This window comes from Pongo abelii, chromosome 1, assembly GCF_028885655.2.
Source record: "Pongo abelii isolate AG06213 chromosome 1, NHGRI_mPonAbe1-v2.0_pri, whole genome shotgun sequence".
Classification (NCBI taxonomy): Eukaryota; Metazoa; Chordata; class Mammalia; order Primates; family Hominidae; genus Pongo; species Pongo abelii.
The window spans coordinates 42117941-42190029 of NC_071985.2; the positions used below are offsets into that span (position 1 = coordinate 42117941).

The following is a 72089-nucleotide window of genomic DNA, read 5'->3' on the forward strand; positions in this document are numbered from 1 at the left end:
CTTTTCAATGATAATTTAAATCATAACACTTCTTTTGCTCATACCTGCTTCAGTTTCTAACTAGTTTGATTTGATATTATGGTTCTTAGAGTGAGATTTTTATGTGACTAGTAAATATGTAGTACTTTGATACTTAGTGAATAATGTGTATTAATATTGAAAATAAACATCCAACAAATTCTGAATATGTTTCTTAACGTTCCTCTTTTTACTATTATTAATATGAATCTTCTGAATCTCTGAGAAAATAAGATTATATTAATGTGCTACAGCCTGGAACATCACCTGATATAGTAGAAAAGGTCTCTGGGTACGGTGGCTCATGCCTGTAATACTAGCACTTTGGGAGGTTGAGGCAGGCAGATCACGAGGTCAGGAGTTTAAGACTAGCCTGACCAATATGGTGAAACCACGTCTCTACTAAAAATACAAAAAAAAAAATTAGCCAGGCTTGGTGGCATGCGCCTGTAGTCCCAGCTGCTCGGGAGGCTGAGGCAGGAGAAGCTTGAATCTGAGAGGCAGAGGTTGCAGTAAGCTGAGATCATGCCACTGCACTTCAGCCTGGGTGACAGAGTGAGACTCCATCTCAAAAAAAAAAAAAAAAAAAAAAAAAAGTGCAGTAAAAGTCTTAAATGAGAAACATCAGGAAATGCCAGAAAACTCTTAAGTATCCTTTCATATTGAGGAAAAAAATACTAAAAAAGAAAATGGATGCAAATGGCACTTAAATGTTGTATCTTTAAAAGTGGAAACATTCATAGATTCACCAAAACAGGACTAAAATTTTGTAAAACCCATGCTGAAATAAAGAATAGTTATAATCATCAAGAGACATAATTAAAAGTACATATTAAATAAGTTCTACCTTAAAATATTTTAAATAAAGTTTCTGAAACAATCTTTTATCAATGTATTGATGAAATGAATTTTAAGACAGAATAAACCATCATAATTTAAACACTATGATTAGTTAAAAATACTAAAGCAATTTCAAAGTAAAATGCTTAATATCACTTCAAAAAATAATAGTGATACAGGTTTTTCATTGTTATCTAGGGTTGTGGACCACTTGTCACAACATATATTCTATTAAAATGAGAAAATAACTTTTATGAAAACTTACAAAGCAAGAGATTATTGTTTTAATCAATTATCAATTATGGCAGCACTACTAATTTAACAAACCATACCATAATCTATTATTTCTTCATCATATATTAAAATCTCTTATAGAACTGAAGCTATTCCCAAATTTTATTTGACATAAATATATATTTTATTTACTTACTTTAAATGTAAAATTCCTTGTAATTTAATGATTTGGTAGTGCTACAATTAATGTAATTAATGTAACATCTGAATTAAAGCAAAATTTATACTTATTTATTGATAAAAATAGTTTTGAGCTGTGCTTGGTGGCTTATGCCTGTAACTGAGCACTTTGGGAGGATGAGGTGGGAGGATCACTTGAGGCCAGGAGTTCAAGACCAGCCTGGGCAACACAGCAAGACCCTGTCTCTTCAAAAATAAAAATAAAAAAATTAGTGGGGCATGGTGGCTCATAACTATAGTCCTTGCTACTCAGGAGGCTGAGGTGGGAGGATTGCTTGAGCCCAGGTGTTCAAGGCTGCAGTGAGCATGATTGCACCACTGCACTCCAACAGCAGAGTGATACCCTGTATCTTCACACACACACACACAAATATTCCTAAAACAAAAAGTTGTGTCAATTAAATATTTATTTGAAAATGTCACTGAATTCTATACAGAGAGAACTGGTGTCATCAGTGCCATGCTAGGAGAAATGTCTGGAACTTTGTCCAAAATTCTAGAAAAATTTCAGATATTTTACTTTGGCACTAAAAGCCAATATATTTAATTGTTTCTGAATGATTCAATAGGAAACTGAAATCAAACAAAGCACCACAAATCATTTCTCAACAATTATTTATTCATTTTCACAATCCAATAAGCATTACATAAAATAATGACAAAAGAAAGAGGCAGCCATCTAAATAATGAAAATTGAAGGATTATTTGGATGTTGGTGAGCAGGCTGAGGAGCGAGAGCTGAAAATGCAGCTTAGAAGTCTTTCAAGCTTTGTGAATTCACATCAATACTAATTTGCAATGGGAGCAGTAAACATCTAAAAACGAATTCTAACACTGCATGTTCTCACTCATAGGTGGGAATTGAACAATGAGAACACTTGGACATGGGGTGGGGAACATCACACCCTGGGGCCTGTCGTGGGGTGGGGAGAGGGGAGAGGGATAGCATTAGGAGAAATACCTAATGTAAATGACGAGTTACTGGGTGCAGCACACCAACATGGCACATGTACACATATGTAACAAACCTGCACTTTGTGCACATGTACCCTAGAACTTAAAGTATAATAAAATAAATAAATAAGAAATTTAGCTTTAACACATGATACACTAAAAGCAATGTCCAAAAGTCCTTTATTGTTAAGTATATAGTTATCAAAATGAAAGATTAATTCAATAAAAATGCACATATAAAACAGAAAATTATGAGAGGTAAAAGCTATTATTGACAGAAATACATGTGATATACTCTAGAACAGAATTAAATAACCAATTTTAAGAGAAAAACATCAAATGAATTTTGTGAAAATACATTTGTTAACAAAAATTAAAAATGGAATTAACTTTAAAAATTTGCCAAATTGGTGAATCTTACAATGTAGTCAAATAAAATTCATGGATTGAAAGTGAGCAACACTTAACATAAGTAAGCCAGCTAACAAAATATTGTTACTGGATGGAAAGCCTTGACTGCAAGTTGGGTTCTTGGCTGGTTGAACAAATAATTAAACAAAACCCACAACCAAAGCAATAAAAGAAGGAAGCAACAAAAGCACGGATTTATTGAAAAGAAAGTACACTTCACAGAGCGGGAGCAGGCTCAAACAAGCAGCTCAACAGCCCCAGTTGCAATGTTCTTTAGGGCTTTTATTAAGCTAAAAGAATTTGGTAACACCGCTAGGTACCCTTTAGAGGTCTCCAATTGGTTACACCCTATGCAAATGAAGGATTGGCCCCCGACTAATCAGAGGCTGAAGTGAAGGTTCAGCCTGGGACTAATTAGAGGCATTTGTTGTTTGTGACAAAGGGGAAAGGGGGTTTTGTAGAGGAAGGGGGCCTCTGGCCCCTTATCACTTGGGCATGAAGAGGTGGGGTTTTCCTTTTGGTCCAATGAGGCTCCCTGCCTCCAGACTCTATTCTCCTGCCTCAATATAACATTTCAGTAAAAAGCAGAGCCCTCTCCTGAGTAGATTGATGGCTGTTCCTCATTGCAAGGAACTGCCACCAGCTGGAGAATAGGGCAGATGAAGGTCTGGTTGAGCAGAAGTGGAAGCTCAGGGTAGCCGAATGGAAGGATTTTTTTTTTTTTTTCCGAGTATGTGCTTCCCTCTTGAACCTTGTGTCAAGCAAGCAGTCAGAAAGACAACCTTCTGTCAGCTTACCTAAACTTGTTCAGAATATGTACAGTTCTTTATTTTCCATGGAAGAAAAGTATTGTAGACATTGATTAAGGGTAATTACCTCCTCCCCTTTATGAATGCCAACCTGAATTGAGAGGTGGGATGTGGGCAGAGGAAGGTTTACCCTTGATGCTAATGCTTCAGGGGGCTTTCCTTGTATGGTTCCTTCCAAGGCAGTAGAAACTAAATTTGAATTCATGGTTTTGTATTTTTTTTCTTAAAAGTATCCCTCTCCTCAACATTTGTATAATTTTTAGTTCCAACAAAATTGGATTCCTCCCTAAGGAATGGGGAATTCCCAGAACTCCAAAAAGAGATTTCGCATTTGATGATGAGGCACCTATTACTGCAGACTTCTTCAGAAATGAAATAATTCCAGGGTAGGTACAGGTTGTGATTGGAGGATTTTTAAAATCTAGACTAGTTTGGGTGTTTTTAGATAATTCTGATAAGTCCCTTAAATAATGGAATCCCTGTTTTAATTGGCATTAAAAATCACTTAATAGTTGTCTAAATATAGAATGACTCTAAAAATTTGCAAAAAATTAAGAAACGAAGCAAAACTTTCTAATTCTTCATATTTGGTCATGGTATAAGAAAACACACCTGCTGGGGAAAAAGTAAAGGCTCTACAGTCACCAGGTCAATGTAGTTTTTATAAATAAAATAGACTAATTAATTTATTAGAGAACTGTATCTCAAAAGTCTTTTCTCCTTGGAAACAGCTTCTGCCAAATTCATTTTAAAAGGACATTATTCAATTGAGTTTTAAGCCCTTTAGTTAATGATATTGAGTTAAAAACAGATGTTACATTTTTGGCAAGAAAAAAGAAAAATACTCATAAGTCTATGCATAAAAACATCTAAATGATTAATTGAAAATTTATTTTCCCAAATTTAAACTTTCTGTCCTTCAGAAAGTATTTAAACAAGAAAAGTGGAAATTTAAGTTCTCATCCATTTTTTCTGTAAAAAGGTAAATAAATTTTAAACCTAAATTTGTATCTTTAAAGACTGAAAGCTTCTGAAATAAGTACTTTAAACCAGGAATTACAAAGCTTTACTCTTACATGCTAAATAATTACATTTATAATCCAAGTTCATCATATCCTTAATCAAGGTAAACCCTTGGATAAATTGTATCGTTTTATGTATTTGGGGTATTAAAAAGCTCTATGTCTTCTCTCAGATGTTTCAGTGTAAAAATAAATGCATGCATGGTATGTTAGTCAGGGCTGGCTTCATGGGCATGCAACTCTTATAGTCACACTGGGACTCATGCTCACAAGGGCCCTTGGTTTAGTGCCCTGTGGTCACCATCTTGAAACTCTTAATGATTTAGGAACAAGGGATTCTGCATTTTCATTTTGAACTGGGCTCTACAAATTATGTAGCTGGTCTTGATTTTAGTATGTGCCAAAACTTTTTTTTTCATTAAAAAAGCCTAAATTAAATGAAACATAAATATTCGATAAGTTATCTATGATACTATTTGAATTTATGTAAATTTAATATACATGCTCAACTGAAACGATTAACAATTTACATAAGCAGTGTCATTCTAAATTACTTCTCATCAATCTTAGACTATATTACAAATTATGTAGCACTAACAAATTACTACAGTTAGAATATCTGGGTACCATATCATATGCCAATGGTTGATTGAAAACTAATGTTTGTTTTATAAATTAGAACACTGCATGAACTTCATTCCTAAAAGTTACTTTTTTTTGAGAACTAACAAAATTCAACCTCATTTCTTGGACTTATGAATAACAACCTCACCTGTTTTTGTTCATATAGTAGTAACACTTACGATTAAAAAGCTAATGATTAAAGTAAATTATAATTTTTCAGAAATAATGAATTTTCCTTATATAATCAATAATACAATTGAATTATTTCTTTCACACATACAAACCTTCATTATCTTTTGTCCAGCTCACTTCAACAAAAACTTCACTGGAATTTGTTTGGAATTGCATTGATTTTATTTTTAAATTTGTGATGACTAGTTATTTTCACATTTTTCAACAAGGAAATGACTTACCTTAAATTTTCAGAGCTGTTCTTACAATTTTTAAAGAAATGTGAATAGTTGCTTCACATATTTGAAGAATCTTTCTGGGTACCTACATTCTTCGATATTTTAAGATGATTATCACTCATAAACGGGATTATTTTTGCATTGTCATATCCAATTTATTATTGTCACTATTTACCTAATATTAGGTCCATTGTTAAATCCAATGTATTCTGTTAGAGTTTAATTGGATTGTCTAGGTAGGTATTCATGTAATTTGTAATTTTTTTTTTCTTATCTCGGCTGGAAGACTTTGAGTTTTATTGCAAACCATATTGTACAGACCCAGGTGCAGTGCCATCCTCAAGCGTTTTGTGATCCTCAGGCCTCCTCCTCTCTGGCGGCCTTTGGCCAGCCCAGTCCCAACCCGCACCCACACTCCTCCTCGGTTTGTGGATAGATTCCTTCTTCAGTACATGGTTAAGACCAGGTTTACTCAGTTCCCACAGCAACTTAGAGGGGCCATTTCCAGCCTTAGCCCTGAAATGCCATCATTCTGTGTTCATTCTAATGCTTCACACCTCGGAAAATTATTTTGATTTTCTTTACTCTGACTCCTCGTGAATGTCAACATCTTTTCATATGTTCTTGATCAATCTGATTTACCTTGCTAAAAATTTCCTATCGGTATACCTGTCCATGTTGTATTGGGTTTTATGTCATTTACCTATCAATGTAAGAGCTTTTTGTCTATTATAGACACAAACCATTAATCTCTCTTTTGTGTTTTACCAATTTATTTCCACTTTTTCTATCCATATTTACATTTTTTGCATTGTCAAAAATGTCTATATTTCATTAACCCTTACGATTCCAATCTTTGTTTTAAAGTTTTTTACAGAACTTAGATTGAGGTCTCAGGTTTTATTTGATATTCTATGTTTATATATGTATCTTGACTAATATGTTAAAACTTTTTATTTAGTTTGTTGCTCTTTAGTTTCCACAGATGAGTTCCAATTCCTTTATTTTTAATCTTTTCCTTAATAACGAAGGCATTTAAAGCTTGCAAGTTCCACTGAAAAGTTCTCTGTGTTCCAAATAACTTAGTGTAAATTGTTCTTCTTTTCACTCTGTCCTAAATAGTTTTTAATTTTTTAAATTTTATCTTTGATATAAGGGTGATCTAGAGCATCTTAATTTTCAAGTGGTTAAGACTTTGTTGATCACCTTCTTTCTTTTTCATATTTATCAACACAGCCTTTAAAAAAGTGAATATACTTTATGGCCAAGTATATGATGTTTTTGAGCAAATGTTTCATTGATATATGGAAAAACCCCTCATATTTTTGATTCTAAGAAACATTTTTCTCACGTGTTAACATCTCTAGAATTGGGATGCATCTCTTTACAGCTGTCAGCCCATAGGAGTGGCATTGTAGTTGTGTAAAACCTTCACTTGACATGTTCTGGTAAGATCAAGAAATCAAGAAAGCACCAGTATCAAAGTGTCTTAGTGTAGAGGAAAGCCAACATATTGTCTCTAGATAATATAAGGTTGTTTTTCCCTGTCCTGGGTTTCTTTCTCTCTACAAAATCTTTTTGATTTTGGCAGAGATGTATTGAAATCTTCAGTCATAATGATATTTTATTAGGCTTATCAAATTCCTAATGATTTTGCTTTATGTATTTAGCTAGTTGCATGTAGGTTGATATATACATATTTATGAATGTTACCTTTTTCATAAATCTTTGCCTTTTATAATTGGTCTGACCTTACATTTTATCTTTGCTTATCTTTTATTTTCCACCCTTCTTTACTATTTCACCATGTCTCTCATACACAGCTTTTGTTTTCTAATCCAAACTACGTCTTTAAGCTTTAGTGAAAGAAAATAATCCATTTATATTTTATTTAATGTCTGTATCTTAGTTTCTTCATTATCTATTTTAAATCATTATTTCCTTTTTTTCTTATTTTTGTTGGTTTTTTTTAGGTTCATCTCATTCTTTCAAAGATTTGTTGTGTGTTTCCATTTCATTCATTGTTAACAACATGTCTGCTCTCAAGACCAAGTATATATTAATCTATCCCTTTTCCCGTACAGCTGTATTACCTCAACTTTCTTCCCTATACAAACTAGATGAGACCTCTAGAACACATCTTCCTTTTATTCTTTTTTTCTCTGCCCTTTTCAGGTGATGAGACTTTTTTAAATGCTTTTACTTTGCCCTTCTACAGATTTCCTTAAAGTATGCTGTACTTCCTCAAATTATGCTGTTCAGAAATAAATAAAACAAAATGAATTGAAGTCTGTAATGAGTTTGATGACACAATACTAACCCTTGACTGTTTCTCTTTTTTATTTTGAGAAAAAAATTTAGAATACATAAAAGTATATATAAATGTAACAACTGCCCATGTACCCATCATTCAAATTATATAAATTAACATTTTTAGTCAAATGCTTCATATCTTTTACTTTGTAATACAGGAAATAAAACATTACGCATAAAGCTGAAGTACTCACTGTCGCCTATTAATACATTTCTGTTTTCTTCTACTCCCCCATTTGTGTTCCTTCCTATGATGAGGTACATACATTGTGGTTAGGAATTCCATTTTTAAATAATGGTGGTCTAAGTTATTGGGACGAATAGCTCTCTAAAAAGCAACCAAGGTAACTAGATTTAAAAAATTACAATCTTAAAACTATAGGTTAGCCAACAAAAAATGGGCTCAATGGAGTGGGGAAGTATATTCCATCTACTATAGTGGAAGGCACTGAAAAGTCACCTGGCAAAAGATGTCCAGGTATAATTCTGTAAAAGGGAAGGAGTAAAGAATTAGAAACATTAATACAATCTACCAAAGAATGAAACAAACCAAAAAGTCTACTTAAAAAAATTGCAAATCACAACTGTAAAATGCAAAGAAATGCAATGCCATGAGAGAGAGCCAACAAAATCAACTTTAGAAAGGAACTGACTCTAAGTGGAATTTCTCTTAATAGAAAAATGTGATAAACATATCAAAACAAATCTGAGAAATAAAGGATCAATATCCATTAGTAACTAAATAGGACCTGTAAAACAAAAATAGGCAGGTCTGAAGTACAAACTGTCAGATATAAAGCAATTTGAAATCTTAGAAGTGAATAATGTGGCAATTTCAAATTACAATCTAAATTAATAAGCACTACTTCTGCAGTGCTACTTTCAGTAAGTGTGGTCTGCTTCCCCAGATTGCTATATTCTTCTCTGTAAGTCTCATTATACTCAATATTGTGTGCCTCTAGTGTGGTAGCTCTGCCCCAGGGAGGATCTTCCTGGTTCATTTTCCTTCATGGCCCTTTCAAAAGTGAATGTTGAGAGAAAATCAGTGGACTGGAAGGCACTGATGAACTTAGCGGATTAACTTAATTGATTAGCTAAGGGTAAGGAAACTGAAATAAAAATAGTTAAGAGTTGTGGAATATTGGATTAGCCACATTTCAGTGAAGAAAACAAAAATCCCTCTTAGTTTCTTTGAAAGAAAGCTGGAAATGTTAGAGAACTGCCTCTGAACTACTGACTTCAGGATCACACCATCGAAGTCATGGAGTTCAGGAATCTGCTGCTGCTACAATTGCTCTGCTACTGAGAGGTGACAACGTGCTAGCAGCCCTCGCTCGCTCTCGCTCGCTCTCGGTGCCTCCTCGGCCTCCGCGTCCACTCTGGCCATGCTTGAGGAGCCCTTCAGCCCGCTGCTGCACTGTGGGAGCCCCACTGTGGGAGCCCCACTGTGGGAGCCCCTCTCTGGGCTGGCCGAGGCCGGAGCCGGGTCTCTCTGCTTGCCAGGCAGTGTGGAGGGAGAGGCGCACGTGGGAACCGGGGCTGCATGACGCGCTCGCAGGCCAGTGCGAGTTCTGGGTGGGTAAGGCACAGTGGGTCCCACACTCAGAGCAGCCGGTTGGCGCTGCCGGCCCTGGGCAGCGAGGGGCTTAGCACCCGGGCCAGCAGCTGTGGAGGGTGCGCCAGGTCCCCCAGCACTGCCGGCGGCCCACGCCGTGCTCAAATTCTCCCAGGCCTCAGCCACCTCCCTGCGGGGCAGGGCTCAGGACGTGCAGCCCGCCATGCCCGAGTCCCCCTACCGGTGGGCTCCCGGGTGGCCTGAGCCTCCCCGATGGTCGCCACCTCCTGCTCTGCCACGCCCGGTCCCATCGACTGCCCAAGGGCTGAGGAGTGCTGACGCATGGCGTGGGACTGGCAGGAAGCTCCGCCCATGGCGGGATCCACTAGGAGAAGCCAGCTGGTCTCCTGAGTCAGGTGGGGACTTGGAGAACTTTTATGTCTAGCTAAAGGTTTGTAAATGCACCAATCAGCATTTTGTGTCTAGCGCAAGGTTTGTAAAGGCACCAATCAGTGCTCTGTGTCTAGCTAATCTAGTGGGGACTTGGAGAACTTTTCTGTCTAGCTAAAGGATTGTAAACGCACCAATCAGTACTCTGTGTCTAGCTCCAGGTTTCTAAACACACCAATCAGCATCCTGTCAAAACGGAACAATCAGCTCTCAGTAAAATGGGCCAATCAGCTCTCTGTAAAATGGAACAATCATCTCTCTGTACAATGGACCAATCTCCAGGATGTGGGTGGGGCCAGATAAGGGAATAAAAGCAGGCTGCCTAGGCAGCAGCAGTAACCCACTTGGGTCCCCTTCCAGGGTGTGGTAACTTTGTTCTTTTGCTCTTCTCAATAAATCTTGCTGCTGCTCCCTCTTTGGGTCCGCACCACCTTTATGAGCTGTAACACTCACCGCGAAGGTCTGCAGCTTCATTCCTGAGGCCAGCGAGACCACGAACCCACTGAAGGGAACAAACAACTCCAGACGCGCCACCTTTAAAAGCTATAACACTCACTGCGAAGGTCTGCAGCTTCACTCCTGAAGTCAGGGAGACCACAAACCCACCAGTACGAAGAAACTCCAAACACACCATCTTTAAGAACTGTAACACTCACTGTGAGGGTCTGTGGCTTCATTCTTGAAGTCGGTGAGACCAAGAACCCAACAATTCCAGACACACTACCACAGATTTTTATTCCCATAAAGTTGATGACTAGATAAATGAAAGTAGAAAAAGATCACCACAAACAATCACCTATGGCTGATCTTATCTTGCTGGAAATAGAAGCAGCAGTAGGAAGTTGACTTATACCTTAATTCTGACTTCCAAATAAATATCACATAACTGCTTGTTACGTTGTGGATCAAATTTTTTCCTAGACTCCTAGCTTCAATGGAGTCTGTGCAATATAGTTTTTAGTTTTCTGAAATCTCTTAAAAAAATTATAAGGGAGGTTTAAGAGAGGCAATTCATTTTAATATAAATTTAGAATAACTTTTTAAAAATATCTATTGGAGTTATAAATTGATGTGTGGTGAACTGCTATCTTAACAATATTGAGTGTTCCAACCCATGAAAATGATGTTAATAACATTTACTTAAGTCTGTAATTTCTCTCAGCAAAATTTATAGTTTTTTTTAAAAAATAGAATTCTCCCATTTTTAAAACATGTTAAGTTCTGGGATACATGTGCAGAACATGCAGGTTTGTTACATAGGCATATATGTGCCATGGTGGTTTACTGCAGCTATCAACCTGTCATCTAGATTTTAAGCCCCGCATGTATTAGGTATTTGCCCTAAGGCTGTCCTTCTCCTTGCCCCCCACTCCCTGACAGGCCCCGGTGTGTGATGTTCCCCTCCCTGTGTCCATCTGTTCTCATTGTTGAACTCCTACTTATGAGTGAAAACGTGGTGTTTGGTTTTCTGTTCCTGTGTTACTTTGCTGAGAATGTTGGCTTCCAGCTTCATTCATGTCCCTGCAAAGGACATGATCTCATTCTTTTTTATGAAAAATGGGATCTAGTTAAACTAAAGAGCTTCTGCACAGGAAAAGAAACTATCTTCCATGTTTTGTAAAATTTATCTCTAACTTGTTTTTGGGTGCTGTTGGAAATGAAGTTGTTTTCGAAATTCATTTTCTAATTGTTCATTGCTAATATATAAAATTATAATTTTTGTACATTAACATTGTATTCTGACCTCAATAAATTCACTTATTAGTTCTAGTAGACTCTTTAAGCTTTCTATGTATTAATACTTGGTCATGTCATCTACCAATAAAAACGACTTTACTTCTCCCTTTCCAATTTATTGACTGTCATTTCTTTTTCTTGCCTTACTGCACTGGCTAAAACTTCCAGTATAATGTTGAACAGAAATGGCAGAATAGATATCTCTGCCTTGTTCCTTATCTTAGGTAGAAAGCATTGAGGCTTTCACTATTGAGTACAGTGAAAGATGTAGATTTTTGAAGATGCCCTTAATTAGATTAAGAGAAATGTTTTATTCTTAGTTTGCTGATAGATTTTTTTAAATCACAAATTAGTGTTGAACTTCACAAAAAGCTTTTCCTACATTTATTGAAATGATTATATTTTCTTCTTTATTCTAATATGGTGAATTACACTGATTAATTTTTGGATGTCAAACCAACCTTTCACTCCCCAGATAAACCTCATTCCATCATGATGTATAGTAAGTATTCTTTTACATATACTAATTTGTCTTGTTAAAATTTTGTTAAGTATATTTGTGTCTATATTCATGAGGGATATTTGTCTGTAGTTTTCTTATATATTTGGCCTCATGAAATGAGTTCGGAAGTATTTTCTATTTTCTCAAAGAGCTTGTGTACAATTGGTTTTATTTCTTCCTTAAATGCTAGAGTTTACAAGTGAAGCCATTTAGGCATGAATTTTTCTTTTTGGAAAGATTTTTAATTATAAATGCAATTTCTTGAATTAATAGGGCAATTCAAGTTTTATATTGCTTATTGGGTTAGTTTTGGTAATTTGTGTCTTTCAATGAATTGTTCATTTCATCCAGTGGTAGCTCTGCCCCAGGGAGAATCTTCCTGGTTCATTTTCCTCCATGGCCCTTTCAAAAGTGAATGTTTATCATAATTGTGATCCCCAGTTTATTGAATTTATTGGCATAAAGTTGCCTGCCATATTCTCATATTTTTCTTCCAATGATTATGCTCTGCAGTGAGTGATGTATTCTGTTGCATTACTAAAAGTTCATGGGTGGCAATTTCTGTCTTATCTCTTTATTCTTTATCCATCTAAATGGAAGTTTATCAATTTTATTTTTTTAAAGACCCAGCTTTTGATTTCATTTTCACTATTATTTTTGTTTTCTATTTTAATTTTTACACTTACCTTTATTATTTCATTTCTTAATTTTTTAAATTAATTTTTATTTGCCTTCTTCTACTTGATTTTCATTACCTTTCCACTCTGGAAGAGGTATTTTGTAGGATGACGGTCAAGTTGTCTTTTTTCTGATACTTCCTCATATTTTGATTCAGATTATGATTTTTGGCAACAATACCACAGAAATGACAGAGTTCTTTTCAATGTATCCTATCAGGAGGAAGTAGGTGTTATTTGTCCCAGTATCAGTGATGTTAGTTTTGATCACTTGGCTAAAATAGTGTCTGTCAGGTTTTTGTTCTGCAAAGTTATTATTTGCAATAAAGTATTTTGTGGAGAAAAAATTGAAGACTATATAATTATTTCTCATCAGACTTTTACTGATTTAGCATTCATTGATTCTTGCCCGAAATAATTATTACTGTGATGGTTGCCAAATGCTGACTTTCTAATTGCATCATTTTTTAAAAACTACATGTAGGTAATTGGAATCTTGCTATAAAGAAGGTATCTTTCTTCTCTTTATTATTCAATCGTATCAGTATGGACTCAAATTCTTATTTTATTCTATGTGCTATGATCCATTGCCATCATTATTTATTTATTTGCTGTAATTGTTTCAGATTTGGTCAGTGGGAGCTTGTTCATGTTGGCTTCTGAATCCATTTGACATGTCACCATAATTTTTTCAGCACTTATTTTCAGAACACTTAATTTGTGATACCACAAGATGTTCCAGGTTCACCTTTTACTTTCCCTACCCTAGCCCAGAGATCAGCCATTTCTCCCAGGAGCCCTGTTTTTTTTTTTAACTGGAGAAAGACATTTAGAAATCTGGATCTGAATACAAAAATTAGCCAGGCGTAGTGGCGCTTGCCTGTAATCCCAGCTACTCCGAAGGCTGAGGCAGGAGAATTGCTTGAACTCAGGAGGCAGAGGTTGCAGTGAGCCAAGAGCACATCACCACACTCTTGCCTGGGTGACAGAGTAAGACTCTGTCTCAAAAAAAAAAAGAAATCTGGATCTGGAGTCTCATTGTTTGTATGCTTTTCCAAGAAGACAGATTATATATGTTTCATATACTATAAATATATGCAATAAATTATATATAACATAACATATATAATACATATAGCATATATAATATACATAACATATAACATTTATAAGTATATAATTTATATATACATATATTTATATAATGTATAACAAAATATAGATTATAAAAATGTCTTATTATAAATATATTTTATATTATATTACTATATAATATATAACATTATATATAACATATTATATACAAAATATATTAATATATTGAAATATTTTATATATATGTATGTGTATACACCCAGTCACAACATACATATACATACACATGAATATATATACACATATATACACACACATGCAAATACATATGTATATACACACACAGATGTTGTGATAGCTAATTTTGTGTGTCAACTTGACTGGGCTAAGTAACAGGCCCATGGCTGGTAGAACATTATTTCTGGGTGTGTCTGTGAAGGTGTTTCCAGAAGAGATGAGCACTTAAGTCAGTGGATTGAGTAAAGAAGACCAGCCCTCACAGTGTGGGTGAGCATCGTTCAGTCCATTGAGGGCTCATCTGAATAGAACAAAAAAGTGGAGGAAGGACGGATTCTTACTTTCCCTTCTTGAGCTGGAACATCCATCTTCTACTGCCCTCAGACATCAGAGCTCCTGGTTCTCAATCCTTTGAACTCCAGGACTTGCATCTGCACACCAGCAGCCCCTGGTCCTTGGGCCTTAAGCCCTAGATTGGGAGTTACACCATTGACTCCCCCGGTTCTCAAGACTTCAATCTCAGAATTATACCACCTGCTTTCCTGGGATTCCAGCTTGAAGATGGCATATTATGGGACCTCTAGGTCTCCAAAATTGCATGAGCCAATTCCCACAGTAAATCTTTCCATATATCTATATATATCTTAATGGTTCTGTTTCTCTGGAGAACCTAATACAGATATGCACGTGTGTGTGTGTATACACATTTCTCTGTGTATCAGTTATGTTCAAAATCATGAGTTTATACTGATAACTCAAATTACAAATACTACAGGCTCCATGCTAGTGTTTCCTTATTTGTAATTCCCTTCAACAGTGAGAAACCTGACTCATTATTTGCAATATATTTGCTTACCTACCCCATCTTAGAATGCACAGTGTTAAAACTGCTAACCCATACTACTATGAAAAACAAACCCACTAGAGAAAATCCAACATTTGTTCATATTTTTGTCTTTAGCCCTTTGTTTGTATAATCAAAATACTGTGTTCCGAGGTTAATTCAATTCTACCTCACAGCTCCCTCTTAACTGTGGTCAAGTTATTCATTTGAAATACAGTAAGAGGTGGGGTGTGGTGGCTCACGCCCGTAAACCCAACACTTTGGGAGGCCGAACACTTGAGGTCAGGAGTTCAAGACCAGCCTGGCCAACATGGTGAAACCCCATCTCTACTAAAAATATAAAAATTAGCTGGGCATGGTGGCACATGCCTGTAATCCCAGTTACTTGGGAGGATGAGGCAGGAGAATTGCTTGAGCCTGGGAGGTGGGGGTTGCAGTGAGCCGAGATGGGGGTTGCACCACTGCACTCCAGCCTGGATGACAGAGTGAGACTCCATCTCAAAAAAAGAAAAAAAAAAAAAAATATATATATATATATATATGTTCATTTGTTGTGTTTGTATTCTGTTGAATTTTTTCTCTCCCCTCTCTCCCTATTTTCATTGCTTATATTTACTTGGCTTTTTAATACGTGAGACAATGATTCTAAAATTTTTGAGACAAAACAAAAATTAGAAGGAATTCCCATCTTCCCCATCGTTTCCACCTATACCTTGTATATAACTATCTCATTGTTTCTAGTTTATCCTTCCTATGTTTCTTTTTGTACAAACGAGGATGTGTATTTTTTATTTCTTCTTTTTCACATGAAAAGTAGCATACCAGTCTTTTGTATTTACTTTTTTCACTTAATAATATATCCTAGAAATATTTCATAATAGTTCATAGAGATATTCCTCATTCTTTTTTCAGAGCTGTATAGTACTCCACTGTTTGAATATAACATAGCTTATTTAGCAAGTCCTACATATGAGCATTTAGGTGGTTTCCAGCCTTTTGCAATGACAATCAATATTTTGGTGAATATCCTTGTACTGTATATTTTCATATTATTGGAGGTATATCTTCAGAGTTCATTTCTAGATGTGAGATTGGTGAATCAAAGGGTAAATGCGTAAGTGTGGGTTTTTTTTAGATATTGGAAAATTCTCCTATAAAATGGCCATATCAGTTTGCATTCCCACCAATAATATATAAAAACATCTGATTTTCCACAGCCACAATAGGAAGTGTGGTCACATGAAAACCACATTCTCAACATAACTAGAAGACAAAGCACCTACTTCAAATTGCCTATAAGAAAACAAACAAAACAAAAACAACCCAAGAGTCCTTCACACTGCTCCTAGAAGCCTCTGTGGTGAGCAAGGGCAGTCTGTGGAAAGACTTCAATGAAAGTGAAAAAAGCTGAGCTAGCAGAGTCCTCAAATTGCTCCAAAACCATTGCCAGAAAGTAAGAGTCTGCCGTAAAAATGAAAATGCTGAAAAGGTGTCCTTGTAGACCAGAGCACTAACTACAAGCACTACCTTCAGGAAAGGGCCATAAACATAATGTGATCTGAGTTGATAGCCTTTGAAAGGTGTAGTTCCTACAAGAGGAAAAGGGCAAAAGGAAGGGGAGCCATCCTTTGGTGATAGGATGGTAGAAAAAAAAAAAGGAAATAAAATAAGAAGTTGTGGAGTATTTTGAGACAAAACAAAAATTAGAAGGAATGCAGCTCTCCCCTCCACAGCTTCCATTATAGGTCAGCCTCTGAGGTCACAGCAAGTTGGAGTGTGCTAGAGAGTGGTTCTGGATGAACAAACAGAAAATATCCATCATAGTAGGAGACTTATAAATAGGAAGAAAGTGGAGAGTTGATGAACATACTGCAGTAACTAAACTAGAAAGCGGAAAAGATTATATTGAGCAAGAAAATATGCCTGAATTAGTGATTTAAGAAGGTTCCATGGAGATGAGTGACTCAGGTAGAGTGAAGGAGGTCATTAGAAATCAAAAGGTCAATAAAACCAGAGGCACAGATGTTATAAGGAGTCATCCTTGTCAATGTGAAATAATTATGGATAATACCAGATTGTAGGATGGTTGGGAGACAGTGAGCCAGTTCCAAATCCCTCAACAGACAGGGGTGGGTGACCAGAAAGTAGGGGGATTGCAATAATAAGGAGTGGAAGAGGATCATAGAGTGGGTTTGAATGTGCAAACAAATCTCTGGTAGGCAAAAATATCTCATTGCACTTTCATTCCACATAGTACCAGGCATAGAGGTGAAGTTGGTGCCCTATTTTATTCCTCATTGCTATTTGCAGACCAGTCCTCCTTCCTTTCCACAAAACCCTTTTCCTTCAAGTCACATATCATCAGAATATAGAACCTGCTATCTTCTTGTTTGCAATCATCTTCAGATGTACAAGCCAGTCCTCCTCATTTCATGAAGATTTTAGCCCCTGACTCAGTATCACTCTCTAACATGAATCCCCATGCTTCTTGGTGATTTCAGTATCAATTAAGATGTTCCATGGCCTCCTCCGCACCAATACTTTTGTCCACCATTTTATTTCAACTTCTCACAACCATAGTTCTGTCTAAACCCTTGCATCACCAAAATCTAGAAGGCTTCAGTGTTAGTTTAGATAATGTCAACCACAATAACGTAACACACCAATCCCCAAAATGTTAGAACTCAAACATGACAGAAGTTTATTTCTTCTTCATGTGAAATCTAAAGTGGGTGTTCCTGATCAGCAGACAGCTCTCCTCAAAGCAATGACTCAAGCTCCTTCCTTTCTGTGGTTCTGTTATGTTTAGCACATGACTTAGTAGGTTACTACAGTCACTTTCATCAACTCAGTGTAGGGAAAGAGGCAAGGAGGATCACATATGGGGATGTTTTAGGGCCAGACCTAGAAATGCTATACATCTCTGATCATGTTCCTTTGGTCAGAACTCAGTCCTATGTCTACACTTCACTGCAAGAGTGCCAGGAAATGTGTCTAACTTTGTGCCCAAAATGAAGGGGAAGTGTATTTGTAGACAGCTTTGTCCTCTGGTCGCCAATTCTGTTTTACCCTCAATTGACGCATTCTTATTTCTCACTACTGCATATTACCATTCTAGTTCATCCTAAATAGTACCCCAAGTCTAACAATGACATGACCCCATTAAGGTCTACAAAATATTGATCCTGTTACTCATTGTTTCCTACCACTCATATGTCTTCACTTCCCTTCTCACATAGCTTAAATTCTATGGTCCATCATTTTAATCACTCCCTTGTGCACATGCTCAACTCACGTCATCAAATTTACCTGGGAACACCCAATCATGATTAAATCCAAGCAACTGGTTTTTTCTGAGACTGTATCTAGAAAGCTAAATATGACTGCAGAAAAACCCAGAACCAAGTTTGATGATTGCACTCTAAATTCATGAGCACTCACCTCAACTGGGTCTTTAGCATTGCCTGCTAATTGACTAAATGTCTCTAGTCCTTTCCTTCTCTGCCTGTCTTCAAACATAACACCTCCTCATGTGTCATCATTTTCATGATGACCTTGATGTATATGTCCCTGAGAAAACAGAAGAAATGTGAAATCAATTTCCAAAAGCTGCCACCACGGGCATCTCCAACCCACCTGCGACAGTTCCCTCCTGGTATCTACTGAAGCCCTGCATGCTCCCACCTAAGGCAATCTCTCCACCTGTGCACTAAAAAGAGCTAAAACTTACTGAGCACTTACTACATAGCTGGCACTATTTTAAGCTCTACATGTATTAACTTAATTCTCATTGTAAATCCTATGAGGCTGGTACTGATTTTAGGCCCACTTTACACATAGATAACTAAGGTACACTGACAAGGAACATCCCTTGAGTCCTGCAGCTGATAAATGCCAGGGCTCCGATTTGTCTCCAGAATTCATGCTTTTCACCAAGGAGAATTATAGGGAAAACATTTGACATTTTAGTAAATTACCCTACCAGAGTGAATGGACAGTTACTCTTTTTAAAGAGATGTGTGTGGGGGTTGAGATGGAAGACATGACAATGAGGAACAAGGAAAACACCTCCACCACCTCTTAACAATGAGTCATATGCATGAAAATAAACCAGCCACCACTGGAATAGGCTGCAGAGGAAGCAGTACCTTCAGGGAAGGGGCTGTTTTTAGTTTTGGTAAGGAGGAAGAAAACACTCAGGATGGGTGGGAGGAAAATGAGGCATTTGCACATTGGACATTAACCAAAGCAAACAGGGCTAGGGTGTGACAAGACAAAAACTATTCATGTTCAAGTGTTCCCAGAAAAGTGACCGTGATAGTGGGCTAAATATTATAAAACTCAAATTTCTACAGTGAGCCGGTATAACTTGCTGTACAAATACATCAGTCTCAAGAGGAAAAGCAATACAACCTTTGCAATCAAAGTAAAATCTCACAGGAGAGGTTATCTTAAGCAAAAATAAAACCACTCAACCTAATAACTACAGGATACACAGTAAATATAAATCCTACAAGAAAATATCTTTACCCTCAGCAAGCCTACTGTTTATATTTTCTTCAAGGTAAATGACTGTTTAATAGTATTTCCGCTTTTACCCTTGTCTAAATAGCAAGTTCTTGCTATTATAAACCTATTTTATGCTCATTGATTCTAATTTGATCGAGCAGAATAAAAAGTCTAGAGCTTACAATTTTCACTTCTACACAGAACACATGACATAGTCTAGCCCTTGCTCTAAGCCTTTCCTACTTCGACCATCCTGCCATTATAATCTCATCTATTACTGCTTTCTCAATCAGCTTCCTGCCTTGAATGTCTCCCTCCCTGCCACTCAACTGCTTAACAAACAGCTTAAGCACCCACCATATTCGGGGCTGTAACACTTGTAACTTTATCTTCTTTCTCTCAATAAGTATATATTTTGGTCTTCCTGTGGCAAACTATAAGCAACTTGAGGGCAGACACTTGCAGTTATCTTGGTAAGCTCACATTTAGCATATGGCAACTTGCACACAGTAGGCACTCAGCTTTTTCTCTGAATAGCTGAGCCAGTGTTAATGCTATCCCTGGAAGCACTGTGTTATTACAGAATAGGCAGAGCGGGCCCTCATATTTAACAAATGAATGAATAGGTGGATATGTGCCTACTCTTAGAACTTCTAGGAAAGTTCAAAGAATTTCCTAATATTAGAAACTATTAGGAAATTATTGATAGTACTGCTAGTTGTGATAATTGTGGTTAACGAGGAAAAAAAGTTTTATTTTAAGAAATACACATTAAAGTCTTTACAGTGAAATGCCATGAATGTATGAAATTTAAAGTACTTCAACAACAAAACAGATGAAGCAAAATGACAAAATAAACATTGCCATAATAAATCTAGTTATATTCTATACAACTAGTACATCTTAGTCTAGTCTAACACTTAAAATGTAATTGGCAAGATGACAAGAATATGGTAAAAACCTAGAAATTAATCAGATTGCCTTCAGGTAAATCAGTAACAAGTAATATAGGTACTCTAATAGGAAAGGATATGACACGCTTGAGAAAGTACAATATAATTTTAAAGTAACTGAAAATTATTCACACTAGGACAACCAAGGCGCGGCATTCTGAACTGCTTGTAGGAAGCAGGTAGGGAATTTCTTATTTAGAAATAAAGTAGTCACATTTAAGAATAAATTTCAAATACTACATGATACCAAAAAATGGAATCATTTATTTCTATTTAGGGAAAATACATTTTTCTTCACATATCTTCTTCAACTTTTCTTGTTTTACATGTAAAATCAGAATGTTCACTGTCATAAATAAATATAAATAAATATTACAAAAGAATAAGATTTACAAATTTGACTATGGACATCTCGCTTCAGAAATAACATATAATCTTTTCTTATGTTAATATTGTAGTATCTCTGGATACTTCTAAAGACATTAAATCAAAGAAGACACCTTTCACAGGCTTTTTCCAAAATCTTATTTGTGCAACAAAGGAAGACTCAGTCTTTCATTCTATATTCCTCCCTTGTCACCATCAACACCCCTGGTTCACCAGCATGTTTTACCTTTAAAATATTTTGCCAACCCGAAGGAAAAATGAAAATGCCTTACAGCCAAAGATTACTTTATAATGTGGTTCATCTCTCTTTAGCAATTTTGCTTAGAAGAGACTGAATTGGGTTTTTATTTGCTTTTGATATCCAAATAATGTTTTTCATTTTTTATTTCCTTTATAAGTGGAAATAACATTACAGATCTTGTGGAAAAAAATCACTTTTCTTCTCTTTTCCTCGTGATCCCATTCTAAATATGAACAAATCTCTATGCTTTCTTACACTTTTAGGAAAGGAATCACTCTCAATTCTGCAAGTTGTTCTATTTTCAAGAGGTATAGGTGTGCTAAGAATGTGATTCCGGGACTGCCTTTTTTCTCCTTGCTTTGTTGACATTCCTAACACACCTTAAAGGCAATGAAAGCATCCTAAATGAAGAGCACAATTGCATTTATTTTATCCAATATGCAGATAAGTCTAAGAAACTAGAAACAGTCTGTATACTTGTGTGTATTTTCTTCTTAACTCTTCTTTGGCTAAGTCAGCAAGCCCATGGTTACTAGCGTCCCAAGCAAACCTGTCAATGTGAAACACTTGTGCCCTGAAAATTAAAAAAAAAAAAAAAAAAAAAAAAAGTTAAAATCAAACTGATTTTATTTACTAGTGATAAATATTAATTTTTAGTTACTATGTGATAAATCACCAAAAAGAATCAGTTAATTTGGGGTGCAAAACAAAAAAAAAATAATGAGTAATAGAATATGGACAAGATTCTACAGATGGGGTTTATCAGCTACAGCAACAACTAAATGTGACATGGAGTTTTTAGTTTCTCGAGATGAATAGTGGCTAAGCTAGAATGAATTAAGTTACCTTCAGATTAAAAGTCAATGAATTCCTAAGTGTGGGAGATGTTAAAAATAAATAAATAAATAAAAACCCCTGAATACTACTACATGTGGAAGAGAAGATTAAGAGATGAAGACACTCAGAAAGTTTTACAGATACATTTACACCAAGTTATTTTTGTGTGATAATTTTGTATAAAGATATGAGATGTCTTTTAAGATCTATAAACATGACCTATAAAAGGATATCTTAGCACATATTATAATTTTTCTTAAACACTGAAAACTCTAAAAGCCACCAAGCAAAAGGAGAAATACAAGGTAGGTCAACCATCTCATGATGCAAATTATCATAATGAAGGCATTCTCTTTAAGTCCTAATATATCATCCCTTTCCCCCCGAATATTTTATAGCATCTAATCGTTACAATAAACTGAGTTCAAAATGTAGGATGAGATGATAAGCATTACTGCTATCAAGTCCAGAACTGACAATGTGTCATAGTAATGAGAGATTCAATGTATTAGTCATTCATTCAACAAAGAAAAAAACAACTCTAGTGACAGTAGAGACTTAAGCCTCTATTATCCTTTAAGAGTCATGAAGAACCCCCTAGCCAAGGGTATTAATGGATATTTTGCAAGATACAGAAATGTGATTTTATTAAACCATATATACCTTTTATAATTTACCAGAAAGTCTTATTTCTGAGGTACCACCAGTCACACTTAAATGGTCAAACACAACATTGAGTACTTTGTTGCTCTCATGTGCATTATAAGAGCTCAATAGTAGAGAAGAAAAAAACTATTGAACTGAATTATGTAACTGTCATTTCAATCAAAAAACAAAGTCAGGCATCTGCTTACACTTCCATCCCTAAACTAAAATTTATCATACAGACCTAACTCTTCTAAAAGAAATAAATCAATCCTCTGATAGGCAAACATGAAGAATCATTAAATGAAACCACATTATCACTTGCACATTAACTATATCCTGTCTTAATTAAGATCAAATATTTAATTAAATCAGTATGAAATCAGGAGGCTAGCTAAACATATATAAAGCTAGCTCTTACCCTCAACAGCTTATGTTTCCAAAATAAGGCAAGTGGAGTGTTTTTTATGTGCACATAAAAAAGACAAATTCTTTCTTAGGAGTTTGCATGAGTTTCCCTCTAATTCAGAAAATAAGCAATTAAGTTCACTGCAAAACCCCAAAATACAATTCAAAATCAATACACTAGTCTGCTTATCTGTGGTTTCAGTTACCCACAGTCAACTGCAATCTGAAAATAGATGAGTACAATACAATAAGATATTTTGAGAGAGAGAGAGACCCCATTCACATAACTTTTGCTACAATAAATTGTTCTAATTGATTATTCGTTGGTATTATCTCTTACTGTGCCTCATTTATAAATTAAACTTTATCTCATAGGTATGTACATATGGGAAAAAACACAGCACATATAGGGTTAGGCACTATCTATTGTTTCAAGCATTCACTGGGGGGTCTTCAAACACCCCGCCCCCCAACCGAGGATAAGCAGAAATTACTGTATTCCCTCCTTCTATGTTCCAGTACTTTATGTCCTTAATAGGACATACAAGTATCACAGCCAATCACCTTACCAAAGTATGTAAAGAAACTGATGAAAGCCAAGAGACAGCACCTGGTAAACTTATCACATCTTGCCACCCTGCCCCTGCCCGCCCTCCCCCTTCCCCCGCCCAGTCTCCATTCCCACCGATCCAGGGAGTCTCAAAGCAGTAGCTTTGGTAAATTGATAATACTCTATACATTGATACTTTATAACTTGATAAATTGACAACAGTATTTCAAAAGGAGAGTTGGAACAAATATAAGAAAGTACATAAGATTGGTGGTTTAATTTTTTTTCAGAGTAGCTTTGCTGATGCTTCCATACCAACTCACTTTAGATGACTTAGAACTAACTGTGAGTTTTTGCTAGGCTCTAAATCACATTCCTAAAACGTTTCTGATATATCTGGAGAAAAAGTTATGTCTTACTATATTTGCTATCATGACAGCTAGAATATTTTGTTGATATTAAGCAAATGCCTGTAAAAATTATTAATCACTCCCCTGGACCTAATGGTCAAATATTTTTCTAAAAGACTGACTCATTTAGTGAGTTAAAGAATATTTACATACTTTAACTTATAATAGGCTTAAGTAATATTCTTAATTTAAGTAGAAAAATTGTAGAGGGTAAAAAGGAGATAGGTCACATCATCTAAAGAATTAAAACAGACAATTTAATAACAGCATTAAATTAATAGTTTTCTTATTAATGGGAAAAATGGACAGGCATTAGGGCAGCTTAGAAATAACTCAAGTTTGTATAAATTCCACAACTAGCTTTCTGAACAGTTAAAACTACAAAACAGAAGAGGGTCGATTTAAATCATCCTCTTTCTACAGGACACATCAGAGCCAATCGTGACATTTATACTTAACATTATGTATATTCAATGCAGATTAGATATTTTAAATAATACTGATGTGTGTGTGTGCTGTTGTTGTTTTAATATCTGAGTGCTTACTATGTGCCAAGCAATGTTCTAAGTACTTGACAGGTGGCAACTCATTTGATATATGATTATAATCATATGAGGTAGTTACTATATTTCCCCCATTTGTCTGCTGTCTCAACCACTGCGCTGTTTTGAGCTGGACTGGCATCTATTAATATAACTGAGAAAAAGCCCTAATCACAGGCAATTTCACAGTATGTTAGAGGTTGATTTTTCTCAGATTTCTTTGCTTCTGTGCAACACTAGATACTATCATAAATTACACTGAGTGGAAAAAAATCAGTGGATCAATAGATCACAAAATGAGACTTCAAGTCACTTTGCTTTGAAATGCACCTTTGAATATACTGAGAAAAAACAGACATGAAGTCTGTTAATCCAGGATAGTAATTACAGACAAAAATGAATACAGAGACATGCCAAAATTTAAATAAAGCTAAGAGAGTCATCTACTGATACAGTACCAAATTTTACTGGAAATAAACTAGGAATAAATTTTTAAAAATCATCAGAATTTCTGCTCACCCTGATTTTCCATAGTCCAATGACTAGAATTAGGGTACCAATTAATATAGTACCAGCAAGAAATCCTTGAAGGGGAAAAGATACAGTAACACAGTTAATAGAAACATGAGCAATTAAAATTACATTATAGTTTCACAATGACATACATACTGGTTATGAAGTGAGTTAAAAAATAGGAGATATTAATTGCATTTTGTATATGGCTTCCTTATGTCACAAATTTTTGACAAATGCATGTTTTATTTGTCCTGTTTTCTTTGAAAGAAAAAGGAAGATATATATTTAGAGTATCACAATGCTCAAATAAAATTTTTTGACAGGTTTGAGAGGTTTCTAAAGTGTTTCAACCCAATCATGATCGATTTTAAATGTTTTGATCATTGAGCATTCAAATATGGTGACAGAATTATGTTATTTTAGAGCTAGAAAGTATCTTAGAGTTCACTTTCATTTTTTAGATGAGTAAATTGAGTCTCAGAAAGAAGGAAGTTGAACATTAACATATGTGGTTAATGGGAAGGATATTTACCTAGTTTATAGGAGATATAACAGATATGTAGACATTTCTCCATCACAGGAAATATGCCTGTACTATTAACATCTGAGATTGGAGGGCAAACTATATTTACTTTGTCTACAGAATATGCTTTTTAGTGTTCAGTCTATGGTAGATTAAATTTCATTTCAAAAAGTTATATTCACTTTTAAGATTCAAAGCACTATTTTGAGCTGAACAACAGCAAATAATTGGTCAAATAAGTTGGTCAACATCAAATCATTTTTATAGCTTACACAATCTTTCTTCTCAAATGCACCCATTTGCCCTTTTCTCTCACCATCCTCATTCTCCCCTTCCTCACCAACAGCCCCCCCTCCCACCACCACCCCCACCAACCCTGCCCAGTGTCCTTGGACTCAACTCTATTGGTCTGTACTACAAAGAAAATGACAGATGACACTAGAATAGTAACTGAATCTAACGTGACTAATGAGTGTATTTGGCTCCAAATCAGCAAAATAGAGACACTGTACAATTGCACTGCCATGTGAAAATTGTGATTTAAAAAACAGCTATTTCTACCACAGGTAAGTTTTTACAGTATTTTACTTTAGAAGTTTATTTAACTGATCCCCCAGAATTGTATCATTAACTTAGAAAGACTATCCATGAAATAAATCACAGCTCCTAAAAAATTTTGGGTTTCCCCCTTTCTGTCACCAGTTCCCACTAATTCCACCATTTTCAATATCTTATTTTTTATTTGAATGCTAAATCAAGACAGAAAATTCAGAGTGATCTAGAACATCTGGATGACAGAAGTAAAAGGCTATTCCCAGAATAATGATCAACACATACACACAGTTCTAGAAGAAAGTGTAGAGGCTGATGGTTTAACAGAAAACCAGGGCAAAACACAGAAATATGAAAAACAAAATTCTACATATCTTCTCAGTAAATTAATAAGAGAATATTATCTCCCAAATTAGAAACAAAACTTTCAGGTTCAAAGGCAACTGTTTATGATCTCAAAATTCACTAGGTATCTACAGAAAACCAAAGGTAAATCAACATTAAGATTTATGCAACTTGGGAAAAATGAAAGTATGAAATAATGAATGAAATAATAATTATGATTCCAATGTTCCTAAGATTAAACTGAAGAGCTCTTAGGTGGGAAAATAACATAATGTTAGAAAAAGGTTTTCTCCCCCACAAAAGGAGTATCTTAGTAAGGTTCCCCATCATGTAGAACTGTATTTCCATAGTGTTGAAAACACTGCAAAGCAGTTTGCCACCTATTATCTCATTTGATCACCTCTCATTATTAACACAGTGCATGGCAAATAGTAGAACAGTAGAAAGTGTTTAACAAATATTTATTAAATTGCACTGAATATCTTGTTTCCAGATAAGAAAACTGAGACCAAGAAAGGGTAAGTCAAACAGTTTATTGCCATAGAAAAACTTACTTCTAGCCCCAGATTCAGGCCATAATTTTAACTGTTTGAAATATTTTCAATAAAATACCTGATATTCATCAAACAAAATTTACATTAGACAGATACTACATTAATATATAGGGTATCATCTTCACTGCCAAAGAACCCAACTTAGAATTCTATCTACCTACCTACAAGAACTGGAGTGACCTAGAGGATGCACGTCATCTTTTTTGAAGAAATGTGGGATGACCCAGACACTTCAAAAGGTCTAACTTGCAGAGCTAACAAAGTGGAAATGCAATGCATGTGCTATGAAAACAAAAAGTTATGGAAAGGTTTTGTTCTTGCTTATAGCATACTTAATGTAACAGAATAAAGGGCCTGTGGACAAGTCACCCTGGGAAGAGATTTTCGTAGATGATTTGAAAAATAGTATGCTTGAGTAACCCTTAAATTTTCCATTTTGTAAATGCAGATTCAACTCTGCTTCCTCAGAGAGACATCCACAGGACCCTTTAAGTGTCTTGCCATCATCGTTGGATTTTCTGTACCTCTGTATTTCTTCAATTTTTTTAATAAGGGAAATTCACATACTTCCTTTTCCAGACTAAACATATCACAGAAAGATTATCTGACTTAAACCTGAATAACAGGCAGATAACTGATGTCACTTTATAATGAGACTTAAGTTTATGATGTATAGGGGCATGTAATAAGACATAAAGACCTCTGTAACCACATCTTATTAACTTCAAATAGCTACTTAAGAGTCAAGACTCTCGAAAGTACATTTAGATTTGGGCTAGTCTGTAATATATGCCATATTCAAGTTTAAAGGATAAATAAGTACACAATTGTTAGGGGATACAGAAAAAATATTTTCTATATTTCATTATTTCCTGACTTCTTATTTATTATTCTTTAAATTGATCTATTAGTCCCTATGAGGGACTTATGAATTTCTCAGTATAGGACTTTGGCAACAGAGGGGAATAAAGCAATACTTGTAGGGAATCAGGGCACCTTAATTGTCCAATTTGGGTTGCATAGTCTCTTGGTCTGTCACTAGGATGAGCATCTTTCTATCTTTTAAAGTACCTGGGAAGATCACTTGAGCCTGGGAAACAGAGGTTGCAGTGAGCCGAGACTGCACCACTGCACACCAGCCTGGGTGACAGAGTGAGGCCCTGTACCCCCTCCAAAAAAAAAAAAAAACAAAAACTTGGTAATAGAGAAACTAGTCATCGGCCTCTATTTACTGCCTACTAGTCTGTGAAGGGCAAGTTACAAATCTCGCAAAACCACAGTTCTCTTAGTTGAAAATGGGGTATAAATGCTACATTATAAGATTGTTGTGAGAAGAATATGAAATAATGCATTTAAAAAAATCAGTACAGTACTTGCCACAGAGAAAACATGTAAATATTACCTGAATAGAAGACTGTTCTTATTCTTTGGTGTGGCCAGAGGGAGTGATAAAATTATCAGAAATCCAGCTTAGGAAAATAATAGTGATTGCATGCAGTGATTTCCTTAAGCTAATATTTATGCTACTTTTAGGATGTGCTTGGAGTTTTCATACCCACTAATCACATTAAGCTTCAAATACTTCACATAGGAATCACAATCTCTATCTCTTAAATGAGAAAACTGAGTCTCAGAGAGATTAAGTTAATCACTTGGGTTGAATAATCACTAAGTGAAAAAAACAGGATTCAAACCAACATCCAACTGCTTTGACTCCAGAGGTTAAGTTCTTTCTTCTATACGATTTTGTCTTAAAAAAAAAATAAAAACAAAACCAACAGAAAGCAAGCATTCTCAATTGGGGTGATACCTGATGAAAGTTAAAAAAAAATTCCTTTTTTAAGTACAGAGTGCAGATATATATGTGATACATAAACTGATTTACAGTATATGTGTGGTGGATGATGATCAAGAAAAAAATGTCTAAAAAGGTCTTTGGTGAGAAGAGAGCAAGAATTAACGCACCCCTCTCTGCCGACAAAAAAAAATTGGGAAACACTTATACAGAGCCAACGGAAGAATAGATTTAAAATTCACAACACATGCTTCATTTACAAGGCAAATTAGAAAGTTCTGTAACATTAGTCAGTCTTTCTTCCTTAGCAGAATAGGAAAAAAAAATCAAATACTTCCAAAATTCAAATATCATCTGTATCATTTTACTTACATTGCAGTGTAATTGATGAAACAATTTTCTTGCAGTTAGAGTTAATTTATCTTTAAAGAAGAGTAACCTCATTCACAGAATAAATTTAATGAATATAATTTTCAGGTTTATGTCCTACAAATATGAAATCACACACAAAAAATGTTGCCATATGTCCAGTTTAAGAAGGAAGGACTTCCTCTTTATTTTTTAACACAAGCTGGAATTCCAACTAAGACTAAGGAAAGTTTTCTAGAAAATCAAAGGGTATAATACTTAAAGAATTTCAGGAAAAAAAAAGGCATTTCAAACCTTCATTGAGTGCCATTGAGCAGGTGAGAAAAAACTCATTTATTAAACTCATCACTTTTGTGATCATTAAATCATCAAACTTTCATTTGAAACACATTTATTTCTATTTAAAACAAAGTGAATTCCAACAGTTGGAATCTTTCAAGACAAATCTTTTATCTTAGAAGTTCATTCAAAATATAAAATAACCACAATAAATAATAATGATAGTAATGATAATGTTTTTATTACTCTTTTCAGATCCAACACTGGATCATCCAGATTCATAAGACAAGTTCTTAAAGACCTATGAAGAGATGGAAATAACCACACAATATAGTGGGAGACTTCAACACCCCACTGACAATGTTAGACACATAAGCAAGGCAGAAAACTAACAAAGATATTCATGACCTAAACTTGACACTTGACCAAATGGACTTAACAGACATCTACAAAACATTACACCCAACAACAACAGGATATACATTCTTCTCATCTGCATATAGCACATACTCTAAGATTGACCACATGCTCAGCCATAAAGCAATTTTAAACAAATTCAAAAAACCAAAATCATACTAACCATACTCTTAGGCCACAGCATGATAAAAATATAAATCAATACCAGGAAGATCTCTTAAAACTATACAATTACATGGAAATTAAACAGTCTAATCCTGAATGACTTTTGGCATTCTGAAAATTAAGGCAGAAATCAAGAAATTCTTTGAAACTAGTGAAAACAAAGATACAACATACCAGAGTCTCTGGGACACAGCCAGAACAATGTTAGGAGGAAAGTTTGTAGCATTAAACACCTACATCAAAATGTTAGAAAAATCTCAAATTAACAAAGTAACATCACCTCTAGAGGATCTAGAAAAAACAAGAGCAAATCAACCCAAAAGCTAGCAGAAGAAAAAAAAATAACCAAAATCAGAGCTGAACTGAATAAAATTGAGATGCAAAAATCCATACAAAAGATCAACAAAACCAAAACCTGTTTTTTTTAAAGAATAAATAAGATTGATAGACAACTAGCTAGACTAATAAAGAGAGAGAAAATCCAAATAAACACAATCTGAAATGACAAAGGGGACATTACCACCAACCCCACAGAAATACAAAACACCCTCAGAGACTATTTTGAACACCTCTATGTACATAAACTAGAAAATGTAGAAGAAATGGTAAATTCTTGGAAAAATACAACCTCCTAAGATTGAACCAGGAAGAAATTAAATACCTGAACAGACCAATAACAAGTTCTTAAATTGAATCAGTAATTTAAAAAACCTACCAACCAGAAAGAGCCCTGTACCAGATGGATTCACAGCCAAATTCCACCAAACATACAAACAAGAGCCGGTACCAATCATACTGAAACTATGCCAAAAATCAAGGAGGAGGGACTCCTCATTCCATAAGGCCAGCATCACTCTGATACCAAAATCTGGCAAAGAGACAGGACAAAAAAAGGAAACTTCAGGCCAACATCCCTGATGAAAGTAAATGCAAAAATCCTCAACAAAATACTAGCAGATCGAATCCAGCAGCACATCAAATACCTAACTTACCACAATCAAGTAGGCTTTATTCCTGGGATGCAAGGTTGGCTCAACATATGCAAATCAATAAATGTGATTCATCACATAAACAGAACTACAAACAAAAAAACCACATGATCATCTCAATTGTTGTAGAAAAGGCTTTTGACAACATTCAACATCCCTTCATGTTAAAAGTCATCAACAAACTAGGCATCAAAGGAACATACCACAAAATAATAAGAGCCACCAGGAAAAACCCACAGCCAACATCATACTGAATGAGCAAAAGCTGGAAACATTCACCTTGAAAACCAGAACAAGACAAGGATGTCCATTATTATCATTCCTATTCAACATGGTACTGGAAATCCTAGCCACAGCAATCAGGCAAGGAAATAAAAGGCATCCATTATAGGAAGAGAGGAAGTAAACTATCTCTCTTCACAGATGATATGAGTCTAAACCTAGAAAACTCCATAGTCTCTGCCCAAAAGCTTTTAGAACTGTTAAACAACATCAGTAAAGCTTCGGGGTACAAAAATCAGAAGCATTTCTATACACCAACAATGTCAAGCTGACAGCCAAATCAAGAATGCAATCCTATTCACAATAGCCACAAAAGGATAAAATACCTATGAATACAGCTAACCAGGAAGGTGAATGATCTCTAAGAGAAATACAAAACAAAGAAGACAGAGACAATACAAACAAATGGAAAAATATTACATGCTCATGCATAGGAAGAATAAGTATTTTTAAAAGGGCCATACTGCTGGGCATGGTGGCTCATGCCTGTAATCCCAGCACTTTGCGAGGCTGAGGCAGGTGGATCACTTGAGATCAGGAGTTTGAGACTAGCTTGGCCAACATGGTGAAACCTCATCTCTACTAAAAATACAAAAATTAGCTGGGTGTGGTGGTGTGCACCTGTAATCATAGCTACTTGGGAGGCTGAGGCAAGAGAATCGCTTGAACCCAGGAGACGGAGGTTGCAGTGAACCAAGATCATGCCACTGCACTCCAGCCTGAGTGACAGAGTGAGACTCTGTCTCAAAAAAAAAAAAAATTAATAAAAAATTTTTTAAAACAGCCATACTGCCCAAAGCAATTTATAGATCCAATGCTATTCCTATCAAACTACCAATGATACCTTTCAGAGAATTAAAAAATATACATTCTAAAATTCATATGGAATCAAAAAAGAACCCAAATAGCCAAAACAACCCTAAGTAAAAAGAACAAAGCTGGAAGCATCACACTACCTGATTTCAAACTATATTACAAGGCTACAGTAACCAAAACAGCATGGTACTGGTACAAAAATAGACACATAGACCAATGGAAGAGGTTAGAAAACCCAGATATAAAGCCACACCCCTACAACCATCTGATCTTCAACAAAGTCGACAATAACAAGCAATGGAGAATGGATTCTCTATTCAATAAATGCTATAACTGGCTAGCCATATGCAGAAGATTGAAAATGGACCCCTACCTTTCACCATATACAAAAATCAACTCAATATGGATTAAAGACTTAAACCTAAAACCTAAAAGTATAAAAACTCTAGAAGAAAACCTAGGAAATACCATTCTGACATAGGTGTTGGTAAATATTTCATGATGAGGTCTCCAAAAGCAATTGCAACAAAAACAAAAATTGACAAGTGGGACATAATTAAACTAAAGTGCTTCTGCATGGCAAAAAAATATATATCAACAGAGAAAACAGACAACCTACAGAAAAGGAGAAAATATTTGCAAACTATGCATCTAACAAAGTTCTAATATTCAAAATCTCTAAGGAACTTAAACAAATCAACAAACAAAAACCAACCCTTAAAAAATGGGCAAAGGACATAAACAGACACTTCTCAAAAGAAGACATACATGAGGCCAACAAGCATATGAAAAAAATACTCAACATCACTAATCATTAGAGAAATGCAATCAAAACCACAATAGATACCATCTCATAGCAGACAGAATGGTTATTATTAAAAAGTGAAAAAATAACAAATGTTGGTAAGGTTGTGGAAAACAGAGAACACTTATACATTGCTGGTGGGAATGTAATTAGTTCAGCCTCTGTGGAAAGCAGTTTGGAGATTTCTCAAAGAACTTAGAATTACCATGTGACCTAGCAATCTCATTATTGGGTATATACCCAAACCAACAAAAATCATTCTACCATAAAGACATATGCACACATATGTTCATCAGCACTTTTCACAATAACATGGAATCAACCTAGATGCACATCAGTGGTGGACTGGATAAAGAAAATGTGGTATATATATATCACGGAATATCACACAAACATAGAAAGGAATGAAATCATGTCCTTTGCAGTAATATGGATGCAGCTGGAAACCATTATCCTAAGTGAATTAATGCAGGAACAGAAAATCAAATACTGCATCTTCTCACTTATAAGTGGGAACTAAACAATGAGTACACATGGATGCAAAGAAGGGAACAACGGCCACCAGGGCTTATTTGAGAATGGAAGGTGGGAGGAGGGTGAGAATCAATAAACTACCTATTGGGTACTAAGCTCACTACCTGGGTGATGAAATATTATGTACACTCAACCCTAATGACACACAATTTACCCACGTAACAATCCTACACCTGTACCTCCCAAACCTAAAATAAAAGGTGGAAGAAAAAAATGTGTTTACCTGGCCAAGTGCAGTGGCTCACGCCTGTAATCCCAGCACTTTGGGAGGCCAAGGCGGGCGGATCTCGAGGTCAGGAGATCAAGACCATCCTGGATAACACGGTGAAACACCGTCTCTACTAAAAAATACAAAAAATTAGCCGGGTGTGGTGGCAGGTGCCTGTAGTCCCAGCTACTCGGGAGGCTGAGGCAGGAGAATGGCGTGAACCTGGGAGGCAGAGCTTGCAGTGAGCCGAGATCGTGCCACTGCACTCCAGCCTGGGCGACAGAGCGACACTCCGTCTAAAAAAAAAAAAAAAAAAGTGTTTACCCATTTTCCCTTTGGTATCCATGAACGCTACATGTTGATTGTTTTCCTAAGACAGTATCATGGGAAGTGGCTTCAAGATGTCTGACTAGATGCCTCTGGTCTTCTCCTCTTCCATGGAAAGAAACCTAAGCAGGAATTACATAATCACATTTTGAAGAGATCACCAAAGAGAGAACGCTAGAATTTAACAAACAAGTGACAGGATGCACCAAAGCAAAACAAGAGACAGAAGCAAGGCAACCTGTTTGGCTGAGATTGCCTGGAAGCCTGGAGAGACTCTCTAATACAGGAAAAGAGTAAGTGAGAGAACCCCAGCAGTCCACATTCCTTCTGAAGACTCCCACAATCCTAGCTACAGGAGTCCCTTGATTCTCGTAGGCCCTAGATCTAACATAGGAAGCTGCCTGGAGACAGTGTGATGGCATTACTCCAGAGAGTAAGTTCACACTGAGTACTACAAACCCGAGTCCTAAGCAGCCACAACACAAGACTATTTTGAGAGCCCAGCCCCTCCCAGACTGCATCTTGCTCTGGGGCCACTGTTGCCTGAGCCAAAGCAGGAGCCACTGGCAGCGACCTGACCCCCCCAATAGAGGAGTAGCCAGGCACTTTCTGGTTCCCTGAGGACAAATTCCAATGCATGCAGCTATGGCTGCTGCTGGCTGCTTTGGGCTGAGGCATGAGCAAACTGCATGTGCCCCAGCCACCTCTCTGTGGCTGCTCCCAACTGAAAACAACACTGCTCTCCCAAGTAGCTGGTCCACAGCACAGCCACGCTGTCCTCACCTAAGCATTCTACCAGTAGCCTAGGAATACTCTACCTCTTCCTACCACAGCCAGCACTCACATGCACCACAGGGAGGCCTGAGGACAAGTCCATCTGGCCCAGCCTCACCCTGTCAGTACACAAGCCTGCCATCTAGGTACCTGGATGCTCAGCCAGTCCACCACCATTGGCAGCTGAGCACTCTTCCTGGGGTCTGAAGTCAGGCCCACTCAACCTGCCACTAACATCGCAGCTGGTAAGCCACCTGCAGACCTGGAAACTGACCCGCCCAATCACCGCAGCCACAGACAACACTGGCACAGACTGCTTGTGTCCCACAGGGTTGTCCCACCACTACTACTGCCATCACCCATGCCCCCACTTGCTGCCAAGTATCCTGAGAACCAGGTCACCTGCCATTTCTGGCACCCAAGTGAGCCACCTGGAGACCCAATAACTGGCCTGATTGGGTTTGCTAACACTGGTGCCAGCAACATCACCCTGGGCCCAAGGACAGGCAAACTCAGCCCACCACTGCCAACACTTGGGTCCGAAGATTGGCCCACATGGCATCCCATTCCCTAGCAAATCTCCACTAGTAACTGCATCCTAAGGCACTGAGGAAATGACAGATACCACTGATGCTATTTACAGCTGAAAGTCATACAGAAACTACACTACTGCATGCACCCAGAATCAAAGCCAAAGTGCCCCACCTAACTGACACCATAAATACATCTTCAGGAAAAGTCCTCCCCTACAAAAGCAAATTCGAAAAATTAGAAACAGCAAATATCACATCAGATGCACAGATATCAACTTCAGGATGCAGGAAACGTGAAAAACCAAGAAAATATGATACCACCAAAGGAACACAATAATTCTCCAGCAACAGATCCCAATCAAAAGTAAATTTACAAAATTCTGGGAAAAGAATTCAAAGTTGTGATATTAAAAAAGCTCAGGGAGGTGAAATACAAACTTTAAAATTTGTTTTAAAAATATAGAAAGAAATCAGAAAAACAATTCAGGATATTAATGAGATGTTTACCAAAAAGAGATACATATAAAAGAACCAAACAACTTCTGGAAATAATTTATTGATGAAATACATAATATACTTGATGAAATATTAAATACATAATATACTTGAAAGCATCAATAATAGGCTAGATCAAGCAGAAGAAATAATCTCAGAACTTGAAGACAGGTCTTTTGAGATAACACAGTCAGATAAGAATAAGGAAAAAAGAATAAAAAATGTGCAAAGTTTACATGACATATGGGATACCCTAAAGTGGCCAACTATTCAAATTTTAGGAGTCTCAGAAGGTGAAGAGAAAGTGAAAGGATTAGAAAATCTATTACTAAAACAACAGAGGAAAATTTCTCAAGTCTAACAAGAAATTTAGACATCCTGACACAGGAGGCTCAGAGATCACCAAGTAGATACAATTTAAAAAGGTCTTCTCTGGCCCGGTGTGGTGGCTCATGCCTGTAATCCCAGCACTTTGGGAGGCCAAGGCGGGTGGATCACCTGAGGTCAGGAGTTCAAGACCAGACTGGACAACATGGTGAAACCCTGTCTCCATTAAAAATACAAAAATTAGCCGGGTATGGTAACAGACACCTATAATCCCAGCTACTACTCGGGAGGCTGAGGTGGGAGAATCACTTGAACTTGGGAGGCAGAGGTTGCAGTGAGCTGAGATTGCACCACTGTACTCCAGGCTGAGTGACAGAATGAGACTCTGTCTCTAAACCAAAAAAAAAAGAAGGTTTTCTCCATGGCAAACTATAGTCAAACTGTCAAAAGTCAAAGACAGAGAGAGTTCTAAAAACAGCAAGGGAAAAGTATCTAGTCACTTATAAAGGAAACCCATCAGGCTAACAATGGATTTCTCAGCAGAAACCTTACAGGCCAGGAGAGAATGGGATGATATACTCAAAGCGCTGAAAGAAAAAGACTACCAGCCAAGGATTAGGAAAGTTATCCTTCATAAATAAAGGAGAAACAATGTCTTTCCCACACAAAAGAAAGCTGATGGAATTAATCACCATGATGATGGAATTCATCACCATGAGATGGCTTACAAGAAATGCTTAAGGGAGTGCTATACCCAGAAGAGAAAGAATGATATCTACGATCATGGAAACACACAGAAATTTTAAAAACCACTGGTAGAGCAAACACACAAAGAAGAGAAAAGACTAAAATGTTATGAAAGAAAAACTCTACATCACAATAATAAGAGAAAACAAAAGGAACAAAACAACCAGAAATCAATTAATAAGATGACAGGAATAATCCCTCACATATCAATAACCCTGAATGTAAACAGATTAAACTTTCCTCTTAAAAGATGTATACTGGCTGAATGGATGCAACAACACAACCCAACTATATGTTTCTTTCAAGAAATTCATCTCCTTTGTGAAAACACATTGTGACTAAAAGTAAAGAGATGGAAAAAGATACTCCATGCTAACACAAACCAAAAACAAACAGGAGTAGCTGTACTTATATCAGATGAAACAGACTTTAGGTAAAAAACAGTAAAAAGAGACAAAGAAGGTCATTATATAATTGACAAAGAGATCAATTCGGCAAGAGGATACAACAATTCTAAGTATGTATGCACCCAATCCTGGAGCACCCAAACATATAAAGCAAATATCGTCCAATCTAAAGGGATAGACTCCAATACAATAATTGTTAAGAACTTCAACATTCCACTGTCAGCATTAGCTCATCTGACAAAAAATTAACAAAGAAACATTGGATTTAAATTGCACATTAAACCAAATGGACCTAACAGACACTAACAGAAGAATTCACCCAATAGCTACAGAATTTTCTCAATGGCACATGAAACAATCTCCAGAATAGAACATATGTTAGGATACCAACAAGTCTCAATAAATTTGAAAAAGTCAAAATTGTATCAAGTATCTTCTCAAACCATAATGGAATTAAACTAGAAATTAATGACAACAGGAACTTTGGAAACCATACAAATAAATGAAAATTAAACAACATGCTTCTGAATGACCATTAGGTCAAGGGAGAAATTCAGGATTAGATAAAAAAATTTCTTGAAAAAATAGAAATGGCAACAGTGTAGCAAAACCTATCAGACACAGCAAAAGCAGTGCTAACAGGGAAGTTTACAGCAATAAATGATTACATCAAAAAAGTAGAAAGATTTCAAATAAACAATCTAACAATGCATCTTAAGGAACTAGAGAAGGAAGAACAAACCAACCCCAAAATTAGCAGAAGGAAAGAAATAAGAAAAATCAGAGCAGAGCTACACAAAATAGAGACTAAAAAACAATAAAGTGAAAACTTTTTTTTTGAAAAGATAAACAAAATTGATAAAGTACTTGCTAGACTAACCAAGAAAAAAAGAGAGAAGCCCCAAATAAAATCAGAAATGAAAAAAGAGACATTACAACTGATACCACAGAAATACAAAATATCAGAGACTATTATAAACAACCATACATTGACAAACTGGAAAACCTAGAGGAAATGAATAAATTCTTGGAGACATGCTCCCTATCAAGACAGAGTCAGGAAGAAACAGAAAATCTGAACAGACCAATAATGAGTAGTAAGACTGAATTGTAATAAAAAGTCTCCTGACAAAGAAAAGCCCAGGACTGGATGGATTCAAAGCCAAATGCTACCAAACATACAAAGGAGAACTAACACCAATTCTCCTGAAACAATTCCAAAAAATTGAAGAGGAGGAAACTTTCCCTAACTCATTCTACAAGGCCAGCATTACCCTGATACCAAAACCAGACAAGAACACAACAAGAACAACAAAATCACAGGCCAATATTCTTGATGAATACAGACACAAAAATTCTCAACAAAGTATTAGCAAACCAAATCCAACACCACATCAAAAAATTAGTATGCCAAGACCAAGTGGGATTTTGACCAGGGATGCAAGGATGATTCAACACATACAAATCAATAAAACTCTCAACAAACTAGGCATAGAAGAAGCATATTAACATCATAAAGGTCACACATGACAAACCCACAGCTAATATTCTACTGAATGAGGAAAAGCTGAAAGCCTTTCTTCTAAGAACTGGATCAAGAGAAGGATGCCTACTTTCACCACTTCTATTCAACATAGTGCTGTAAGCCCTAGTTTCCATTTCATTGAAGAACCAAGTTTTCATTTGGCTCATAGAGAACCAAGTTTTCATTTCATTAACTTGCAGCCAGGCAAAAGAAAGAAATAAAAGGCATCCAAACTGGAAAAGAGGAAGTCAAATTGTCCCTCTTTGTTAATGATATAATTTTATATGTAAAAAAAAAATCCTTAAAGACTTCACCAAAAACTCTTAGATCTGATAAATTCAGTACAGTTGCAGGATACAAGATCAACATACAAAAATCAATAGTATTTCTATACAATAATGAACAAACTGAGAAAGAAATCAAGAAGGCAATTCCATTTACAATGACTAAAAAAATAAATAAAATACCTAGGAACAGATTTAACCGAGGAGGTGAAAGACCCCTACAAGGAAAACTACAAAACACAGATAAAAGAAATTGAAGAGGGCACAAAGGGAAAGACATCCACTGCTCACAGACTGGAAGAGCTATTATTGTTAAAATGACTATACTGCCAAAGCAATCTAAAGATTCAGTACAACCCCTATCAAGATATCAATGTAATTTTTCACAGAAATAGAAAAAAAAAGTCCTAAAATGACTGTGGAACCAAAAAAGAGTCCAAAGAGCTAACACAACCCGAGCAAAAACAAAGCTGGCAGCATCACACTACCTGACTTCAAAATATAAGGTTATAGTAACCAAAAACAGCATGGTATTGGTATAAAAACGGGCACACAGAATAATGGAACAGAATAGAGAACCCAGAAATAAATCCACATATTTATAGCTAACTGATTTTTTACAAAGGTGTCAAGAACATACATTGGAAAATGGATACCTTCTTCAATAAATAATGCTGGGAAAATACAGAAGAATGAAACTGGACCTCTGCCCCTCACCACGTACAAAAATCAAATCGAGATGATTAAAAACTTAAACATAAGATCTACGACTATAAAATTACTAGAAGAAAACCTCAGGAAGACTCTACAGGACATTAGTCTAGGCAAAGGTTTAATGGCTAAGACCTCAAAAGCATAGACAATAAAAACAAAAATAGATAAATAGGACTATATTAAACTAAAAAGCTTGTGTACAGCAAACGAAACAATCAACAGAGTGAAGAGACAACCTGTTAAATGGAAGAAAATATCTATAAACTATTCATCTGTAAAGGTACTAATATCCAGTATATACAAGGAACTCAACTTACTAGCAAAAAACAAATAATCACACTAAAAAGTGGGCAAAAGACATGAACAGACATTTCTCAAAAGACAACATACAAATGGTCAGCAGGTATATGAAGAACTGCTTATCACTAATCATCATGGAAATGCAAATCAAGCTCCACAATAAGATATCAGTTCTCACCCTCAGTTAGAATGGCCATTTTTAGACAAAAAATAACAGATGCTGGTGAGGACGTGAAGAAAAGGGAAATCTTATATACTGTTGGTGAGAATGTAAATTAGTACAGCCACTGTGGAAAACAATATGGAGGCTCCTGAAAACATAAAAAAATATAACTATCTTAGGATCCAGCAATCCCACTACTGGGTATTTATCCAAAGGAAAATAAAACCAATATATCAAAAAGATATGTGCATTCATGTATTTATTGAAGCACTATTCACAATAGCAAAGATATGGAATCATCTTAAGTGTCCATCAATGTACAAATGGATAAAGAAAACATGGGGCCAGGTGCAGTGGCTCACACTTATAATCGCAATGTTTTGGGAGGCCGGAAGAATCGCTTACGGCCAGGAGTTTGAAACCAGCCTGGGCAACATAGGAAAATCCTGTCTCTACAAAAAATAAATTTCAAAAACTTAGCTGGGTGTCGTGGCACACACCTGTAGTACCAGCTACTTGGGAGGCTGAAGTGGAAGGATCGCTTGAGCCCAGGAGTTCGAGACTGCAGTGAGCTACGATCACACCACCTCATACCAGCCTGGGTGACAGGACGAGAACCTGTCTCAAAAAAAAAAAATAAATAAAAAAAAGAAAAGAAAGAAAACAAATCTAGCATATATAGAATGAAATACATTCAGCCATAAAAAGAATAAAATCATGTCATTTGCAGCAACATGAATGGAACTAGAGGCCATTATATTAAATGAAATAAGCCAAGCAAAAAAGACAAATATCACATGCTCTTACTCACATGTGAGACCTAAAAAAGTTCTCATGGAGGTAGAGAGAAGAATGTTAGATATCAGAGGCTGAGAAAAGTGTGTGAGTAGGAGGGAGGATGAAGAGACTTTGGCCGATGGGTATAAGCATACAATTAGCTAGAAGGTTTACATTCTAATATTCAATAGCAGAGTAGGGTGAGTATAGCTAGCAATAATGTGTGATATATTTTTCATAGTCACTAGAAGAAAGGACCTAAAATGTTTCCAACACACAAAAATAATACTCAAGGTGATGAATACCCCAAATACCAACTTGAGAATCACACAGTCCATGCATGTAACAAAATATCACACATACCTCATAAATATAAAAAACATTATGTATCAATTAAAAAATTATAAGATAATCAGGGAAGTTTGGATATTGACTAAATATTTGCTGATATTAAAGAATTACTGGATTTTTTTAGGTATGCTATGTGGTTATGTTTTTATAAAGGTTACTTAGTGAAATGTTTATGAAGGAAATGATACAATGTCTGGTATTATCTTCCAAATAATCCAGGGAGTGTGGGGGAAGTGGGTATCCATGAGTTGAAAATTGCTGAATCCAAGTGAGTATATGAGGATTCACTGTACTATTTTCCCTATTTGAGTGACGTTTAAAGTTTTCCATACTAAAAAGTTTAAAAATACATTGCAGGATAAATTTTTTTAAAAACAAGAAGACAATATTATCTCCTAGCAAGACGGATTGTATATCCCACAGTGAAAACAATTTCTTTTAATGGCCTGAGAGCCAAACTTACCAGATAGAAGACTGGTAGTACCTACAGACGAAGGGGAAAAAAAGGATTAACAACAAAAATTTGTTAAAGTCATTGATTTGCTAGCAATTTCATATACTATCAATAAACTACACTAGAAAACTCAAAAGCAACTCAAATTTCCATAAATGAAATAATTGTAAATTTATAAAAACAATTACACATTAACTTAATCAAGTAGAATGTAAACATTACTGTCTATATCTGTTCAACAGAATCAACACTGTAAATATAAATTATGATAAAGAGTTATTGACTACCAAAATAAATGCCATTTAAATTTGGTTATAAGACTTGAGGGCAAGAAACATGTTTGAAAACTTAAACAGTAAATAATTGCTGATCCAATCCTACTATCAAGAAACTATAAGACGACTAAGTCCCTTTTAACAGACTATATCAAAACTCAAAACTCCCGTATCACCTTATTATTTATATCTTTCAATGACTATGGATGAGGCATTGCAAAAATAAATTTACTTTCAGATAAGCATATTTATAACAATAAATAAGCTGCTCTCCTAAGCGAGGTGAACACATTGACTCAAGAGTGCCATTTAGAACAAGCAATATTACTCGGCAGAAAAAGTGCAGGATTAAACTGTGCACTGGATATGAACTGGATGAATTAATCTCTAAGCCTCTAATTCCTCATCTATAAAATCAATCTGAAGATACTTTGCAAGGTTGTGGTACAGACAAGTGGCATCAAATAGAAGGTGAACGGAACATATTGCTATAGCATATACTCAGTAAGTGGTGACTACAATTTGTTTTCAATTAAAAAAAAAAGAGTTAAATATGGCATTTTATATTGTGCCCTGAAAGAGTAAATTAATTGTACCTAAGAGTAAAATTTGATCCCAAATATTGATATATTATAATTGACTCATTAGGTTCAGTTTAAATGTGTCAAATTATCTTATATTTTTTACAGAAGGAAATATGTCAGTAAAGTTAGTTCTATAACAAATTTATAAGTGACGCTTATTTCTCTTTGCCTTGCCCTATTAAAAACTGGACGTATTCAACCTAGAAATTTTAGACCAAGAGATGTCATAAAATTGTAAAGAAGTAAAAAAACCACAAAAAGAATTAAAATTAGTAAAGTAAATCTAAATTAATCAACGTAAGCCACAAAACCAATGCTGAGTGCTAAAAGGTAATGAAACATACACAGTTGCTGTAAATTATTTTAAAAATATGAAACATTATTATGTACTACTTATGGAAACATGGAGTATAAGAATGAAAACAGACAGGAAATAAGCACATCAGTTTCAGGGCAGTAATTGCCTTAGAGGGAGAAAAATGGGCTGGGGAAATGTAGTAAGGGAACTTTAACAATAACATCCGTAATGTTTAAATTCTTAAAAATATCCAGGTGCTGGCAAAATAGGCTTCAAGGTAACAATTATGAAATATATAAAATCATTTTGAAAATACGGTCATAATGGGTAAAACCATAGATAAAACACAATTACTTGGTGCCACTGAGAACCTATCGTTTATAGAGCCTTGTAATAATACGAACTATTTGAAAGGATCTCTCTATTTTCAATTACTTAGACAACACTATTGAGATGCTTTACCAGATCTGCAACTCTAGGGAATCTGGAAAGATTCCTTAGCATGCTTTGAGGGATGGATCTCTATCAATGAACCAGACCCAGGACTCAACCTTAAAGACAGTACATATTTGGTTCTTTGAAGGGGTCTTGAATAATTCGTTGACTCCCTAAAACTACTACAGAAAACAGAATTTTTTTTTTTACCAATCTTAATTTAGCATTTTTTTAATGGGGCCACAGTCTTTTTCTCTATTACTGTAAATGTTTCTTTTTTTAAAGATTTGCCCTAGTACAATCCAAGTCCACTTCCAAATAAAGTAAAAAGTATTAGTATGAAAAACCCTGGCTACAATAAATTGAGACCATTTAATCCTGCAATCTTGGTCAAATTCCTATTTCCACCATAGCACATTAGATCCATACTCAGTAAACCTGAACAGTGTCAACTGACCTGAAGTGGTTCCACTTCCTTTATTTGGGGTTGTTTCATGAAAATGCTTGGTTGTTCTGGAAACAGGTGTACTCCGTGTTGCTGTAATATGAGCAGAAGGGAATCTTTGTGTACTCTTGAGACCATTAGTCACTGGGGAATGTACATTAGTGGACTTACGTGTTGCTGGAGGACTCTGCGTAAATGCAACTTTTGCTGTGGTGAATCTTTGGGCTGTTAGTGTGGCCTGTGTAGCAGAAGCATTTGTCATCGTAGGATTCTGAGCTGCAGAAGGGGTCTTTGTAGATAGGGTTTTTGATATGAAAGATGTCTGAGCTGCTGCTGGGGCTTTGGTGGCTGAACCATTTGCTCTGGTGGGTTTCTGAAGAGTTGGTAGGGTTCCTGTAGCTGAAACATTTACTATGGTGTGTCTTTGAGGTGTTGATGAGACTCCTGTAGCTGGAACATTTATTGTGGTGGGTTTCTGAGGTGTTGGTATGACTATTGTAGCTGGGACATTTACTGTGGTGGGTTTCTGAGGAGTTGGTGGGGTTCTTGTAACTGAAACATTTTCTGTGGTGTGTTTTTGAAGAATTGATGGAGTCTCTGTACCTTGAGCATTTGGTGTGGTGGTTTTTGTGGTGGTTTTCTGAGAAGTTGGTGAGACTTCTGTAGTTGGAACATTTACTGTGGTAGGTTTCTGAACTGTTGGTGGGACCTTGGAAGTTAGAGATTTTCCTGTGAAAGAAAAGGTTGAGAAACAAGTTAGCTGAACATTGCTGGCCACATTAAGATTCTTAGCCATTGCTTGCTCTGTGGCTATCCTTTCTCTCTCCCCACAAACACCTAGGTATGACTTTCAGGAAACCAACTCTTATTGTGTATTTCTCAAGGAGCTGAAGTTCTAAGTTGCATTTGCTTTGATATAAATTATACCTATGGGTAACTAAAGAAGACTTATACCAACGTATACTGAGGTGCTTAAGCTGCTTCTTGTGAAATAACAAATCAAAGAGTCACTAGTGATCTTATTCTGTGGCACATCTCTATTTTCTCTCCCAAATTATCTTTTGTGCTAATACTAAAGAACAACAGGATGTTGTTCTAGAACAACTAAGCCAACAGAGACAGTCACAGCCTTTTCTATCACTTAACCTTAATGAGCCTGAGAACTTGTTTGGTTTCACGTCTTGTTTAAAGCGATACTTGAGTCTGAGTAAAAATAACTCCTTTTAATTCTCTTGTGCTGGTTACCAACTTTCCATACACTAGTTCCTCTTTAGATTTCAGACTAGATAACAAGTCAGGTGAAACTTTCATTAACAACATATTCTGAGAAGCATAAATCTAACAGCAGAGCAACCTTTTCGGTCTTCAGAGCCCATCTACCATTGGGTTGCTTATACAAATTCCCTGTTGAGGCAGTACTGGGAAGTGCCAAAGCCTGATTTCACCACGTATTAGTGAGCTCTAGCAAGTCCCTAACCCTTCTAAGCTATAGTTTCCTCATCTGTAAAATGAGGATAAAAGCAGAACAGATTGAGTAATAATTATTGAGGAAGGATTAAGGGAAATAATTGAGTAAGCTATTTCACAGTGTCTGTCCCTGAAGCAAGAGATGACATCATCCAGGATGACTGTTGCCAGCCCCATCACACACGGGATGCCCTAGGAACTCAGATGGTATCGGTCATTTTTTTCTGCCTCCTAACCTATCTCACAGGCTGCTATAAGGGATAAATCGAGTAAAACGTCTAGCAGGTAACACAGCATTTAGCAGGCACTCAAACAATGATTATCATTATTAAGATAAGTAAAGTTTTTTTATGAACTTTTCATTCTAAGACCCTCCTATATAAAAACTATTCTAAATTATTCTTTGTTCTATCAAGTTAGTACTCAGTTTTGATCCAGAGAAGGTATATACTACCTTAGAGTTTAAATTTCCTAGAAGTTAATTTTTTAGTTATCTTTTTGTTACTGACATCTAGTTTAATTCCACTGTGGCTAGAAGGTATGCTCTGAATAACTTCAATCTTTTGCAATGTATTGTAGCTTAGAGCCCAGCATAGGGTCAATTTTGGTAAATATCCCATGTGCACTTGAAAAAACATACTTGTCATCGGTCCTAATAGGTTCAATGGTCTCATATGTATATATGTTTAATTGTTGCTCAGATCTTTAGTCTCACTGATTTTTGGTTGCTTGTCCTATTAGCTATTGAGATAGGCGTGGAATTTTCTAACTATGAATGTGTATTTGTCTATTTTTTCTGTCCATTTTTGCTACATATAGATTGAAGCCATTTTATCAAGTACATATAGATTCCAGATTGTGATATATTACTGTTGAGTTGGCCTCCTTATCATTATGAACTGTTTCATCTTAAAATATACATTGATATTAATGTAACTGTCAGCTTATTTTGAAGGGTTAATGTTTGCATGGTATATTTTTCCATCCTTTACTTTCAACTATTCTGTGTTCTTGTAATTAAACTGTGTCTCTTGTAAATAGTAAAGAACTAGGTTCTTTTTAAAATCTTTTTAAGTCTGACAATCTTGGTCAAATTGCACTTAATATAATTACTGACATACTTGGGTTTATATCAACGACCTTATTAGTTTTCTATTTCTCCCATTTATTCTGTGTTCCTTTCTGTTTCTCTCTCTCTCGTTCTCTTTTGGATTAAATATCCATTATTATTCTTTTATTAGCTTGTGATTTATGTATTCTTCTGTCATTCATTTGTAGCAACCCTAGAGATCACAATATTTATTAGACTATAAGTCAGTTATGCAAACTATCACTTTTACCACCTTTTCAGTACTGCTAGAACTGTGTAACCTTTAAATGAATTTACCTCTTTCTGCCTTTTGCATTGTTATTGTGCATTTGTATTCTATGTATAATTCAGACCCCACAGGACATTACATTCACTGTTTGTAAACTCAGTATTCATTTATCCTTGTCAGTGTTCATTTCCTTTTGTATTTTCTTGTTTTACCTGGGATTATTTTCATTTTACTTGAAGAATTTCCTTTAGTTTCTCATTCTGTGCATGTTTGGTCTGCTAGTGCAAAGTTTTCTTGGTTTTTGTCTGAATACATCTCTATTTTGCATTCAGTTTTGAATGATATATTAATTGGGTATAAAATTCTAGGTGAACAGTAATTTTCTTACAGTATTTTAAAGATTTCTTATTGTCTTTTGGCTTGCATCATTTTTTGCTGAGCAGTAATCAGTTTTACTGTTGCTTCTTTGAAGTTTTTGTTGTTTGTTTTTGCTATGAGTGGTTTTATTTTTATTCAGCTTAGAGTTAGATTTTTTGCTAAAGTGGTTTTATTTTCATTTAGCTTAGAGTCAGAGAACTTCTTAAATCTGTTGACTAATGTACTTTATCAGTTTTGGAAAATTCTGAGTAAGTATCATTTTAAATATTTCTTCTGCTCCTGTTTCTCTTCTCCTCCTCCTCCTTCCCCTCTTCCTTTTTGTCTCACTTTCTCTTTTTCCTAACATGTTAGCACAGTTTAACATGTCTCAAATGTCTCAAACTTTTATCTATATTTCACATTCCTTTTTCTCTTTGTGCATCAGTTTGGGTATTTTTAACTGATCTTTCAGTTCCTAATACTGTTTCCTGCTCTGTCTGAATAGCTAAACCTATCTATTGTGTTCTTAATTTCAGATATTTTCCCGTTGTAGAATATTCATTTTACTCCATTTTTACAGTTTCCAACTGAAGTTCTCTTTTCTTTTATCATCTTAAACTTGTTAATCAGTTATTTTAAGGTCCTCATTTGCTAACTCAATTATCTGGATATTCTTTATTTGGTTTTGTTTTCTCTTGATTTGGTTATATTTTCTTGCTTCCTTCCATATCTAACAGTCTTTTGTTGTACGCCAAACATTGTATATAAAACATCCGGATGATATGATCTGCCTTTCTGATAAGCAGACTGCATTGAGGTAATCATATCTTCAATCTATTAGGAATTGAGCTGGGTTTCAGTTTCAGTAAGACTCCATCTACTCTTGCCTCTGTTCCTTGCAAGTGGCCCTTCCGGGCTTCTGATTGAAAGCCTGGTGGATTTTTGTTGTTTCACCTTTGGAAGATGGCAGGAGATCCAGGTCTGTCCTTCAGAGTTCTCCCAACCATCTAATGTCCTTCCCTATACAGTTTCAAAATGAGCACAGATGAGCTAAAGGGGAGACCTGTGGTATGCTACATAAAAGCCTGTTCCTCTTGTGGGTATATGCTATCCAAATACCATCAGGTTCTGAGAGATTTCATTTTGTACTTTAGAAGCTCTGGGTCAAGCTTCCCAGCCTCACATGCAGCCCCAAAATTAGCAAATGGCCTTTAGGAAAAATTGGTTCTGCATTTGAGGGCCTCAATTTCCAATGTATTACTCTATCCCTCCATAACCATTAAAGCTTTGCTGGTTTCTCTATCCTGGAAGTGGTCTTTTGTCTGGGTCAAGGTGAATCCTTAGTCCAGGTTCAGAATCAGCAAAGGTCCCTAGGGAAAACTGGCTTACATCAGGATGGGTTGCCTTCACCACCTGCCCCCAGGAATTTTAGTTCATTCAGACCTTGTTGCTTCCACAGCTGTATCTTACGCCTTAAAAAATATAATGTTTTGGTAATCTATTGAGATTTTATAGTTGTTTTAATGGAAGCATCAGCCTGCCATGACCTACTTGGGTACTTCCATATGGTTTTTTAAGCTCTAAATAACTGATCATTTAATAAAACTTGGAAAAATAAATATGAACTGGATCAAATGGCCAAATTAAAAAAGCACACACACTAAACTTCATAATTAAATGAATTCAAATAATAAAAATTTTTACCATTTACACTGTCAAATCTCCCTAACAATCATTATCATTAAAGGTGCAAACACCACAATGATGTAATATTAGTGGGAGACTAAATTGGTACGGTCTTTTAAAAAGCAGTGTTACTAACGGGTATGAAAAATGTAATTCACATACCTTTGTTACAAATAATTATACTGCAAGGAACTTATTGTACAAATGTACTTGCATACATGTGCAGTGACAGATGTACAAGAATATTATAGCATCATTTGTAATAATAGTTCATAAAAAAAGCCAAACTAGAACAAAAAACCTAAATTGCCATCAATAGAGGACTGGTTAGATAAATGAATACCCACACCATTGATATAATAAATAAAAAATATTTGTATGTTTATTTATATTCTAGAATAAAACAAAAGAATTTGTAAAAAATGGTTACCTCTCCGAGTAGGACTAGTGATAGAGAAGAGGCTTTCACTTCCCATTTTGTACTCATCTCCGTGGCTTTAATATTATGTCATTATGTCTATGTATAATACTTACAATAAAAATCTATTTTAATAAGGAATTTTTGAAATTCATACTAATAAAATTTCAATTATAATTATAAAAGTAAATACTCAAATGCTTGAGTCACGTTGGTATTCACCACTACTTAAATGCCACCTATTGATACTAGGCAATGTTTAGTCCAGCTTCACTGATCTTCTAAATATTTCTTTTAAAATATATTTAAAGAGCAGTTTGAAGGATTCTGAGAGTCCCTTCTGGGTATAAAAAGACATTGAAAGAAAAAAGTCTAGAAGGATGAAGGAGAATGGATAATAATAGAAATTCTGGAGGCAGAAAAGAATTGAATGTTAATTCAGTGAAGTCAACAGATGGCAAGAGTTTCCCAGTCGTTGCAACATGTATGATCACTATCTAGAGCCTTCAATCTAAGATTCTCCCTCCAATAAACCACTTTATATCTCTTTGTATAAACAAAATACCTATATTAACTTACTGAAAGCAACATGGTATAAAACAGCAAATTTAAGAAAATTCGCCAAAAATATGAGGCCTATTTTATATACACACATCATAATGTGTGTTTGTGCGTATACAAGCCATACACCCTTCTGAGAAGCTGTAGAAAAATTGTGTCCCACAGAAAAATACAAATATGTATATGTAAACATTTTACATTTTTTTCTTAGGGGGTTCGTTGAATGTCTGCAACCCACATATAGACCTAAGGGTAAGAATAAAGCAAAAATATAACTATCCAAAGTGATTACCTCTGCATTCAGGTGGTGGGCCACTCCATTCTCCTTCATCATCATTCACAGTACAATAAATAGAGTGCTCTCCAATCATGGTGTATCCTTTATTACATGCATATGTTATAGACTGTCTATATCCATAATGGTCACGTTTCCCTTGAATTATTCCATTGTCAATTTGTGGTGGTGCTGGACAATAAATTTCTTAAAAAACAATTCCAACATCTTTTAGATAAATAAAACTAGTAAAGTATTTTTACAAATAAGACCAAAACATGTTAAAGATTATATTTTAAAGAAATCAAAATATCATTTTTCTAAATTCAGCATTACCAATAAGAGATGCTTATAAATGCCTATTAAGTAATTGGTAGTATGTGGGAGATTTGAATGCAAATGGTGTAGAAGACAAATGCTAACCTTGAGACCAATTCATAGAAATAATAAGATTCAGAACATGTATGTAAAAGAAAAATTACAGTAAGATGTGTGCATATCAAAACGGTGCTAGGAAAAGTGAATGCTGCAGGATTTTAGAGATGAAAGCAGTGTAGTCAGAGAAGACTTGGGCAGGGAAATAGAACTTGAGGTTAAACCTAACATGTACCATGCTTTTGAGAGAGAACAGCTGAGAAAGCGTTGCTCTTCACTCTAAGAGGGAAACGATAGCAAATGCAAGGAGTTGAAAATTCAAGCAGCATGTTTAAGAACTAAGTACAGATCATTTTGGATAGAGCAGAGATCTTAAATGTCAGGATTACATTTTGACTTCTAGAGTAAACATTTTAACACATATGGACTCACACAGACTTCATTCAAAACAATCTTACTGAGCAGCTGAACTTACAAAATAAATACAAGCAGAGGTTTTTTTAGTTATACTGTAAAAAGGGACCACTCCCTGGCAGTTACCCTGAGAAAAAATTCAATGGCTCCACATAATCTAAAGGCATGATGTTGTTGTCCTTTTTTTTTTTTTTTAAGAATGAAGACAATCTAATATGTGTGTATGCCAAATTATGTTACACCAAACATACTTAAGAACACAGAAAATACTTAGCACATTTATCAATCACTCTCCGGTCTTGGATCAAAACAAGCAGCAAGAACAAGCTGTTCTGATTTACACTAACTTAAGAGTGTGCAGAGACACACATACCATTGGTTCAGTTCAAACATTTTTTGAGGGCCTAACACATGCTAGGCATTTTTTTATAATTGGAAGTGCAAAGCTGAACAAGATATAGTTCCTATGTCTTAAAAGCTAGTGGGAAAAAAAGATTCAGAGATGATTTCAATAAAAAATGCAAGGGTCATCCCGAAGTAGCCAGCCTGGGAATCTTTCTGATGGGCTAGGGAACTCTTAGTAAGGAAAATATAGCTAAGTAAAGAAGGGGCAGCGGGGCATGGTGGTTCACACCTGCAATCCCAGAACTTTGGGAGGCTGAGGCGGGCAGACTACTTGAGCCCAGGAGTTCGAGACCAGCCTGGGCAACATGAGGAAGCCCTGTCTATGCAAAAAATACACAAATTAGCTGGGCATGGTGGTGTGCACCTATAGTCCCAGCTACAAGGGAGGCTGAGGTGGGAGGATCACTTGGGCCAAGGAGGTTGAGGCTGCAATGAGCTGTGATTGCACCACTGCACTTCAGCCTGGGCAACAGAGTGAGACCCTGTCTCAATTTAAAAAAAGAAAAAAAAGAGGTACATGGAAACCACAGCAGTTTGCATGTATAAGGCATAAAACATGAAGGCAAGACCTGAGTGTCAAGCAGTAGGTAGACCATGGCTGCCTTATACACTATACTAAGGAATTTGGGCTTTTTAAGTGATAGGAGATATGAATAAGCTCTAAGGAGGAAATAGATGTCTAAGTCTCATCTGTGTTTCAGATCGCTCTGGGTAAAATATGGATGAAACATTAATAGAGTGAAAGAATGGAGACAGGAGGCCATTGCTATCAGTGTCACTCTTGAACTCAGGCAACTAAGATTGCTGCCTCAGACCCCACATTTTAAAAGGCTGTGCTCTGGCCCTCCTCTGGATGAATCTCTCCCCTGTTGGTGAGATGTCTGTAGGCTGAGAGCATACACTCAATGACAGCCTGTCCTACGACTTCTCCTCCATTCCAGAACATGCTCCAGGAACTAGCACCCAGAATTCCCTGTGCCAACACCCCTTCCAGGGCCTGAGAGGGTCCCTCCCACTGGTCCATGTTCTTGAGGGTGGTCTATCCTGCTGATATACTCACCTCTAACCCAACAGACAATGGAGGGTGGATACAAGTTATGGTGGATGTGGTGGACATGACTTGGGTATGTAGGCTGAGTTGTCCACTTATATGCACCAGAGAACCCATACAGTGTGGGAAGAGGAAGGGCTATCTGAAACAAGGTGGGTCTTAGGCCAGCGACCTCCATTTATATTCTTGCCTGGGCTCTGAAAATGTTAGGGGTGGCCCTAATTGCAATAGTCCACAGGAGGAATAATAAACTATGCTAGAAGTATACAGATTGAGAGCAAAACACAAGTTTGAAAAGCAGATTGAGGAGGTAAAGCACAATGATTTAGGGATGAGATGTAGGGAGTTAAGATAAAGAGAAGGGTCTGGGATGATAGTCATTATATAGCAGGGACTGATTCTAGGTTAGCAGATACCATCAGTCAACTAAAATTTTCAAAAAGAAAACATTGGCAGAGAGATAAACAAACAGGTTGACAGTGAGGCTCCATTCAGAGGTAAACTAGCAGCACCTCTGTTTTCTGTATAACTATAGACAATTAGTGAATGTGTCCACTGTTCTTTCCTTCTTCATATCCATATTCACGCATGGACACTGAAGCAACCTCATGTGTTTATAGGCTAGGGCTATATACTTGAGGTGAAGCAGTACATTTTTAAGAATTTACTTTCCATTCAATCTTTTTGGTATGGTCAAAACAAGTTATAAGGAAAATCAAAATGATCCTAAAAGAAGTAAAGCCTTATAGTGATATTTGAAGGCACTGGGATTGCTTAAGAACAGGGGCTCTTTCCTACAGGATGCAGATGTCAGTGGTTGCTGAGTCACAGAGAGGACAGAAGAGTCAAGGAGGAAAACATGAACATCAGAATATTCAGCATGGAGTTCAAGACACCAGATAGGGAAGCAAGGCTGTGGCCTAGATGTGCAAGCAGGAAGATAAAGTGGGTTTGCATTTCTGTCAAATTCATGACACAGCAGGTGCTTGTGAAAATACTGGCTTCAGATGGGAGATTGTTTGTCTGAACTTTGTGACATGTTGCCTGGGTCAAACAAAGATATGGCCCAGCTTTTCCTTGTTTTCTATCTTTAATTTACTATCATTTACAATGTCTCTTACTGGACAACAAAAATGGGAAAGGTGCAACTGGGTAGCAATGATGAAAAATTTAAAAACAACTATAATGAGAAAAAAATGGTAGTAGTATGACATCTCAAAAAGAAGGGCACATGGTGGGTGTGGCAGGGACAGGCTCCTTGATGGCACAGCTTCATTTTATTTGTCTTCGTATCAGTTGACCCTACACGTTGCCTACCAGTGTCAATAGATAAATGCTTGATAAATTACACTAAATCTAGTTTTCTCCCCCTAGTAACACATAAAAACTTTAACTTATCAATAATTTTGACAATAGGGCCTTCAGAAGTCATTTGCAGGAGGGCACATTGTGTGTAGAGAGAGAGAAGGATGGAAAGAAAGCAAGCCTACATTTTAAAATGTTGCATGTATTTTATTCCTCTCAATTTCCAAGAGACATGTGTCTCTAATTGACATAAATTTGACTGGATATACATCCATTTATAATATTATTTCTGCACCATATCTTTCTTTGAGAAGATTCTCAAATACAGACACCGTATTTCTTCTTGACAGTATAAGCTTATCTCTCTAATGATAAAAATACATCACACCTTAAAACCCTTCTAGATAATTATCTCAGTTAATTATTTTAATCCTAAGAAGCAGCATGTAGGCAACACTGGATTTTAGAAATGCTGGGTTTGAAATGAGAGACCTGGGTTAAAGGCCTTCCATTGCCACTTGTTTTAGGATATGGGGTCAAGTCTCATAGACCCTCTGATTGACAGTATTTTCTTACATAAAATTGTGGGGCGGAAATCTTTTACTTATCATACTTGACTTTAGAAGTAATGGTTAGACAATAAATGACCAAGTGCAATACAAACCTAAGTTTGTTTTTAATCCTCATTCTATAGTTTGGGAATTGGGACTCAGAAAACTTGATGGTTTATCTTCACAATTGCTAAATGAAGGAACATCACTAGAAAAGGTCTTAAAATGAGCAAAGCACTCATATATTGAAAGGTGGGTTTGCTACAAATACACACTGTGTTAATTCTTAAGGGGCAGAAATTAATTTATCATTGAGTACTCAGCCTCACAACCTGAGTGCTTAGATTTTTTAACTCTTACCTCTGCACTCTGGCAACGGGTCACTCCACTGGACAGAGCTGCCTGAAATAAGACATAAACTAGAAGTCGGCCCAAATAATTTGTACCTAAAGCAATAGGGGAAGAAAAAAGAGTTTGTTACATTCACACATATTTGACTTTCCTCAAATTCTCCAGGTTATTATCTTAAAATATTTACTACAGAATTAGGTGAATATAAAACAGTAGTTGATAAAAGTCCACACAGTAGTTTAAAGGAAAAGAAAAATTAAGTTTAAAAAGGTGACATCCAGAGAGTAAAAACAGGTACGACATGTACATTTTTTATTTGCATGGGGAATATGTTAGAAAGCATAAAAGTGTTTTAAACATTTTTAAATGACAGATGATTGAACATTTTATACTTCTGAGTTCTAAATATGGGCTTCACAGAATAATAGAATGTACTTATATTTAAAGGGTTCAAAGTACTTCCCAGATTTTGTGTTCATGACCTAACCAATATCTGTGTTTCGTATAGGAGACAAGTGATACTGATATTTTTACTTTATAAAGAGTAGGGACGCACACAGAGTAAAATAGAATTATTTAATTTACAGATATGAAATGAGAAAATAAATGTAAAGTTTTCAACAGTGTCTGAGACATTGATGGTACTCAATGAATGAGTTCCTTTTCCCTATATAGAGAACTTATCAAAGAACTTAGAATACTTTCACACTAGGAATGTCTTTAACTCATGCTGTTTTGTAACAGCTTGTTTGCAGATAGAAAAACTCATGCAAATTCATTATTTAGGTCAACTAAAGATTGGTTTAGTATTTAACATTTGAAGAATTATTTCTGCAAGTATCATCATCTCAATTTTTTTATTAATCACATTTAAAATTTTATATTGAATCACATATTTACTGAAATCAGAATTTAGAGAATTTTGGTGGTATAAGAAATCTTCCTTTCTTGACCCATTTTACTAAATTTAACTGTGATGAGCTCATGATGAAGGGTCTTTGAGGAGAGGGATTTAGTTGCTACCAGCTGTGAATACCAGTCATGAAACTAACAATCTCACCTTAAGTCCTAATTTGTTTTCTCATTTCCTAAATACAGGGTTTTAGTATGTCCAAACTTACCCTGTGTTACATGAGAAGGAGATGGTTGCACCAAATAATATGCCATTTGATACATCAATCTGACCATTTTGGATTTCTCCAGGATTAGGGCATGATTTCTCTAGAATAGAATACAAATTGATTTTTTTAAATTAAATTATCAGGCACACACACAAAGAAGGTAACTATGTGAGGTGGTGGATATGTTAATTAGCTTGACTGTGTTAATCATTTCACAATGTGCACATATACCAAAACATCATGTTGTACACCTAAAATGATATTTGTTGATTATACCTCAATAAAGCTAGGGAAAAAATTTTGAAAAAATTATCAAGCACATATATGTAAATTCATCATCTGAATTTCTTATCCTTAGACTTTTTTTTTTTTTTTTTTGAGATGGAGTTTCGCTCTGTTGCCCGGGCTGGAGTGCGGTGACATAATCTCAGCTCACTGCAACCTCTGCCTCCCAGGTTCAAGGGATTCTCCTGCCTCAGCCTTCCAAGAAGCTGGGATTACAGGCATGCGCCACTATGCCCAGCTAGTTTTTGTATTTTTAGTAGAGTCAGGGTTTCATCATGTTGGCCAGGCTAGTCTCAATCTCCTGACCTCAAGTGGTCCACCTGCCTCTGTCTCCCAAAGTGCTGGGATTACAGGCATAAGCCACCATGCCTGACCCTTAGACTTCTTTAATTCTAATTTCTCTTTATAATAAGTTTTGAAAAAGCAACGAATTTAGAATATATGCTTGTTTTATTTTAGGTAACCTCAAACTAATTAAATGTGAAATTTTTGAATGAATAAGTATGCCTACCACATAAATATTTAGTCTAATTCAAAATAAATTGACACTCATGGTCCTATCAAGAAACATCCTATATAATAATAGATACACATAGAGTTCTAGCATGAATGAAGGAAGGGATACTATTTCCCCCAAACACCAGATGGTTGAAAATACTTTAAAAAATTTTACTCACTTTTACAAAATTCAACTGCTGTGGACCATGTTAAATTCTGAAGGCAAGTTAGTTTTGTTGATAGAGAAAGTTCTCTTCTGTAACCTGGACGGCACACATATTCCACAGTAGTACCGACTGGAAAATAATTCTGAGTGATATAAGGCTGTTTGAGGGATGCAAAATTTAGCCTGGTTGGCACCTCGCAGCTACCTAAAAGTATTAACAAAAGCAGCAACAAAAAAAGCAGTATCAATTTTTGTTTTATAATCTATACTTAATTATCTGGACCCTAATAACCCCCTTTCTTTACTGCTTTGCACATATTTAGTACTTAACTATATTAATATCACCATGGCACTTGCAATGTAGCAAATGTATTCACATGTATACTTTATTTCCTAGTTACTAGAGGCTTAGGAAGTAGAGTTGGTACACACATATCACTATCCCCACTTAAAAAAAAAAAAAAAAATCTTTAAGTTGCCTGGCACAGTTCTGGCATTCAACAAATGTTGGTTTCCTTACCCTGCCCTAAAGAACTACACAGCACCATACAGTACAGGAATAGGGTATTTCCAGACCCCTGGACTAATGTCCTGCACAACAATAATAGCAGCTAATATTTATTTACGTATAAACTCATTTAATTCCTACACGCCCTGGGGGCAAGGATGAGTCAATTGTATACATAAAGTATTTACACCTGTAAACAGATTGCCCACAAACTGTATAAAGTATTTACATCTGTAAACAGATTGCCCACAAATGTGAATCTAGAGAGGCATGGTCAAGTGGAAGGGTCATCATTGGATTTGTAGTCAGAAGACCCAAGTTTACACCTTGGTTTTGGCATAAAAGCTGCTGCTCTTGAGGAAGTTATTAAACTACTGGGGTCTGTCTCCTCTACCATAAAGAGGGTAAGAGCCCCAACTTACCTCATGAGGTTGTTTGGAGGATTGGATAAAGTAATAACATGGGGAAGAGTTAAAACATGATACATGTGCAAAGACTATGTACTTCATCCTACTGCCTCTATTGTGGATAAAAATAAAAAGTGAAAGCCTATTTCACGCATGGCTTCTAAAGGTATTTGTGCCAATTTCTGTATTTACTGTAGCTTCTATTAAGTTGTTCAAAGTCAGGTTGTCGGGTCTGTTTATCTTTACTTATATATCTCAAAGCTAATACAGGGCTATGTAAATAACAGATTTTTTTCCTCCAAGATAATGCCAATATACATTTTATGAAACCAAAGGGCACAGGAGGTGTGAATGACTGTATGTATATTCACCTAAAACAAGAAATCTTCATTTCTTTTAATTCTACTAGGTATCAGTATCAAACACGGTTACTGTGTTAGCCCCAAAACAACTCTTCACTGGGCCTCTTATTCATTTTCAACAATCTATCTACCTATCTATATCACAGTTTATACATCTCTCTCTCTCCATATATATATATATATATATATATATATATGTCTCCCTATATATATATCTCTCCCTATATATATATATCCCAATTATATATATATATCTCCCTATATATATATCCCAATTTATATATATACATATATTTTTTCAAAGTAGCAAGAAGAGAAGATTTGGAATATTCTCCACACAAACACCAAGTGTTTGAGGTACTGGCTATCCAATCACCCTGATTGATCATGACACACTGTATGCATGTGCCAAAATATCACATGTACCCTATAAATATGTACAACAGATTTTGAAGTAAATATTGAGAGCTTTTAAAAATGCCACCACAGAGTTGTATTTGGTAACTCCTAGTTTATAAAATACTTAAGAAAACAGATCATTTACGCTATGTGTCTCAAGGCAATTGCCAAATATATTTTATATGTTTACTCCCTAAACAATACCTATTGTTTATTTTCTCTACTAGTTCTTTCAAGAGGTACAGTGTTAGGAAGAAAAACTCTTAATGAAGCAGCAGGACCTACTCGGGGTGGTAAATGTCTTCAATTAGCTGGAGTGTGAAGTGCCAACAGGGTATACCCTGGGGTTTAGTAACGCTAGAGAACTATCAATTACTAGTCACTCCAAAGATATATAAAAATAAATTTAAGATACATTCCATTCCCAGAACTTTTCTAAAAAGATGAAGAACTTACGATTGCAGAACTCTTCAATATCTGACCATTGACTGCCCTTAAGGCAGATCACTGAGTCCTTCTTGCCAGGAATTTTCATAAAGCTTTCTTCACATTTGTACGTTACTACGGTATCCTCGGGAAAACTTGTACGGCCTTCCAAAGCTGGCTGGGCATTAGGTACATCTGGGGGAAGGCCACAGTCACCTAGGGAGACAAAAGCAGAACTGAAGGAAATGACTATCAAGTGTCCTCACAGTTGCTGCTTTCAAGACCCAAGCCCCCTTGAAATGCCACACCTGAAAGAGATGACATGCAAGTTTGCAGCATCGTGTGCTCCACAAGGCTGGACTCTGTCGAGAGTGGGGAGCGGTCAGCGGTCTGGCCTCCCATCCTTTTAGACCAGCTTTTTGGGGGTTAAGGATACACTCTCTTTGAGCCCTCCCTTTCGATTTTCCCAGGCTTGGCTGCTCCGCAAACCCAGCCTGGGCCTCTTTAGCCCTCCACGCCGACCCCTAAAGCCAAGTCAGCTGGGGCCGACACAGCAGGAGCCCCAAATGCCGGTGAGCGGCGAGAGCCTTAAAGGTACAGGACGGCGGGAACCACGACCGCGGGCCACGCTCCCCACCTGCCAAGTCCCCGGTCCCTGTGCGTGTCTCAGAGACCGACTTGGACCTCCCACCCAGCCCAGGGGCTTCCCCGGCCGCCGGGCCCCTACTCACCCCACACAGCCGGCAGGCACAACAGCACCAGCAGCAGCAGCCAGAGCAGCTCCCCGAGGAGGGGCAGCGCCGCGGGCACGCTCGGCCGCGCGACGGTCATGGCGCGCCAGGTCAGAACAAGCACGCGCCGCCGGGACTCCGCCGAGTCGCAGCTACGCCCAGCGGCCGGAGCGAGTTGCAGTAAGCAGAAGCCTCGTGGCTCCGCAATACCAGTTAAATGAGTGCTTTGGGCGGGGCCTGGGCTGGGGCTGTGTGTCACCAAGGGTGGGACAAACAAGACGGCTGGAGTAGGGGTTTGTTGTGGTCAGAGGGCTCCGGCGTCATACGCCCCTGGGGGCCCTAGACTCGGGGAGAGTCGGGAGGGGAAGGAGGAGGAGCTCGCTGGCAACCCCCTCTGGGACTCACTCTCTCCACTGCTGGGTGGGGCCTGCGATGACCTGCCTTCTAGAAACCTAAATATCTCCTCGCTACGTAAACACAAACGTGGTGTAAACGGGAGGGGGGAGGGGTGCTCAAGTATCGCAGGCCTTGCTGCCCGAACATGAGTTTGTCTAAACGGAGCATCCCCGCGCTTGGCTATTGCGAAGCGGACCTGCAGGTGCGGTGGAGTTCGGGGGCTGAGACTCGGGCTGAGACGCGGTGCCCTCCCCGCGTCGTGGGCCCTCTACTGGGAGGTCTGTCAAAGGCCAACACGAGGGTGGGGAAATAACTAGGGAGGGAGAGGAAGTAACTAAGGAGGAAGGGCGTTATCTCCTAGAACACTCTCGAATGTGAAAACAGAGACCTAGGGAAACAGGTTGAGTAACACAGTAGGGAGTGAACATTGTGCATGCCTTGTTCGGGTGGGAGTCATTTTCTTCACCTGGGTTCTCCTTATTTACCAAAGACACCACTTTGGGATTACTCCAGCCTGACTGTAGAGAGAAATTCACCAGTGTGAGAGAGTGTGTGTGTGTGTGTGTGTGTGTGTGTGTGTGTGTGTGCGCGCGCGCGCGCCTTGGGGCGGTGTGGGGTGGGGGAAAGGGGTGGGATAACAACAAAAACAAACAGACCCCAAAAAGCCGAATGGTGGTGTGGTGGATTTTAAGAGGAAGGCTTGTTACAAACCCTTTAGAATAAATAGCCTGAGGTTTGCAAGACTGGCCACACATTAGAATCACGTGGGGAGCTTATATATATATATATATTTATATATTCATATATATTATACATATATAAATATATATGTGTTTATATATTCATATATACTATACATATATAAATATATATATTCATGTATATTTATACATATATAAATATATATTCATGTATATTTATACATATATAAATATATATATTCATGTATATTTATACATATATATTCATATATATTTATACATATATATATTCATATATATGTATACATATATAAATATATATATTCATATATATGTATACATATATAAATATATATATTCATATATATTTATACATATATAAATATATATATTCATATATATGTATACATATATACATATATATGTATACATATATATTCATATATATGTATACATATATATATTCATATATATGTATACATATATATATTCATATATATGTATACATATATATTCATATATATGTATACATATATAAATTTATATATTCATATATATACATATATAAATTTATATATTCATATATATTTATACATATATTCATATATATTTATACATATATTCATATATATTTATACATATATATTCATATATATTTATACATATATAAATATATATATTCATATATATTTATACATATATAAATATATATATTCATATATATTTATACATATATAAATATATATATTCATATATATTTATACATATATAAATATATATATTCATATATATTTATACATATATAAATATATATATTCATATATATTTATACATATATAAATATATATATTCATATATATTTATACATATATAAATATATATATTCATATATATTTATACATATATAAATATATATATTCATATATATTTATACATATATAAATATATATATTCATATATATTTATACATATATAAATATATATATTCATATATATTTATACATATATAAATACATATACTTTAAGTTCTGGGATACATGTGCAGAACATGCAGGTTTGTTATATAGGTATACACGTGCCATGGTGGTTTGCTGCACCCATCAACCCAACATCTACATTAGGTGTTTCTCCTAATGCTATCCCTCACCTAACCCCCAACCCCCGACAGACCCCCGTGTGTGATGTTCCCCTCCCTGTGTCCGTGTATTCTCATTATTCAACTCCCACTTATGAGTAAGAACATGCAGTGTTTGGTTTTCTGGTCTTATGTTAGTTTGCTGAGGTTGATGGTTTCCAGCTTCATCCGTGTCCCTGCATAGGACATGAACTCATCCTTTTTTATGGCTGCGTAGTATTCTATGGTGTATATGTGCTACATTTTCTTTATCCAGTCTATCATTGATGGGCATATGGGTTGGTTCCAATCCAGAGGCCCAAACTGCACCTTAGACAAATTAAATCAGCATCTTTGGGGATGGGACTGGGTATCAGGATTACTTAAAGTGCCACACTGTGCAGCCAGGTTTGAGAACCACAGACCTATATGGTACTGGTCAGAGTAAAGCTCTATCCAGCTTAGGACCACCCCTGTCAAAAACAGAAAGGATATAGATGGCAAGGTGGGTTGCCCTTCTTCATAGAGAATAGCCTCAAGAACATGCTTCCCTGTAATAATTTTTCTGGGTCGGGCTAGCAGAGTCCTAGCCTAGATTCCTTTTCCCTTAAATGCCTTAAAGCCTCGTTAAGTGAAATTCCCTACTTGGAATTATACTTTGGTCTATGGACCAGCTGTGGTGGTATTTGTTATATCCTATCATGATATTCTTTCCTGAAGGTTTTCTGATAGCTCTTTACTGGTTGGTATGAGCATTATAAGGAAGAAAACAACAATTTTTCAATGATAGCATTTTCTTTGACCCATACCTACTGTATAGAACCAAACCTTGTGTTGCCCATTGCTGGAGCCAATCCTACAGTGATTCCAAGCAAGGGACTACTGTAGGATTTCATTGAAACCTAACAATATTCGAACATTGTGGAGTTTAGAAGTTATGGTGGGGGGCTTTTAAAACCATCTAGTGTCATCCTCATATTTGATGTTAAAATATCTAACTTTTACTCCCATATTGGATATAAAAACACAAGGTATGTCAGGTCCTGGCAGTGTTTAGAAGTGGCACGAGGTGTTCATTTATTCCCCCTAATAACCTCCAGTAACCTTAACCACCACTCCCTTCTGTTGTGCCATTAGAGATAGGTAATCTTCATTCCTGCTTGGGCTCACAGAATTGCTGTGAAAGGCAAGGTAGCATTATGAAAAAGACAGGTTCAAGCAAGACCAGTTATGCAGATGTTAGAAGACTTAACATTGAAGTCTGTTAAAGCTCTCTATGTGTTTATTATGTGAATGTCATAGCTTTATATGCAGAGAAAACAATGAGCTCTGCAAAGTGTCAAAAATATTATCTCTATCACACAGCTCAGTGACGCTAAATGTCCTAAGCATTCACCTTCCAGAATACTTAGTTATTGGCAATAACTTTTTTTAAAAGGAAATTTTGGCCAGGCGTGATGGCTCATGCCTGTAATCTCAGCACTTTGGGAGGCCAAAGCGGGAGGATCACCTGAGGTCAGGAGTTCCAGACCAGCCTGGCCAACATGGTGAAACTCTGTCTCTACTAAAAATACAAAAATTGGCTGGGCGTGGTGGCAGGCGCTTGTAATCCCAGCTACTTGGGAGGCTGAGGCGGGAGAATCACTTGAACCTGGGAGGCAGAGGTTGCAGTGAGCCAGGATCGTGCCATTGCACTCCAGCCTGGGGGACGAGAGCAAAACTCTGTCTCAAAAAAAAAAAAAAAAAAAAAAGAAAAGAAAAGAAATTTTACGAACAATTACTGGATAGAGTCTTAAGTAATAGTTACAACCACCCAAATTTCAACATTCTGAGGGGAAGGAAACAAAGAAATCCACTATGTATTTACTCAATTTAGAAAAGAGATCTATAATAAAATCTAAGCATTCCTCAGAAAAAAGCAAATATGTGAATTTATAACTTACTAAAGATTATTTTAAATAAATGGCCTCATTTGTTGTGTTCCAGTTGCTTTATACACATTATACCATTTCACCAACACAACTTCATGAAGTGAAGATAACTATCCATATGTTGCAGACAAGGAAACAGGCTGAGAGGCTGTTTACCAAAGCCCATGCACTAACTAGCGACCAGGTCAGAGTCTAAACCTAGTTTGATTCCAAAACCTATACTTCTCCTGTCCTACCATACTGCATTCTTTTTATTGGAATGAAAAAAATTTCTTGTATGCAGAGGATGATGAATTAGGTACTTGGGGAGGTGATTTGGGAACCCAGGGGCTTATGATATGAGCAGTAGTTCCAAGGCTTCATACTTATCTACCAGAAACTGTGTGTCCTCAGCTGAGTCACTGCATCTCTCAAGGGCTTATTTCTGCATTGATTAAATAGCATTTGGCACTAAAATAGTCTCTATAGAGCTTCCAATCCAAAACAAGCTTATGTAATTAGGTCAAAATACAAAGAAAATAGGTTTATGATTTTGACAGAGCAAGGGACCATGGTTCTTACTCTTATCCCAGGAACCACACAATGACTAAATCAAAGACTGTTTAATAAACTTCCCTAGTACACAGAAACCCACTAAGTGTCAATACTTGTGTTTGAGTATCTATAATCTAGTAGGGAGGTTTTCCATGATAAATGCTATACAAATATCACAACCAAAGTGGTATGGGACTTCAGAAAGGAAAGAAGGGAGTGTGGTAATTGGGGTGGGGGAGGCTAAAGGCCCGGTGTATTCAACTAAGTATGACAAGTGTCAATGCAATACGGCAAAAATAGGAAAAGAGATGAGATACGAACAAAGGTTTGGGGTCAGGAAAAGGCCTGTTGATTCCAAGAGTAGTAAGGAGTTTAGTTTAGGGAGAGTATGGAGAACTGAATTGAGGCAATGGAACAAGAGGGTAAGAGAGGCTGGAAAGAGATTTGAGAGAGCCTTAAAGGCAAGGCCTGTGCCTTTTACACCATTCAGAAGCATTAAAGGACTGTTGACACTTGTAAGGAGGAAGCACCTGGGTAATTTGGAATTTGCATCTAAGATGCTGGAAGGGGAATGGCTGTCTAAGCAAAGATCCAATTTAGCTAATTATAACAGCCCAGGTGTTTAAGATTAGAGAACAAAAATGTCTTTTAGTTTTAAAATTAATAAATCTATATTAAGGAGTTCCAGTCCTGTTGCTCTGTAAAACTCCTGACACAATTATTATAGACTTTTGAATTTCCATTCCTGCTCTGACCAAACAAGTTTCAAAGTAATAACCCACAGAATTTGGCAACTGATTAGATAAGGAACAGTGGGGAAAAAGATGTTGAAGAGGACTCGGAAGTTTGGAGTTTGTGAGATTAGCGGCCCTATTTAAAAGAACTATCCATATTCAGCTTTACACTTGTTGAATTTCAAATGCCTTGGCAGAGTGTCTACATGGAAATGTCCAGCATGCGATGGAAACGGAGGCAAGATTGAGGTGGAGTGAGTGGAGATGTGACTGCAGGCAAGGTTTGAACCAAGGGAGCATAGCATGTGGAAATAGAGAAGCTCAAGGTGTGAGACTTGAGGAGCCCCACGTTAGAAAGTACAAATGACAGAGAAAGGGAAAGGAGAAGGTAGTGGAAAGGAAAGAGGATCGTGCAATTTCCTGAAAGCCAAGGGATACAAAACTGTGAGCAAATATTATCACCCTCTTTGTAAGTGAACCAGCTGGTGTTTAGGGAAGTTAAGAAACTAGCCCCAAACCACATGGCTTGCTGGCAGTAGAACTAATGCTTAGGATCTTAACACCTCTGTTAGACTGGCGAGGCATCATTCCTCCAGAAAATCTCCCTTGCCATGACGTCATGCCTGGTACCTTCCTCTATGCTACCAAAGTATGTAATGTGCCTATCTGTGCCTCACATCTAAGGAACCAGCCTATTTCATATTTACATTCTAACTCAGCCTAAATTTACTGCCAGCTTATCTTAAAATAGCCAATGGGTGGGGGGTGGGGGTTGGGGGGAACTTTATATTGAGGCATTTTTGTCATGCAGCTGCAAATACAGGTAATTCTGCTTCACAGAATAAGGGTATTTTTTAATAAATGAAAACAAATGAGTGGACTCTCCCGTTTCTTATACATGAGTTCTTCAGGAATTCACTAATCAAGGTATCAGTGTATTGCAGCAGACATAGTAGATTTTTTTTTTCACTAGGTGCAGGTTCAGCAGGACCTAGGAAAAGGTGGTCTAATTCCATGTGACATGTTCACCTATGAAATGGCATCCTGCCCTGCAGCTGACTTCCCTGTGTGTGTGAGAACAGGCTCAGCAGCCAGGGGGAAATGCAATGCTTGACTTATGTGAGCAAATATTTATTTGCCAAGATCTAACTTTCTGAGACAATAGTGAATTTTTGCTACCTCCATTTTGGAGGTAGGGGCAGGAAAAAGAAAACGTGTGTGTGCACACACATGTGAAACTGTGTGTTCATGTGTGAACTTCAAACACAAATTTAGGTTTTGCAAGAGTAACGTTATTTATAGGAGCAATTGGGAAGGTTAAGAATCTTGTAGCCTTTAGCTGTGTGACTCCTGAGCCATAATTTTTAATCTCGTGGCTAGTTTGTTCATTTTAGTATGTGTGTGTGAGAATGTGAGAATGTGAGAATGTGTTTGCATGTGAGAGTGTGTGCATGTATGAGTGTGTAAGCATGTGTGTGTGCATGTATGAATGTGTGTGAGCATGTGAGAGTGTGTGTGCATATATGAATATGTATGAGCATGTGAGAGTATGTGCATGTATGAATGTTAGCATGAGCGTGTGTGCATGTATGAATGTGAGCATGTGGGAGTGTGTGTGCATGTTTATGTGTGAGCATGTGAGTGTGTGCATGTATGACTGTGTGCATGTGAGAGTGTGTGTGCATGTATGAATGTGCGCATGTGAGTATGTGTGTATGAAAGTCTGTGTGAGCATGTAAGTGTGTGCATGTATGAATGAGTGTGCATGTGTGTGCATGTATGAATGTGTGTGAGCATGTGAGTGTGTGTATGAAAGCCTGTGTGAGCATCTGAGTGTGTGCATGTATATGAATGTGTGTGAGCATGTGAGAGTGTGTGTGTGTGCATGTATGAATGTGTGTGAGCATGTGAGAGTGTATGTGCATGTGAGAGTGTGGTCCAGCACCGAACCGCTCTGAAACACAAATTTTTCACTTATAAAACAGGTGTAACGATATTACCTCATAGAGGTTTTGTGAGGAATAAAGGAAATAATGTATGTAAAGCATTTGGTCCGTTGCTTGGCGCACAGTACTCAATAAATATTAGCAATAATGAATGATCATGGGTGATGACATGAATGAATGTTTCCTATAACAAGACTTGGCCACTTTTCATGAAATCTATAAATACAGCCATGTCATGACATACAGTTTTAAAATTCTGTAAAAGCAATATAAAATTCTCATGTATTAGCAATGTGGAGATCATTTAGTTGTTTTCCTTATTCTTTCCCCACCCAGTAGTATTTTTCCTTTAGCAAAGATTAGGTCATTTACCAAGATTCAGAATTGTGTAAACATTGGATTCTTTCCCTCCAGTGTAGTCCCATCTGCAGTTTGTTTCCCTTGATTTATCAGCTTGCAAGTTAAGCAGATTTACAATTTAAGCTTACTAGAATTGCATAAGGGTAAGGAGAGAAGAAAGAAGAAATTCACATTGAAGGGATCACCTTCCATTGATACTCTCACTTTGAGACTTAATTAACCTTGGTTAACCATCCAGCAATGCCATGAGTAAACTATTATTACTTACAATTGCACATGTTGGGACAGGTTCAGAGGAGGAAGTGATTGGATAAAACAATACAGATGGCAAAGCCAAGCAAAATTTGAACCCAGGTCTGGGGAGATTTAAAATTATGCTCCGTCCACTCTACGTGTTACCTTTTATTTGTTGGTGCATAATGAAGACTAAGGGGTTCCTCAATCTTTCTCAAAGTGTTCATCGGTGAGTATTTTCCTAGCACTGTTCTTTCAGATGTCAAATAAAATCCATTTACCTACATGACGATCATTTCTCTAGGATAAATAGTACTTTCTCATATAGCCAAATGTTCTGCTATGAAGAAGGTAATTTACTTCAGACAAACAATAATTGCAGGTTTTGTTGAAAACACTTCTGTTTTCTCAAGTCCCCCATCTGACACCACCTCCTCTACTACTTCTGTGACATACTTTCCCCCTCATGTTTCCAAAGCATGTGGCCTCATTTTGATGTCACTTAGTCCATTCAGCCCAAAGGTCTATAATAATTATGTCAGGGTTTGTGTGTGTGTCAGGTTTGCATGGAAAAGAACCAATTTGGAAAATACTTCAGTAACTTCTTACATAACAGACACTTACCATATGACCTTATATTTCCAAGTATGGACCCAGGAAAAATAAAAATGTCTACAAAGATTTGTACATAAATGCTTATAGCAGCTTTATTTATAACAGCTACAAGCTGGAAACAATTCATAAATAGCTGAGTGGTTAAACAAATTGTGGCACTTCCATACAATGAACACTACTTCACATTAAAAAGGAACAAATTAATGATACACACAATAGGGATGAATTTCAGAAACTTGCTGAGCAGAGGAAACTAGGCACATAGAGTAGATATTATATGATTTCATTTATATGAAGTTCCAGAACAAGCAAAATCAACTTATGATGATAGAAATCAAAGTAATGACTATCTGGAGTGGGGAGTACAAGAGGGTAGGAGAATTTACTGCAAAATGGCAAAAGGGAACTTTTGGGGGAAAATGTTCTATATATTTATTGGGGTAGTGGTTACATGGTGTATACATTTGTCAAGACTCATGAAACTGGATAATTTGAATGTTTCCATTTGTTTTATGTAAATTATATCTCAATGAAGTTGATTAAAAGTCATAAAATGGAATCAAAGGTCTCAGATGTGGAGTTGGTGGGCTTTGGCAACAGTGAATCAACTGGGTTATGTGTCAAGAGTACACCTTTTCTCGTTTCGCCCCCTGATTTTGTCAGTCAGTTTGAAGTAGTGTTAACCATGGATGTGAAATAATTTGAGCCCATGGAGAACATTAATGGGCTTTGCTGACTTGCAAAACACTGATCTGTTATATATATGAGAAAATTGGCAAAATCACAAAACAGTTATAAGCATATTGCATTAACCATTTGATGTGGATGATGTAACCTTGGTTGTTTACTGTATTCTGAGAGACACAGTGTTGAATCAGAATGCTCACCAATTACCAAGCCATCCACCGGAACTTCTGATGCAATTTCCCATGAAAGAAGAACCAAGGAGGTTCTGTTCTCCATACTGTTTGATCCCAGCCTGTTCTCACTGCTCCATCTGAAGAGCTAGTGATAGGTTCTCAGAACTAATGAGGTAATTTTATGGATCTTTTCCACATCACCTCTCACCTGCTCAATGAACCCCACTAAACCTTGTGCCAGGATAATGTGGCAGACAGAAATAATGACAGCAACAATTTAGATGAATGTAGGACTTATCATCTGTGGGATGTTTTTCACTAATATCTCACTTAATTCTCAGATCCACTCTGTGAGATAGGAGTTATTACTAACCTCTAAATGAATTTCAGTGATTCTCTAACAAGTCCAAAGTCATACATCTAATAATAATCAGGGTAAAGCATGAACCCACATCATCAATTGTCTGCAGGTTTTGTGCTTGGCCCATCACACCACCCACACTTCACAATAAACTACAAAATAAAAAGCAGATCCCTGCAAGCACCATATTTTAAAGGGTGTTGTGTATTTGGTCTGCTCACTCCAAGCACCAGATTTTTACTTTGTCAGTGGGTAATGTAACTGCCCAACAGATTCTTCTTGCCCACTGTCCAGATGGAGCTGATTTATGCAGATGGGAATTACAGTAGACAAAGTTTAATAGTTTAATACATGTAGAGCTGGCTAAATGGGAGACTGGAGTTTTATTATTACTCAAATCAGCCTCCCCAAAAATTTAGAGGCTAGGATTTTTATAAGACAGTTTGGCTGGTAGGGAGCTAGGGAATGGGGAATGGTGATAAGTTGGGTCAGGGATGGAATCACAGGGAGTCCAAGCTGTCCTCTTGCATTAAGTCAGTTCCTCGGTGGGGGCCACAAAACCAGATGAGCCAATTTACCAGTCTGGGTGGCACCAGCTGGTCTATCAGAATGCAGGGTCTGAAAAATGCTTCGAACACCAATCTTAGGTTTTACAACATTAATGTTATCTATCAGAGCAATTGAGGAGGTTAGGAATCTTGTGATCTCTGGTTGCATGACTCCATAATTCCTAATCTTGTGGGTAATTTTGTTAGTTTTACAAAGGCAATCTGGTCCCCAAACAAGGAGGGGGTTTGTTTTGGGGAAGGCTGTTATCATCTTTGTTTCAAAGTTAAACCGTGAGCTAAACTCCTCTCAAAGTTAGTTCAGCCTGTACCCAGGAATGAACAAGGACAGCTTGGAGGTTAGAACAAAGATGGAGTTGGTTAGGTCAGATTTCCTTTACTGTCATCATTTTCCTATGTCACATTTTTCTCACTGTCATAATTTTTGCAAAGGTGATTTCAGTAATATAACTGGCTCAGATATATCTTTGTAATAATGTCTACAGATTCCATTAATTCAGAAATTTAAAAGAATAAGGTACATTAAGAGAATAATTATACCCATGCTTCAGAATTTTACCAGTTAAGTCTATTTTACCAGTTAAGTTAAAATACATGTAAATAAATTGAAATGCAATATAAAATACATTCAAGTATAGATGTAACTATAATATTCTACAGCCGGGCACGGTGGCTCATGCCTGTAATCCCAGCACTTTGGGAGGCCGAGGAGGGCAGATCACGAGGTCAGGAGTTCGAGACCAGCCTGGCCAATATGGTAAAACCCCGTCTCTACTAAAAATGCAAAAATTAGCTGGGTGTGGTAGCGGGCGCCTGTAGTCCCAGCTACTCAGGGGGCTGAGGCAGGAGAATCGCTTGAACCTGGGAGGCAGAGGTTTCCGTGGGTCGAGATTGTGCCACTGCACTCCAGCCTGGGTGACAGAGTGAGACTCTGTCTCAAAAATTAATAATAATAATAACTATAATGTCATTCTGATGTTAATTACTAAACACTAGTTATGCCTGCTTAGATATTTTCTACACTATAGTTACTTCCCATATATCATTATCAGTTGTCCTTCAGGGACAGTGTGGTTAAAAATAGTCACTCTGCTGACTCACTAAGGTTTTGCAATTTAACCATTTCATGCCCTCTTAAATAGAAGTTATGTTTAAACTGTTTACTTCTTTCATTCTCCATTGTTTTTCTTAAGATTTTTAGCTGGAAAGCCGGCCTGAGGAGGTAATCCACAATACAGAAAATTGATTTTGAGCCAGGAGATATTAGGCTTATGTAAACAGAGAATTTAGAATGTGCTTAAATATCCAACTTCACAGGAATGGTTAAAAACCTTTTAGTACATATATACACATTATTAAGTATTATGCAATTATTAGTTATGTATACAAATAAATTTGTAATGGAATATGAAATGTTTTATTAAAATGTTTAAGCAAGGCCAGGCGTGGTGGCTCACACCTGTAATCCCAGCACTTTGGGAGGCCGAGGTGGGCGGATCACGAGGTCAGGAGATCGAGACCATCCTGGATAACATGGTGAAACCCCGTCTCTACTAAAAATACAAAAAAATTAGCCGGGCATTGTGGTGGGTGCCTGTAGTCCCAGCTACTCAGGAGGCTGAGGCAGGAGAATAGCGTGAACCCTTGAGGCGGAGTTTGCAGTGAGCCAAGATTGGGCCACTGCACTCCAGCCTGGGCGATAGAGTGAGACCCCGTCTCAAAAAAAAAAAAAAAGTTTAAACAAGAAGAAAATTCAATTGTAACTGTGTATTAACATGGAAACAAAGTTATTCAAAGAAAAGACTGAAAAATGTTTTATTAAAATGTTTAAGCAAGAAGAAAATTATATCTTCTATATATAATATGATGATCAATTGTAACTTTGTATTAACATGGAAACAAAGTTATTCATAGAAAAGATTGAAAAAAAATAACCGAACTAAGGGTATGTGAATAAGTTTACTGATTTTTTCTTTATATATTTTTTCCATATTGAGCATGCTTTATTGTTACATCTAGAAAGCTTTACTTTCATTTTAAAAGAAATCCTGCCAGCCGATTCATAATCATAATAGTTAAGTATTTGATTATGCTGTGTTGTAACTTGTTGAAACCTAGAAACTCATTTTTTCAAAGCAGATACTCCTACTTGAACTTTTTGAAATTTGATTCTCTTTTAATTATATCTAGCCTTTGTAGTTTGAAAAACTTTTCTCCTTGGTAGAAAGATAAAATGCAAATTGTTTCTGTAAGTCCTTGTGGGACTTCTCATCCAGGATCCAGCCAATTCCACTCTCACTTACCCCAGGCTAGTTTGAGATTTTGATAAATCTTATCCAGACTGCCACAATAAGCCATTACTTGTTCTCTTCCTGTCAGCTGATTACATGTACAATGTCCAAATTAAGTGCACATGCCCAGCAATCACTTCCCGTTTTCACAAAATAAAGTCCAAGCTTCTTAGTCTGCTTTCAAGGCCATT

The 72089-nt window shown here is 36.5% G+C and overlaps 1 protein-coding gene across 13 annotated transcripts; it reads right to left on the reverse strand.

Moving 5' to 3' along the window:
• Window positions 1–15514: 15514 nt before the first annotated feature.
• On the reverse strand, window positions 15515–59674 carry CD55 (CD55 molecule (Cromer blood group)). Of its 13 annotated transcripts, none has more exons than XM_002809524.5 (12): window positions 59256–59674; window positions 58555–58740; window positions 56436–56627; window positions 55474–55573; window positions 54362–54447; window positions 49919–50107; window positions 44422–44547; window positions 43831–43911; window positions 41791–41811; window positions 40700–40817; window positions 21540–21636; window positions 15517–18542 (listed from the first exon to the last, which is right to left on the reverse strand). In XM_002809524.5, exons 1-12 carry the CDS (start codon window positions 59353–59355, stop codon window positions 18501–18503), a joined length of 1338 nt encoding a protein of 445 aa, XP_002809570.2. In that variant the 5' UTR covers window positions 59356–59674; the 3' UTR covers window positions 15517–18500. The 13 variants fall into 13 exon arrangements, 12 of the variants coding, with proteins under 12 accessions (XP_054377573.1, XP_002809570.2, XP_054377582.1 ...); XM_054521607.2 differs by having other exon boundaries at window positions 43990–44547; window positions 59256–59657; XR_008510199.2 differs by lacking the exon at window positions 40700–40817 and adding an exon at window positions 24974–25038 and having other exon boundaries at window positions 15515–18542; window positions 43831–44547; window positions 59256–59656.
• Window positions 59675–72089: the final 12415 nt, after the last annotated feature.

Coding starts and splice junctions, on each gene's coding strand:
- CD55 (XM_054521598.2), bottom strand. CDS start 59,355: ATGACCGTCGCGCGGCCGAGCGTGCCCGCGGCGCTGCCCCTCCTCGGG. Junction 44,548..49,918: donor CCCACCACCTGAATGCAGAG/GTAATCACTTTG, acceptor TTTCTTTCACAG/GAAAATCTCTAACTTCCAAG. Junction 40,818..41,790: donor TACTACCAGTCTTCTATCTG/GTAAGTTTGGCT, acceptor TTTTTGAGACAG/GTTCTCGTCCTGTCACCCAG.